The following is a 72,089-nucleotide window of genomic DNA, read 5'->3' on the forward strand; positions in this document are numbered from 1 at the left end:
GGTCAAATCTGGAGAACGTTTTATATGGGGGCTATATATAATTATGGACCGATATGGACCAATTCTGGCACGCTTGTTAAAGATCATATACTAACACCATGTTCCAAATTACAACCGGATTGGATGAAATTTGCTTCTCTTGGAGACTTCGCAAGCCAAATCTGGGGATCGGTTTATATGGGGGCATATATATAATTATGAACCGATGTGGACCAATTTTTGCATGGTTGTTAGAGACCATATACCAATATCATGTACCAAATTTCAGACGGATCGGATGAAATTTGCTTCTCTTTGAGGCTCCGGAACCTAAATCTGGGGATCGGTTTATATGGGCGCTATATATAATTATGGACCGATGTGGACCAATTTTTGCACGGTTGGTAGAGACCATATACCAACACCATTTACCAAATTTCAGCGGGATCGGATGCAATTTGCTTCACTTTGAGGCTTCGCAAGCCAAATCTGGAGATCGGTTTATATGGGGTCCATATATAATTATGCACCGATGTGGACCAATTTTTGCATGGTTGTTAAAGACCATATACCAATATCATGCACCAAATTTCAGGTGGATCGGATGAAATTTTTGCATGGTTGTTAGAGACCATATACCAACACCATGTACCAAATTTCAGCAGGATCAGATGAAATATGCTTCTGTTAGAGGCTCCACAAGCCAAATCTGAGGGTCCCTTTATATGGGGGCCATTTTCAATACCATCCGACCTACATCGATAACAACTACTTGTGCCAAGTTTCAAGTCGATAGCTTGTTTCGTTCGGAAGTTAGCGTGATTACAACAAACGGACGGACGGACGGACGGACATGCTTAGTTCGACTCAGAATTTCAGCACGACCCAGAATATATATATTTTATGGGGTCTTAGAGCAATATTTCGATGTGTTACAAACGGAATGACAAAGTTAATATACCCCCATCCTATGATGGAGGGTATAAAAAGTGTTGTTCCACCAAGACAACGCACCGTGCCACAAGTCATTGAGAACGATGGCAAAAATTCATGAATTGGGCTTCGAATTGCTTTCCCACCCACTGTATTCTCCAGATCTGGCCCCCAGCGACTTTTTCTTGTTCTCAGACCTCAAAAGGATGCTCGCAGGGAAAAATGTGGCTGCAATGAAGAGGTGATCGCCGAAACTGAGGCCTATTTTGAGGCAAAACCGAAGTAGTACTACCACAATGGTATCAAATAATTGTAAGGTCGTTATAATCGTTGTATCGCTCTTGAAGGGAACTATGTTGAATAATAAAAACGAATTTTGACAAAAATGTGTTTTTCTTTGTTAGACCGGGGACTTATCAGCCAACCTGTTAGTTTGATTACTCTTTTACATTATTGCCACCGACACATGCAGAGTAGATGCACTGCCTATTTAAATGTATCACAAAAGGCGCATCTGATCTCTTACTGCTGAACTATTTTTTGCTGCGATGTTTGTCTTAGTCATATCCTTGCATATTTGTGCGTTTATACTTTTCCATTCATATGCAAATTGATTACTCAATAAGGTAATGAAAATGTGATTTTTCTGTGTACAAAGTATTTATAGTGTAATATAAATTTATATAATTACGGCTATACAATTATAAAAGCTCTGTGTACCTCACATCAAAGGGCTTTAAAGTTTGATTAAATGACACTTGAATGTATATTGACTGGAGGTTAAATGTAATTATTCCACTTGGTAATTTGCATTGGCTTATGTGGTTTTTACTATCACCGTACTCGAAATCTCTTCCTAATTGATTTATACACAAAAGTCCATTTGGATATTGTATTTAAATAAATCAATGCCCCCGTATGTATTGATTCTGGCACTTCAATTCATTCCACATATTGGCTGAAAAGATGTCCAAGTGTACTTGGAAATATGCACAAACACACCCATATACATTTACACATATTTGTAGCCAAACGAATGCTTCCATATATGTATATTTGTATATATGTACCCTGTGTTCCTTTTAGTTTTTGCAACATTACAAAGATTGCCACTCCAGGATAATCGAAATATTCATTTTGATTTGAAATAAGGTGTGCCGAAGAGTTGTTCAAACATTAAAATCATAATGACTTTTACAAACCTAGTGCTTTAACTTACTTCTAATTGGGGATAAAAAAACCAAAATGTTCAATAGTACAAACGATTGTGCAAAAAGTCCATTCGCTTTTTGCACAATACGTAGAGAACCAGAATTGAAATATGGGGGTTGCTTATATGGGGGCTACATAAAATTATGAACTTGATATCGACCAATTTTTGTGTGATTGGGGATCGATTTATCTGAGGGAAATATATAAAAATAGACCGATATGGCACTAGTTAGGCATGGTTGTTAACGGCCATATACTAGCACAATGCACCAAATTTCAACTGACTCGGATGAAATTTGCTCCTCCAAAAGGCTCCAAAAACAAATCTCGGGATGGGTTTATATGGGGGCTATATATGATTATGGACCACTTTTTCGTGGTTGTTAAATATCATATACTACCACCACGTACCAAGTTTCAACTAGATCGGATGAATTTTGCTTCTCCAAAAGGCACCGGAGGTCAAATCTGAGGATCGGTTTATATGGGGGCTATATATAATTATGGACTGATATGGACCAATTTCTGCATGGTTGGTGGATACCATATACTAACATCACATACCAAATTTCAACCGAATCGGATGAATTTTGCTCTTCCAAGGGGCTTCGGAGTTCAAATCTGGTGATCGGTTTATATGGGGGCTATATGTAATTATGGACCGATGTGGACCAATTTTTGCATGGTTGTTAGAGGCATATACTAAGACCATGTACCTAATTTCAGCCGGATCGGATGTAATTTGTTTCTCTTAGAGGCTCCGCAGGCCAAATCTGGTGATCGGTTTATATGGGGGCTATATGTAATTATGGACCGATATGGACCAATTTTTGCATGGTTGTTAGAGACCATATACTAACACCATGAACCAAATTTCAGCCGGATCGGATGAAATTTGCTTCCCTTAGAGGATTCACAAGCTAAATTTGGGGGTCCGTTTATATGGGGGCTATACGTAATACCATCTGACCTACATCAATAACAAGTTGTGTCAAGTTTCAAGTCGATAGCTTGTGTCGTTCGGAAGTTAGCGTGATTTCAACAGACGGACGGACGAACGGACATGCTCAGATCGACTCAGAATTTCACCACGACCCAGAATATGTCTACTTTATGGGGTCTTAGAGCAATATTTCGATGTGTTACAAACGGAATGACAAAGTTAATATACCCTCATCCTATGATGGAGGGTATAACATAAAAAGTGTTATACCCTTTCACTGCACTTGGAAGGACATTCGAAAAACACAAAATTCTATTTTCGCACTTAGTTTGGATTTATTTCTCGATGTTATTTGAAAGTAGAGGCTTTAATACAAATAAGCTATAATTATACCCTGCGACACACTGTGGAACAGGGTATTATAAGTTAGTGCATATGTTTGCAACACCCAGAAGGAGACGAGATAGACACATGGTGTCTTTGGCAAAAATGATCAGGGTGGGCTCTTGAGTCGATATAGCGATGTCCGTCTATCCGTGAACACATTTTTGTAATAAAAGTCTAAGTCGCAGTTTTAGTCCAATCGACTTCAAATTTGACACTAGTATGTGTTTTGGCTCAGAATAGATCCCTATTGATTTTGGAAGAAATCGGTTCAAATTTAGATATAGCTCCCATATATATTTCGCCCGATATGGACTTATATGGCCCAATAAGCCAGAGTTTACCCTAATTTACTTAAAATTTTGCACAAGAAGAACAATTAGTACTATAGTCAAGTGTGCCAAATTTTATTGAAATCGGTTCAGATTTAGATATAGCTCCCATATAAATCTTTCGCCCGATATAGACTAATACGGTCCCGGAAGCCAGAGTTTTACCCCAATTTGGTTGAAATTTTGTACAGGGAGTAGAATTTGCATTGTAGCTATGCGTGCCGAATTTGGTTTTAAGCGGTTCAGATTTAGATATAGCTCCAATATATAGATTTCGGCCGATTTACACTCATATGACCACAGAGGCCAATTTTTTGCTCCGATTTAATTGAAATTTTTCACAGGGAGTAGAATTAGCATTGTAGCTATGCGTGCCAAATTTGGATGAAATCGGTTCAGATTTAGATATATCTCCCATATATAGCTTTCGCCCGATTTACACTCATATGACCACAGAGGCCAATTTTTAACTCCGATTTAGTTGAAATTTTGAACAGGGAGTAGAATTAACATTGTTGCTATGCTTGCCAAATTTGGTTGAAATCGGTTCAGATTTAGATATAGCTCCCATATATATGTTTTTCTGATACCGACAAAAATGGTCAAAATACCAACATTTTCCTTGTAAAATCGCCACTGCTTAGTCGAAAAGTTGTAAAAATGACTCTAATTTTCCTAAACTTCTAATACACATATATCGAGCGATAAATCATAAATAAACTTTTGCAAAGTTTCCTTAAAATTGCTTCAGATTTAAATGTTTCCCATATTTATACCCTTCACCACTACTGTGGTACAGGGTATAAGTTTGTGCATTTGTATGTAACGCCAAGAAGGAGTAATCATAGACCAATCTTTTAGTATACGGATCGGCTTAGAATTAAATTCTGAGTCGATTTAGCGATGTCTGTCTGTCCGTCTGTCTGTCTGTCTGTCTGTTGATGTATTTTTGTGTGCAAAGTAGAGCTCGCAGTTTTAGTCCGATTGTCCTAAAATTTGGTATAGGGTCCTGTTTCGGCTCAAAGACGATCCCTATTGATTTTGGAAAAAATCGGTTCAGATTTAGATATAGCTGCCATATATATTTTTCACCGATCTGGTCAAAATTGGCGTGTATATCAACCGATCTTCCTCAAATTCCGTACATCCGAATATTTTATGAGTCTCGAAAAACTTGCAAAATATCAGCAAAATCGGTTCAAATTTAGATATAGCTCCCATATATAGCTTTCGCCCGATTTACACTCATTTGCCCACAGAGGCCAATTTTTTGCTCCGATTTAGTTGAAATTTTGCATAGGGAGTAGAATTAGCGTTGTAACTATGCGTGCCAAATTTGCTTGAAATCGGTTCAGATTTGGATATATCTCCCATATAAAGCTTTCGCCCGATTTACACTCATATGACCACAGAGGCCAATTTTTAACTCCGATTTAGATGAAATTTTGCACAGGGAGTAGAATTAGCATTGTAGCTATGCGTGCCAAATTTGGTTGAAATCGGTTCAGATTTAGATATAGCTCCCATATATATGTCTTTCTGATTTCGACAAAAATGGTCAAAATACCAACATTTTCCTTGTAAAATCGCCACTGCTTAGTCGAAAAGTTGTAAAAATGACTCTAATTTTCCTAAACTTCTAATACATATATATCGAGCGATAAATCATAAATAAACTTTTTCGAAGTTTCCTTAAAATTGCTTCAGATTTAAACGTTTCCCATATTTTTTTTTACTAACATTGTGTTCCACCCTAGTGCATTAGCCGACTTAAATTTTGAGTCTATAGATTTTGTAGAAGTCTATCAAATTCTTCCAGATCGAGTGATATTTAAATGTATGTATTTGGGACAAACCTTTATATATAGCCCCCAACACATTTGACGGATGTGATATGGTATCGAAAATTTAGATCTACAAAGTGGTGCAGGGTATAATATAGTCGGCCCCGCCCGACTTTAGACTTTACTTACTTGTTTTTTTACTAACATTGTGTTCCACCATAGTGCATTAGTCGACTTAAATTTTAAGTCTATAGATTTTTTGGAAGTCTATCAAATTCTGTCCAGATCGTGTGATATTTAAATGTATGTATTTGGGACAAACCTTTATATATAGACCCTAACACATTTGACGGATGTGATATTGTATCGAAAATTTTGATCTACAATGTGGTGCAGGGTATAATATAGTCGGCCCCGCCCGACTTTACACTTTCCTTACTTGTTTTTTTTTTTCGATATTGGTGAGCACTAAAATACATTTTTATAAACTTCTTAACAATAAACGAAAAATACGAAAATTTGAGACAATTTTTCTACTACACGTTTCTCGTATATAGACATTCATACAAAAACTATAGCTGATACTACTTCGGGTTCTTTTTTGTATTTTTTCTCACTCTTTGAAAGATATTATAGCCCAAAAAGGGCTTATTTTCGTAAGGCCATTTGGTCACAATTCAAGAATCAAGTTTTCAGAACAAGCTCATATAGCTCTTGAAGTAATTAGGGTAGGTTAGTAAAAGTAGAAACCGAAGAAAAATTAAAGTTTTTAGCATTAGGTTTATTTCAGTAGTGAAAGGGTTAATATGAAATTAGTGAGGTACTTTACAATTGACCTTAAATGAACGAATTTTTCTAAAACGGCCGTAGGTTCGACCAAGCCGAGTCTTATGTACCCTCCACCATGGATTGTGTAAAAAAATCTATTAAAAGCTAACATGAAATCTTCAAGGAATTAGAGAAATATGGATCGAACTGGTAGAATTACTAGAAATGCTACTCGGGACCAACTGTGCACTTGAAGAACCTTTTATGCCCCTCCATAACCAAGCAAAAAATTGAGCACTATTTCACCAGGATTGTAAGGAAGATAGGAAGAGATTGTAAGGAAGGGACAAGCAAAAAATGGAGTACTATTTCAGAAGGATTGTAAGGGAGAGAGGCAGTACCAACTGCTTACAAAACAACCGAATCAGAGAGAGAAATATGGAATTAGAGAAATATGGATCGAACTGGTAGAATTACTAGACATGCTACTCGGGACCAACTGTGCACTTGAAGAACCTTTTATGCCCCTGCATAACCAAGCAAAAAATGGAGCACTATTTCACCAGGATTGTAAGGAAGATAGTAAGAGATTGTAAGGATGAGACCAGCAAAAAATGGAGCACTATTTCAGCAGGATTGTAAGGGAGAGAGGCAGTACCAACTGCTTATAAAACAACCGAATCAGCGCTGATTTTTGTGGGCAATGTCCCGCTTCTATAAAGCGCTTCTACAAAGCGCTGATATAATAGCTCATTTTGTTAGAAATATTGCTCAGAAGTGATATATAATTTTGAGTATGGCATTGTTGGCGTGAAGGAAAACAACACTACCTTTCATACGTCTATACTGCATGAATTGGTTGCAATAACGTAAACGAATGATTATAAACTAGTTTGATTCCTCGTTTACGTTATTGCCACCGATTCATGCAGTGTGGATGCATTGCCTACTTTTTTGTATACCAAAAAGTGCAACTAAACTCTTACTGCTGAAATATTTTTTGCTAGGGAGTACAGTACCAACTGCTTACAAAACAACCGAATCAGCGCTGATTTTTGTGGGCGATATCCCGATTTAGAGCAGCTTCTACATTGCGATGATATAATTGCACATTTTGATAGAAATATTGCTCAGAAGTGATATATAATCTTGAGTATAGCATTGTTGGCGTGAAGGAAGGTTAGGTTATGTGGCAGCCCGATGTAGGGATGCCAGACGTGCTCTTTTAAAGAGCACATGTGCTCTTTTTTACAAAATGTGCTCTTAAAACAAGACAGGCCAAAAGAGCACGCGAAAGTGCTCTTTTTTCTGCATCACAACAAATATGAATCAAATTGTAAAAGTATACTGAAAATATGTAAATGTCGCACTAAGAGATTTTCCTAGCCGTTATTTTCTAATTAAATAGTGTGTTACTTTATATATCAGAGTCGTAGAAGAGCATGCCGATGTTGCTTCTTCACTTTGTACTCTGTTCTAAATGTAAACAAACTTCTTCAATAACGTTTTTCACAAAAACACCAAAAAATGACTTACAAAGTATTGTAAGAAACTTAGCATGAGTTGAAAGTGACTTATTTTATGTTTATGGTATGTACCTTTTTGCTTTGTTTAAATGAATTATATTTCAATTAAATTAAATGATTTTCTTTTATTTGAAAAAGTGTGCTCTATTCCTTTCATATGTGCTCTTTTTATAAGCTGAATGTGCTCTTTTTGCCTCTTTAAAATCTGGCATCCCTAGCCCGATGTATCAGGCTCACTTAGACTATTCAGTCCATTGTGATACCACAGTGGTGAACTTCTCTCTTATCACTGAGTGCTGCCCGATTCCATGTTAAGCTCAATGACAAGGGACCTCCTTTTTATAGCCGAGTCCGAACGGCGTTCCACATTCCAGTGAAACCACTTAGAGAAGCTTTGAAACCCTCAGAAATGTCACCAGCATTACTGAGGTGGGATAATCCACCGCTGAAAAACTTTTTGGTGTTCGGTCGTAGCAGGAATCGAACCCACGACCTTGTGTATGCAAGGCGGGCATGCTAACCATTGCACCACGGTGGCTCCCGTGAAGGAAAACAGCACTACTTTTCATGCATCTATACTGGATGAATTGGTTGCAATAACGTAAACGAATGATCATAAACTAGTTTGATTACTCGTTTACGCTATTGCCACCGACACATGTAGTGTGGATGCACTGCCTACTTTATTGTATACCAAAAAGCGCAACTAAACTCTTACTGCTGAAGTATTTTTTGCTGGGTTGTGTCAGATTTGAAGTCGATTGGAGTAAAATTGCGACCTAGACATTGATTAAAGAAATGTGTATGTGTATGTGATACAGACGTACGGACATGTCTAGATCGATTAAGGGGCCGGCCCTGAGCATTATCGATTTTCAAAAACTACAAAAGATTAAAGTCAATGCAATTCAATGCTCTTCCATAACACATCTACTTCGGCCCATTCTAATCTAAAATCAATTCAAACAATCTGGTATGACGATGTTGGAAACTTTTACAGTACCAAGAAACTAACTTTTCAATCAACTGTCAAATTGTTAAACGAACGAATGAAATGGATGAATATCCTCAGGTGATTTATACCGAAGCGATACTGATACAACAATAGCTTATCCCAGATGTGTAGTGGCATCCCAATGTCTACGGCAAAAAGGTAGCCAGTCCGGAGCATTGGAGTTTTGTATGGAATGTGGGAAATTTCTAAAGTTGCTACAAAACTTTCGAACTACTGCACTGATTGCGTACAGTTGCTTGGGATTACTTTGTTGGTCGTTACATCGTCTTCTCTTCTATCTGAAATGTTTATCTAACAAGATGATGCTTGATGGAAAAAGAGCATTCCTGAACTTGATGATACTTGGTTTATGTTTTGGAGTTCGTTTTTGCTCAAGGACAAATTTAACTAAAAATTTCTTAAATTTTTGTGCAATCGATAACATTTTGCTGTATGTAGCTTTATGAACAGGTATACGATAAATAAAAAAACAATTCTCCTCAAGTACATCAATCGCTTGATACAGGAAGCTTGGAAACAAACTATGAAGGCAATTTAGCAAATGACTAACTAGCAATAACGATTAGAAATGGTTTTTATGATTTGATAAATATTGTCATGATATGCCAAAGATTTTTTGTCCTTAAAATAAGAATGCGAATTTTGCTTCGCCTTGAAAAAGCATTTCCCTGATTAAACGTTTTTTCTTGTCCAAAAGTCGATAAACTCTTCAATGAGGACGTTTTGTCCTTGTAGTTAAATGATTTGACTTAAAAAGATGTATTTTTAGTACATTTTATTTGACCAAAGTCAAATTTGCTTTAAGTATTCAGCAAAATTCTTCACACTTAATAAAATCATCTTTAAATTCACTGAAAAAAATATTGACCTAATATGGAAGATTATGCAACTTAAATTTTAGGACTCAAAATTTACGCAATGCTAAGGACAAAAAACTTTAAAACAACGACATTTTACTTAAAAGAAAGCTTATATTCCTTGCTTCAAAACCTTTTTCTTTAAATTTAGGACACAAATCTTGAAATTTTGCGTCTCTCTGCTGCAGAATCTTTGAAGTAAGGCAAATTTTCCTTAAAATAAAGAAAAACATTTTTAATTTAATCTTTAGCTCAACTGACATATTGAATTTTTAAATCTAAGATATAAACGCTTCAAATATAGGCTAAGACTTATTTTAAGGATTTGCATCTTTGGTTTAAAGTTTTTCTAGCATTATGAAAACTGTTTTTACTTTGAAGTACCTGGCATAATTTGGATTTTGAAATTGGAATTTGTCTGTACATAAATACCTTTATTAATATATCACAAAAAGAAAATAAAAACTCGATGAATGAGATCTGTGTCCAATTTTAATTTATTTGATCCTAGATTTAAAGCCAGGGAGGTTCGTAAAAAATGTCTTTATTTTAAAGAAGCCGCATCTTTGGCTCGGAATCAATACCAAAATCCTTAAGGGAAGGTCAAAATCTTGGATCCAAGTAAACTTTTTTTTGAGTGTTTGTTTTGTATCTTGACTGCCAAGCCAAAAAGCGTTAATAAATAGAAGATGTTTTTCGAAACATTTTTTAATAGAAACATGGATAGTTTTTACGTTGAAGTCGACCGTGAATTTAAAAAAAAATCTGAATCGCTCCTTTATTTCAGTTACAATATATTTTATTGTATACAAAAGCATGTTGATCTATTGCCTTCAGAAGTAAAGTTATTCGTAAAGTTATACATGCGGCTATAGGTAGAGCCCTTCAGGGTTTAAATGTGAATACATTTTTTGATTCAAGTTCAAGAGCCTGCCGATGCATAAAAAAAGTTAGACTGGTAAGAGCCAAGGAGTTGCTTTGCTTGCACTGAAGTCATCAGTTACAAACTTTGGTCTTTTTTCCAATGAGAAGTATTCCAAATTGACCAGATTTTGAACAAACAAAATGATCGGGTTTCCTTGCCAATGAAAATCTATGTCTTCGATTGGCTACCAGAATTAAAGCACCGCCGTCGAAACGATCGTATTCATCGCCCGTGTGGTCAAAATAAATGCCGAATATTTTCAGCAAATTGTCTTACGAGTAAAGACAGTATTGAAGCCCTAAGCAAACAAACACTTCGGCCGCAGATAACACAAGGGAACAAAATTGAAATTTTTTTGTGTTGATTTGAAATTTATAGCAAAGTTTTACTAATTTGAAGTCGCTGAATCCAAATCTGCACTTTCTCTAAACCGACATGGAAAATTTAAACACAATTTATGCACGGCTTAAAGAGAATATTGTTTGGCAGTTTTGGTTTTTATACCCTCCACCAAAGGATGGGGGTATATTAACTTTGTCATTCCGTTTGTAACACATCGAAATATTGCTCTAAGACCCCATAAAGTATATATATTCTAGGTCGTGGTGAAATTCTGAGTCGATGTGAGCATGTCCGTCCGTCTGTTGAAATCACGCTAACTTCCAAACGAAGCAAGCTATCGACTTGAAACTTGGCACAAGTAGTTATTATTGATGTAGGTCAAATGGTATTGAAAATGGGCCATATCGGTCCACTTTTACGTATAGCCCCCATATAAAGGGACCCTCAGATTTGGCTTGTGGAGCCTCTAACAGAAGCATATTTCATCCGATCCGGCTGAAATTTGGTACATGGAGTTATTATATGGTTTCTAACAACCATGCAAAACTTGGTTCACATCGGTCCATAATTACATATAGCCCCCATATAAACCGATCCCTCGATTTGGTTTGCGGAGCTTCTAAGAAAAGCAAATTTCATCCGATCCCGCTGCAATTTGGTACATGGTGTTAGTATATGGTCTCTAATGCAAAAATTCGTCCACATCGATCCATAATTATATATATAGCCCCCATATAAACCGATCCCCCGATTTGGCTTACGGAGCCTCTTGGAAGACCAAAATTCATCTGATTCAGTTAAAATTTGGTACGTGATGTTAATATATGGCCTCAAATACCCATGCAAAAATTGGTCGAAATCGGTCAATAATTATATATAAGCCCCATATAAACCGATCCCCAGATTTGACCTCCGGAGCCCCTTGGAAGAGCAAAATTCATCCGATTCGGTTGAAATTTGGTACGTGATCTTAGTATATGGTATCCCACAACCATACAGGAATTGGTTCATATCAGTCCATAATTATATATAACCCCCATTTAAACCGATTCCCAGATTTGACCTCTGGTGCCTTTTGGAGAAGCAAAATTCATCCGGTTGAAATTTGGTTCATGGTGGTAGTATATGATATTTAACAATCATGCCAAAAGTGGTCCGTATCAGTCCATAATCATATATAGCCCCCATATAAACCGATCCCGAGAATTGGTTTTGGAGCCTCTTGGAGGAGCAAATTTCATCCGAGTCGGTTGAAATTTGGTACATTGTGCTAGTATATGGCCGTTAACAACTATGCCTAACTAGGTCCATATCGGTCTATAGTTATATATAGCCCTCAGATAAATCGATCCCCAATCACACAAAAATTATTTGTAGACTTACCTATATGTAACTTTTTTGTCTAATATATACCACGTATGGACTAACTCACAGTTTAGAAAACGATGTTAAAAAGTTTTAAAATAGCACAACCCAAGTAATTCGATTGTGGATGACAGTCTTTCGTAGAAGTTTCTACGCAATCCATGGTGGAGGGTACATAAGATTCGGCCTGGCCGAACTTACGGCCGTATATACTTGTTTAAATTTAATATGGTGAACCGTGTTCAAGTTATTCCAATATATGTAGATAAGTTCCTCAATTTTGAACATAACTGTATTTCTCGAAAAGTCGAGCTGATAGAAAAACCAAATGCAGATTTGGATTCAGCGTCCCAAATAACCTTAGAAACAATATTCAGTTCTTAATCAACAGAACCATTGTTTCCTTGTGTAATTGACTTTTCAACAGGACTCAGCAATGCCGTACTCAGCACGCCTTAGCCAATAATGACTTGAAAATGAGGTTAGTCGCTTCATTTCTGGATTCTGGTTTTTATAAGAACAATTTTTGTTGGAGGTTTAAAGGAGTTGTAACAAAAATCATTTAAGCGTGCTAGAAAATGATGAAATAATGACTTGATTTGAAAAAATTCCATAAATTTTTACCACCGCTATTCAAGTGAGTAGAGGACGTAAAATCTGGAAATTGTTTTCTTCGTTTCGGACAATTTAGATGATCTGTGACCCTGGTATTTCTATATAAAATATCGGGGATATACCTCCAGATTTAAATTTTCAGTAAATTACAAGATATTAAATCGAGAGATCGGACTTTAGTGGGCCTATACCAATATCTAGAGGGATACACACAATATTCGGTGCAGCTATTTGTGGTCATAAAATATCTCTAGATTTCCAATTTTAGGCTAATCGGTTTCTAGAAGCCCAAGAAATCAAATGTAGACATTGGTCTATAGGAGGCCTATACGAATCGTGAATGATTCTTGTTTAAATTAAAAAAAATTGTTGAATCAATTAAATTTTTAAATGAATTTTATTTAAAACTCAACTAAGACTTTAATTGGAAAAATTTTCTTGAAATTTTTTTTTGTGTGGTCCGTTACATGCAAATGGACAAACTTGTTATGCCGATTTTTTCTTGTGAGACAATTCCTTAAAACTTCAAGTTGATCCGATATAACAAGTAATTTTCTCGGTCATGAATTAAGCTCCTTTTCGCTATAGGACGCATAGTTTAGGAGATATGAGCAAAACAAGTTTTTCATATAAAAATTTAATTTTTTTGAGGATTTGGATGGAATTTTCGATTTTTTGGGGGTGGTCATGAATTAAGCTCCTTTTCGCTCTAGGACGCATAGTTTAGGAGATATGAGCAAAACAAGTTTTTCATATAAAAATTTCAATTTATTCATGATTTGGATGGAATTTTCGATTTTTTGAATTAAGCCCCTTTTCGCTCTAGGACTCATAGTTTAGGAGATATGAGCAAAACAAATTTTTCATATAAAAATTTCAATTTATTCATGATTTGGATGGAATTTTTGATTTTTTCGTTCTAGGACGCATAGTTTAGGAGATATGAGCAAAAAAAGTTCTTCATATACAAATTTCAAATTTTTTGAGGATTTGGAAGAAATTTTCGATTTTTTGGGGGTGGCCATGAATTAAGCTTCTTTTCGCTCTAGGACGCATAGTTTAGGAGATATGAGCAAAACAAGTTTTTCATATAAAAATTTACATTTTTTTGAGGATTTGGATGGAGTTTTCGATTTTTTGTGGGTGGTCATGAATTAAGCTCCTTTTCGCTTTAGGACGCATAGTTTAGGAGATATGAGCAAAACATGTTTTTCATATAAAAATTTCAATTTTTTGAGAATTTGGCTAGAATTTTCGCTTTTTTGGGGGTGATCATGAATTAAGCTCCTTTTCGCTGTAGGACGCATTGTTTAGGAGATATGAGCAAAACAAGGTTTTCATATAAAAATTAAAATTTTTTCAGGAAATTGATGGAATTTTCGATTTTTTGGGGGTGGTCATGAAATAAGCTCCTTTTCGCTCTAGGTAGTTTAGGAGATATGAGCAAAACAAGTTTTTCATATAAAAATTTCAATTTTTTTGAGGATTTGGATGGAGTTTTCGATTTTGTGGGGTGTTCATGAAATAAGTTCCTTTTCGCTCTAGGACGCATAGTTTAGGAGATATGAGCAAAGTCCTATACAAATTGTGAATGATTTTTGTTTCAATTAAAAATTGTTGAATCAATTAAATTTTTAATTGAATATTATTTAAAACTCAACTAAGACTTTAATTGGAAAAATTTTCTTGAAATTGTTTTGTGTGGTCTGTTACATGCAAATGGGCAAATTTGTTATGCCGATTTTGTGAAACAATTCCTTAAAACTTCAAGTTGATCCGACGTAACAAGTAATTTTTTTGGTCATGAATGAAGCTCCTTTTCGCTCTAGGATGCATAGTTTTGGAGATATGAGCAAAACAAGTTTTTCATATAAAAATTTAATTTTTTTCAGCAATTTGATGGAATTTTCGATTTTTTGGGGGGTGGTCATGAATTAAGCTCCTTTTCGCTCTAGGACGCATAGTTTAGGAGATATGAGCAAAACAAGTTTTTCATATAAAAATTTCATTTTTTTCAGGAATTTGATGGAATTTTCGATTTTTTGGGGTAAGTCATGAATTAAGCTTCTTTCCCTCTAGGACGCATAGTTTAGGAGATATGAGCAAAACAAGTTTTTCATATAAAAATTTAATTTTTTCAGCAATTTGATGGAATTTTCGATTTTTTGGGGGTGGTCATAAATTAAGCTCCTTTTCGCTCTAAGACGCGTAGTTCAGGAGATATGAGCAAAACAAGGTTTTCATATAAAAATTTAATTTTTTCAGGAATTTGATGGAATTTTCGATTTTTTCGGTGTGGTCATGAATTAAGCTCCTTTTCGCTCTAGGACGCATAGTTAAGAAGATATGAGCAAAACAAGTTTTTCATGTAAAAATTTAATTTTTTCAGGAATTTGATGGAATTTTCGATTTTTTGGGGTTGGTCATGAATTAAGCTTCTTTTCGCTCTAGGACGCATAGTTTATGAGCAAAACAAGTTTTTCATATAAAAATTTCATTTTTTCGGGAATTTGATGGAATTTTCTATTTTTTGGGGGTGGTCATGAATTAAGCTCCTTTTCGCTCTAGGACGCATAGTTTATGAGCAAAACAAGTTTTTCATATAAAAATTTAATTTTTTTGCAGCAATTTGATGGAATTTTCGATTTTTTGGGGGTGGTCATAAATTAAGCTCCTTTTCGCTCTAAGACGCGTAGTTCAGGAGATATGAGCAAAACAAGGTTTTCATATAAAAATTTAATTTTTTTCAGGAATTTGATGGAATTTTCGATTTTTTCGGTGTGGTCATGATTAAGCTTCTTTTCCCTCTAGGACGCATAGTTTAGGAGATATGAGCAAAACAAGTTTTTCATATAAAAATTTAATTTTGTCAGGAATTTGATGGACTTTTCGATTTTTTGGGGGTGGTCGTGAATTAAGCTCTTTTTCGGTCTAGGACGCATAGTTTAGGAGATATGAGCAAAACAAGTTTTTCATATAAAAATTTAATTTTTTTCAGCAATTTGATGGAATTTTCGATTTTTTGGGGGTGGTCATGAATTAAGCTCCTTTTCCCGTTAGGACGCATAGTTTATGAGCAAAACAAGTTTTTCATATAAAAATTTCATTTTCTTTTTAAGGAATTGGATGGAATTTTCGATTTTTTGGGGGTGGTCATGAATTAAACTCCTTTTCGTTCTAGGACGCATAGTTTAGGAGATATGAGCAAAACAAGTTTTTCATATAAAAATTTCATTTTTTTTGAGGATTTGGATGGAATGTTTGATTTTTTGGGGGTGGTCATGAATTAAGCTTCTTTTCGCTCTAGGACGCATAGTTTAGGAGATATGAACAAAACAAGGTTTTTATATAAAAATTTCATTTTTTTTGAGGATTTGGATGGAATTTTCGATTTTTTGGGGGTGGTCATAAATTAAGCTCCTTTTCGCTCTAAGACGCGTAGTTCAGGAGATATGAGCAAAACAAGGTTTTCATATAAAAATTTAATTTTTTTCAGGAATTTGATGGAATTTTCGATTTTTTCGGTGTGGTCATGATCAAGCTTCTTTTCCCTCTAGGACGCATAGTTTAGGAGATATGAGCAAAACAAGGTTTTCATATAAAAATTTAATTTTTTTGAGGAATTTGATGGAATTCTCGATTTTTTCGGTGTGGTCATGAATTAAGCTCCTTTTCGCTCTAGGACGCATAGTTTAGGAGATATGAGCAAAACAAGTTTTTCATATAAAAATTAAATTTTTGTGAGGATTTGGATGGAATTTTCGATTTTTTGGGGGTGGTCATGAATTAAGCTGCTGTTTGCTCTAGGACGCATAGTTTATGAGCAAAACAAGTTTTTCATATAAAAATTTCATTTATTCAGGAATTTGATGGAATTTTCTATTTTTTGAGGGTGGTCATGAATTAAGCTTCTTTTCGCTCTAGGACGCATAGTTTATGAGATATGAGCAAAACAAGTTTTTCATATAAAAATTTAATTTTTTTCAGGAATTTGATGGAATTTTCGATTTTTTGGGGGTGGTCATGAATTAAGCTCCTTTTCCCGCTAGGACGCGTAGTTTATGAGCAAAACAAGTTTTTCATATAAAAATTTCATTTTTTTTGAGGATTTGGGTGGAATTTTCGATTTTTTAGGGGTGGTCATGAATTAAACTCCTTTTCGTTCTAGGACGCATAGTTTAGGAGATATGAGCAAAACAAGTTTTTCATGTAAAAATTTCATTTTTTCAGGAATTTGATGGAATTTTCGATTTTTTGGGGGTGGTCATGAATTAAGCTTCTTTTCGCTCTAGGACGCATAGTTTACGAGATATGAACAAAACAAGGTTTTTATATAAAAATTTCATTTTTTTTGAGGAGTTGGATGGAATTTTCGATTTTTTGGGGGCGGTCATGAATTAAGCTTCTTTTCGCTCTAGGACGCATAGTTTAGGAGATATGAGCAAAACCAGTTTTCATATAAAAATGTCAATTTTTTTGAGGATTTAGATGAAACTTTCGATTTTTTTGGGTGTGGTCATGAATTAGGCTTCTTTTCGTTCTAGGACGCATAGTTTAGGAGATATGAGCAAAACAAGTTAAATTCGTTATAAGCAAATTTCCTCCACACTGAGCATATATCATAAATTAAATGACCCCGTTTGACCTCATCACGTTTTATTTAAATTTTGAGTAAATTTAAAAAATAAATTTTTTCAAGTACAAAAAATGTAGAGAATTTCCCGTCCTCCTCGAAATATTTATGCACTACCGATATGTTTACTTTAGCATACTATGCACGACTTAAGCATTTTCCGGCGGGTTTTGAAGGGCAAATAATGCATATTGCATATAGTGTACACTGTTACAGCATACCGATATTTATAGTTTGGTTCAGCATACTTCTTATATAATAAATTCAAATAGACATACATATATTGTCTAGTCTATTCTCTATAAAATAATAATATTGGCTTCTATTCAGCTTCAGCTCAAGAAGAAGTATCTTTTATTTCTGTGAAAAGCAAGACATACATTCATTCATACCACTTCACATTGTTCTTTTTCTAACATTAAATTTAGTTTAGTTGAAGAGCAAATAGAAGACATCTTCTTCTATCATCAAAGCCAACGAATCATTCAGTGGAAATGTCAGTGTCCTGGTAATTATTATTATTATTGTTGCTGCTGTTGCTACAGCTACTCCAGTTGTTTCCACTACAATTGCATTGTTTTTGTTTCATTTTTGTATTGCTATTGTGCTTGTGTCGACCGACCGACCGGTCCTTTGGCTCATTGTTAACTCCTGTCGTCGGATGATTGTTTTCTTCAATTCACAAACAATATTTACCCGAAAACTTGAGAAAATTGCTGGAGAAAACGTGACCATTTCAATGGCAGTGTAAACAGTGGAAAACAAAATTAAATATTTATAAATATCCTGCAGGAAGGGAACGAGACACATGACTGCAGGCATATGGTGAAGAATAGAATAAAAGAAGGAAACCAACGAATTCCATTCTACATTACCGTGGCTGGAATAGACCCAAAAAAAACCGCAAAGTATAGCCTGAAAATATTTTCTTACATAGGGAGAAAAGTATTATTCTGTCGTACACCATTACCTTTATGTGACCAAGGTAAAAAAAACTTATTTTGGGTCAAATTGTAATCACCAAAAATATTGTTCTTGGAACTCACATTAAATACCTTACGGAATATAGTTCAACTCCAGGACCACTACATCATTGGTATGATCACAACATATGAAAGGGTCCGCTAGTATACCCTAACCACATAGTGGTAGGGTATAATAATTTTGAACTGCACAAATATTTGCAAACCAGAGATATTGATTTGAAACCTCATGAAATATATACCGACCGACTCAGTATCTGCTCCTGAGACCGTCCGTCTGTCCATGTATTTGTTGTATGCAGGATAATTGCGTAATAATTGCTACCGGAACAATTAATAAGCGAATTATATAAAATTTGGTATAGAGTGTTTCTTTAATACCAGGTATACACTTTCAAGTTTGGAAAAAAAATTCTGTAGAAAATTTTGTCAAAATTTTATTTCTATAGACAATTTTGTCAAAATTTTATTTCTATACAAAATTTTCTGAAAATTTTATTTCTATAGAACATTTTCTGAAAATTTTATTTATATAGAACATTTTCTGAAAAATTTATTTCTATAAAAAATTTTCTGAAAATTTTATTTTATAGAAAATTTTCTGAAAATGTTATTTCTATAGAAAATTTTCTGCAAATTTTATTTCAATAGAATTTTTTCTGAAAATTTTATTTCTATAAAAAATTTTCTGAAAATTTTATTTCTATAGAAAAGTTTGTCAAAATTTTATGTGTATAGAAAATTTTGTCTAAAGTTTGACAAAATTTTAGTTCTTTAGAAAATTTTATTTCTATAGAAAATTTTCTGAGAATTTTATTTCTATAACAAATTTTCTGAAAATTTTAGAAAATTTTCTGAAAATGTTATTTCTATAGAAAATTTTGTTAAAATTTTATTTCTATAGAAAAATTTGTCAAAATGTTATTTCTATAGAAAATTTTCTGAAAATTTTATTTCTATAGAAAATTTCTAAAAATTTTATTTCTATAGAAAATTTTCTGAAAATTTTATTGTATAGAAAATTTTGTTTGTATAGAAAATTTTCTAAAAATTTTTTTTCTATAGAAAATTTCCTGCGAATTTTTTTTTCAGAAGAAAATTTTTTGATAATTTTATTTCTTAGACAATTTTCTGAAATTTTTATTTCTGCATAAAATTTTCTGACATTTTTATTCCTATAGAAAAATTTGGCAAAATTTTATTTCTATTGAAAATTTTATTGCTATAGAAAATTTTGTCAAAATTGTATTCCAACTGAAAATGTCGTCATAATTTTTTTCTATATAAAATTGTGTCAAAATTTTATTTCTACAGAAAATTTTGTCAAAAATTTTATTTCTATAGAAAATTTTGTCAAAATTTTATTTCTATAGAAAATTTTGTCAAAATTTTATTTCTATAGAAAATGTTGTCAAAAGTGTATTTCTATAAAAAATTTTGTAAAAATTTTATTTCTATTAAAAATTTTATTTCTATAGAATATCTTGTCAAAATATTTTCTATAGAAAATTTTCTGAAAATTTTATTTCTATAGAAAATTTTCTGAAAACTTTATTTCTATAAATGTTATTTCTATAGAAAATTTTCTGAAAAATTTGATTTGTATAGAAAATTTTCTGAAAATTGTACTTCTATAGAAAATTTTCTGAAAATTTTATTTCTATAGAAAAATTTTTGTTTTATTTCTATAGAAAATTTTGTCAAAATTTTATTTCTATTGAAAATTTTGTCAATATTTTATTTCTATAGAAAATTTTGTCAAAATTTTCTTAAAATTTTATTTCTATAGAAAATTTTCTGAAAATGTTATTTCTATAAATTTTATTTCTATAGACAATTTTCTGAAAATTTTATTTCTATAGAAAATTTTGTTAAAATTTTATTTCTATAGAAAAATTTCTCAAAATTTTATTTCTCTAGAAAATTTTGTCAAAATTTAATTTCTATAGAAAATTTTGTCCAACTTTTATTTCTATAGAAAATTTTGTCAAAATTTTATTTCTATAGAAAATTTTCTGAAAATTTTATTTCTATAAATTTTATTTCTATAGACAATTTTCTGATAATTTTATTTCTATAGAAAATTTTATTTCTATAGAAAATTTTGTTAAAATTTTATTTCTATAGAAAAATTTCTCAAAATTTTATTTCTATAGAAAATTTTGTCAAAATTTTATTTCGATAGAAAATTTTGTCAAAATTTTATTTCTGTAGAAAATTTTGTCCAACTTTTATTTCTATAGAAAATTTTGTCAAAATTTTATTTCTATTGAAAAGTTTATCAAAGTTTTATTTCTATAAAAAATTTTGTCAACATTTTATTTCTATAGAAAATTTTCTGAAAGTTTTATTTCTATAGAAAATTTTCTGAAAGTTTTATTTCTATAGAAAATTTTGTCTAAATTTTATTTCTATAGAAAATTTTGTCTAAATTTTATTTCTACAAAAAATTTTGTCAATTATTATTTTAATATAAAATTGACCAAATAATTTTATTTCTTAGACAATTTTCTGAAATTTTTATTTCTGCATAAAATTTTCTGACATTTTTATTCCTATACAAAAATTTGGCAAAATTTTATTTCTATTGAAAATTTTATTGCTATAGAAAATTTTGTCAAAATTGTATTCCAACTGAAAATGTCGTCATAATTTTTTTCTATATAAAATTGTGTCAAAATTTTATTTCTACAGAAAATTTTGTCAAAATTTTATTTCTATAGAAAATTTTGTCAAAATTTTATTTCTATAGAAAATTTTGTCAAAATTTTATTTCTATAGAAAATGTTGTCAAAAGTGTATTTCTATAAAAAATTTTGTCAAAATTTTATTTCTATTAAAAATTTTATTTCTATAGAATATCTTGTCAAAATATTTTCTATAGAAAATTTTCTGAAAATTTTATTTCTATAGAAAATTTTCTGAAAACTTTATTTCTATAAATGTTATTTCTATAGAAAATTTTCTGAAAATTGTACTTCTATAGAAAATTTTCTGAAAATTTTATTTCTATAGAAAAAATTTTTTTTTATTTCTATAGAAAATTTTGTCAAAATTTTATTTCTATTGAAAATTTTGTCAATATTTTATTTCAATAGAAAATTTTGTCAAACTTTTATTTCTATAGAAAATTTTGTCAAAATTTTCTTAAAATTTTATTTCTATAGAAAATTTTCTGAAAATTTTATTTCTATAAATTTTATTTCTATAGACAATTTTCTGAAAATTTTATTTCTATAGAAAATTTTGTTAAAATTTTATTTCTATAGAAAAATTTCTCAAAATTTTATTTCTCTAGAAAATTTTGTCAAAATTTAATTTCTATAGAAAATTTTGTCCAACTTTTATTTCTATAGAAAATTTTGTCAAAATTTTATTTCTATAGAAAATTTTCTGAAAATTTTATTTCTATAAATTTTATTTCTATAGACAATTTTCTGATAATTTTATTTCTATAGAAAATTTTATTTCTATAGAAAATTTTGTTAAAATTTTATTTCTATAGAAAAATTTCTCAAAATTTTATTTCTATAGAAAATTTTGTCAAAATTTTATTTCGATAGAAAATTTTGTCCAACTTTTATTTCTATAGAAAATTTTGTCAAAATTTTATTTCTATTGAAAAGTTTATCAAAGTTTTATTTCTATAAAAAATTTTGTCAACATTTTATTTCTATAGAAAATTTTCTGAAAGTTTTATTTCTATAGAAAATTTTCTGAAAGTTTTATTTCTATAGAAAATTTTGTCTAAATTTTATTTCTATAGAAAATTTTGTCTAAATTTTATTTCTACAAAAAATTTTGTCAATTATTATTTTAATATAAAATTGACCAAACTGTAAAAAATCCTCCATTTTGATAGAATCCTACCAACTGTGGCAATCGTGATCATATAGTGGTTATATACTAACTAACGTGTGTCTTTACATTTAACACAAAATAATTTTCTATGTTACCATTCAAGTATGCAAAGTGTCATACTTTCGAAATCGGTTCAGATTTAGATAGGATTGTCATATATATGCATAGCCCGATTTACCAAATTTGGCCATAATATCCTTATTTACTAATCCATCGTACTCAAAGATGGCACTATGTTATCTTCTTTACTATAATTTAGGCCTGTACTATATCTAAATCGGTTCAGATTTAGATATAGTGCCCATATATCTATATATGTATTTAGACTTTCTATTTTACTAATTTGTTTAATAATTTTTCCAAGTGTCGAATATACAATGATTCCTACAAATGTGAATATTTGAATTGTTTGAAAGAAGGATATTTTGTGGCCGTATGTCTGCATGGTTAAAGTCTGCATATTTTATGTGATAATTGGTTACCACGTGGAAGAAATGCTACAACGGAAGGGTTTCCGCCAAATGTGTAGCCAAAATTTGCCAAAGAAACTTGAGGTATTACTTAATTTGAAATTTCTTAGAATTAGAAATCTCTTTAAGAAAAAACCCTGTATATATGACCGAAAAAATACAGATTAAATACCTGATGCAACAACACTCCTTTTTAGGCCGTATTCCCAATTGAGGTGACTTCCTTATATTTCGAGACGTGCTCAGAAAAATTTAAGGTAACTCTAAAACAAAAATGTTATGACACAAAAGGAAACAATAAATTATAGAAAGAAGAGAGAGTGAGAGAGTTGAAAGTAGCGTTGGATTAATGGTATGATATAAGATGAAAATCTGCCAAATGTTTAGCCCCTTATCACGCCAGGCTGGACGAAATTGTCCGCGGCATAACTTTCTTGTCCTGTCGTAAATCAAAAGTTGGAAGTTAGAATTCTTAGTACATATTTACTTTATTAGAAACATTAATTTTATATACCGTACACAATAAAAACAACTCAATTTAATACAATAAAAGAAACATATCATAACATGAAAGAGATATACAACATATAATTTATGAAAATAATATAAACTGGTTTGGTCGTTTGTTGGTGACGTTTATTGTGTGACACAATCTAATATGCAGAAAATGTGCAACAAAGATTAGTTTCCCAGGCCGGTGTAATGAAGGCCTAACTGAGCAATAGCATTTTATAACAGAGTTAAATATTCTTTTGTCAGTTGTAAATACATCTGCAAATAATGGTGATGTCGTCCTGACATTTGAAATTTCGTTTTTGTATGTCGGCAGATCAAGTTCAAAAAAATGGGCTATATCGGTCCAGTTCTTGTGATTTTCAGAGAATGAAAATTTAATAAGTGAGATCTGAATTAAAATTCTGATTTTCTTGATCCAACATTAAAAGTTAGATAGGTCCCTAAAAAATTCTTTATTTTAAAGAAGCTGCATCTTTGGCTGAAATCGATCAATTTCAAAGTCCCTAAGGGAAGGTTAAAATCTTTGGATTTAGGTAAACTTGGTGATTGCCTCACAATTCACATCTCCAAAGCATTGTTAGATTCCATTGTATTTATTAGAACTGCTAATAATGCGTAATTAATTATATCACTGAAATCTTCGAGTCCATAGTTCAACCATTGAGATCTTTTGATAGATAGTTCACCCATTATGATCTTAGAATCTGCAGTTACGTCTTAGCAAATATTTTATGTAAATAGTCTTTTTTTCTCATACAGAGATCTTTGGCTAAAACCGGATAAACCACAGGTATTTATAGGTTTGCAGTTTTTACATGCTGATCTTCGGATCTGTAGTTCAATCACTGAGACCTCACTATCTGAAGTTTGGAGATAGAATATAATAATAATGCAAACTTACTTTCAAAAAGGCCCCACGTAACGAATTTTTATACCCTCCATCATAGGATGGGGGTATATTAACTTTGTCATTCCGTTTGTAACACATCGAAATATTACTCTAAGACCCCATAAAGTATATATATTCTGGGTCGTGGTGAAATTCTGAGTCGATCTAAGCATGTCCGTCCGTCCGTCTGTTGAAATCACGCTAACTTCCGAACGAAACAAGCTATCGACTTGAAACTTGGCACAAGTAGTTGTTATCGATGTAGGTCGGATGGTATTGAAAATGGGCCATATTGGTCCACTTTTACGTATAGCCCCCATATAAAGGGTCCCTCAGATTTGGCTTGTGGAGCCTCTAACAGAAGCATATTTCATCCGATCCGGCTGAAATTTGGTACATGGTGTTGGTATATGGTCTCTAATAACCATGCAAAAGTTGGTCCATATCGGTCCTTAATTATATATAGCCCCCATATAAACCGATCCCCAGATTTGGCTTGTGGAGCCCCTAAGAGTAGCATATTTCATCCGATCCGGCTGAAATTTAGTACATGGTGTTGGTATATGGTCTCTACCAATCATGCAAAAAGTGGTCCACATCGGTCCATAATTATATGTAGCCCCCATATAAACCGATCCCCAGATTTGGCTTGTGGAGCCCCTAAGAGAAACATATTTCATCCGATCCGGCTGAAATTTGGTACATGGTGTTGGTATATGGTCTCTAACAATCATGCAAAAAGTGGTCCACATCGGTCCATAATTATATATAGCCCCCATATAAACCGATCCCCAGATTTGGCTTGCGAAGTCTCCAAGAGAAGCAAATTTCATCCGATCCGCCTGAAATTTGGTACATGGTATTGGTATATGGTCTCTAACAATCATGCAAAAATTGGTTCACATCGGTTCATAATTATATATAGCCCCCATATAAACCGATCCCCAGATTTGGCTTGCGAAGTCTCCAAGAGAAGCAAATTTCATCCAATCCGGTTGTAATTTGGAACATGGTGTTAGTATATGATCTTTAACAACCGTGCCAGAATTGGTCCATATCGGTCCATAATTATATCTAGCCCCCATATAAAACATTCTCCAGATTTGACCTCCGGATCCTCTTGGAGGAGCAAAATTCATCCGATCCGGTTCAAATTGTCAAAATTTTATTTCTATAGAAAATTTTGTCAAAATTTTATTTCTAGAGAAAATTTTGTTAAAATTTTATTAGGTTCATAATACAATTTTCATCATTGTCAACATTTTATTTCTATAGAAAATTTTGTCAAAATTTTATTTCTATAGAAAATTTTGTTCAAATTTTATTCGGTTCATAATCATGGTTGCCACTCGAGCCAAAAATAATCTACCAAGATTTTATTTCTATAGAAAATTTTGTCAAAAGTTTATTTCTATAGAAAATTTTGTTAATATTTTATTTCTGTGGAAATTTTTGTCAAAAATTTCTTTCTATAGAAAATTTTGTCAAAATTTGTATTTCTAGAGAAAATTTTATTTCTATAGAAAATTTTGTTAAAATTTTATTTATGTAGATAATTTTGTCAAAATTTTATGTCTACTTTGTCAAACTGAATTATATACGTATTGGATCGATCTTTTTTGATTAAATATATACCACGTATGGACTTACATTCAATTTAGAAGATGGTGTTAGGAGGTTTTAAGATACCTTGCCATCGGCAAGCGTTACCGCAACTTAAGTAATTCGATTGTGGATGGCAGTGTTTAGATGAAGTTTCTGCGCAATCCATGATGGAGGGTACATAAGCTTCGGCCTGGCCGAACTTATGGCCGTATATACTTGTTTATTTTTTACTGGGTTAGCAAGTATTCTCAATAATACGGCTTATATCACTGAAATCTTCGAGTCCATAGTTCAACCATTGAGATCTTTTGATAGATAGTTCACCCATTATGATCTTAGAATCTGCAGTTACGTCTTAGCAAATATTTTATGTAAATAGTCTTTTTTTCTCATACAGAGATCTTTGGCTAAAACCGGATAAACCACAGGTATTTATAGGTTTGCAGTTTTTACATGCTGATCTTCGGATCTGTAGTTCAATCACTGAGACCTCACTATCTGAAGTTTGGAGATAGAATATAATAATAATGCAAACTTACTTTCAAAAAGGCCCCACGTAACGAATTTTTATACCCTCCATCATAGGATGGGGGTATATTAACTTTGTCATTCCGTTTGTAACACATCGAAATATTACTCTAAGACCCCATAAAGTATATATATTCTGGGTCGTGGTGAAATTCTGAGTCGATCTAAGCATGTCCGTCCGTCCGTCTGTTGAAATCACGCTAACTTCCGAACGAAACAAGCTATCGACTTGAAACTTGGCACAAGTAGTTGTTATCGATGTAGGTCGGATGGTATTGAAAATGGGCCATATTGGTCCACTTTTACGTATAGCCCCCATATAAAGGGTCCCTCAGATTTGGCTTGTGGAGCCTCTAACAGAAGCATATTTCATCCGATCCGGCTGAAATTTGGTACATGGTGTTGGTATATGGTCTCTAATAACCATGCAAAAGTTGGTCCATATCGGTCCTTAATTATATATAGCCCCCATATAAACCGATCCCCAGATTTGGCTTGTGGAGCCCCTAAGAGTAGCATATTTCATCCGATCCGGCTGAAATTTAGTACATGGTGTTGGTATATGGTCTCTACCAATCATGCAAAAAGTGGTCCACATCGGTCCATAATTATATGTAGCCCCCATATAAACCGATCCCCAGATTTGGCTTGTGGAGCCCCTAAGAGAAACATATTTCATCCGATCCGGCTGAAATTTGGTACATGGTGTTGGTATATGGTCTCTAACAATCATGCAAAAAGTGGTCCACATCGGTCCATAATTATATATAGCCCCCATATAAACCGATCCCCAGATTTGGCTTGCGAAGTCTCCAAGAGAAGCAAATTTCATCCGATCCGCCTGAAATTTGGTACATGGTATTGGTATATGGTCTCTAACAATCATGCAAAAATTGGTTCACATCGGTTCATAATTATATATAGCCCCCATATAAACCGATCCCCAGATTTGGCTTGCGAAGTCTCCAAGAGAAGCAAATTTCATCCAATCCGGTTGTAATTTGGAACATGGTGTTAGTATATGATCTTTAACAACCGTGCCAGAATTGGTCCATATCGGTCCATAATTATATCTAGCCCCCATATAAAACATTCTCCAGATTTGACCTCCGGATCCTCTTGGAGGAGCAAAATTCATCCGATCCGGTTCAAATTGTCAAAATTTTATTTCTATAGAAAATTTTGTCAAAATTTTATTTCTAGAGAAAATTTTGTTAAAATTTTATTAGGTTCATAATACAATTTTCATCATTGTCAACATTTTATTTCTATAGAAAATTTTGTCAAAATTTTATTTCTATAGAAAATTTTGTTCAAATTTTATTCGGTTCATAATCATGGTTGCCACTCGAGCCAAAAATAATCTACCAAGATTTTATTTCTATAGAAAATTTTGTCAAAAGTTTATTTCTATAGAAAATTTTGTTAATATTTTATTTCTGTGGAAATTTTTGTCAAAAATTTCTTTCTATAGAAAATTTTGTCAAAATTTGTATTTCTAGAGAAAATTTTGTGAAAATTTTATTTCTATAGAAAATTTTGTTAAAATTTTATTTATGTAGATAATTTTGTCAAAATTTTATGTCTACTTTGTCAAACTGAATTATATACGTATTGGATCGATCTTTTTTGATTAAATATATACCACGTATGGACTTACATTCAATTTAGAAGATGGTGTTAGGAGGTTTTAAGATACCTTGCCATCGGCAAGCGTTACCGCAACTTAAGTAATTCGATTGTGGATGGCAGTGTTTAGATGAAGTTTCTGCGCAATCCATGATGGAGGGTACATAAGCTTCGGCCTGGCCGAACTTATGGCCGTATATACTTGTTTATTTTTTACTGGGTTAGCAAGTATTCTCAATAATACGGCTTAGGGTTGGTGTTGTTCTTCCAAACTCCATTCCAACTGGCACACATACCCATACATAAACATATATAATATATATCAATCAATTCATGGCATGATGTTGAAAAAAGCATGGATGGATATGTACGAGCAACACATTGCCGGTGGCAAAGTGGCAAACAGGAAACGATAAAAAGGAAGTTGAACAGATGTACAATCATATTTTTCTCGCTTCACGGTTTATTCGTAGTTTCTCAAGTGAGTCAGTCAAGCTGGCCTTTGATTTATGATACAATAGCTATTTCAACTGGGAAATTTCACTGAAAAAACTTTAGTTGCTGTTACGAAAGAATAGTTTTAGATATATACAGATTTTTGTTGGCACTAAAGCATTTTCAAATGGGAAATGAAGAATAGGGAGAATTTGAACGAAAATGTTGTTCGTCTATTTTAAAATTGAGTGTTGTTACCACCATTGCCACAGTTGGTAGAATTCTACCAAAAATGGTAGATTATTTTCTGTTTGGTACTCTGAAAAAAATATCTACGTGATATTAAATATTACGCAACATAAATTTGAGGATGCGCAATTTACAAAATATTAATGACAAATTTCTTTAAAATAGTTTAGGACACAAATTTTGTAAATTTGCGTCCCTCCGTTAAAGTCGCATGACTATGAACTAAGGCTAATTTTCCCTAAAGTAAAGAAACACATTTTTGATTTAATCGTCCTTAAATTAACTGAAATAACATTTAAGATAAAAAGCTTTAACCCTTTCACTACCGAAATAAATGTAATGTTACAAACTTAAATTTTTGTTCTGTGTTTACTTGTATTAACAGCATGTAGAATAAAAATTGTAATTCTGAGGACCTACCTTAATTACTTCAAGAGCTATATGAGTTTGTTCTGAAAACTTGATTCTTGAATTGTGACCAAATAGCTTTATGAAAATAAGCGCAATTTGACCTATTATATCTTTCGAAGTGTGAAAAAAAATGCAAAAAAGAACCCGAAAAAATATCAGCTATAGTTTTTGTACGAATGTCAATTTACTAGAGACATACAGTAGTAGATTTTGCGAAACATTCCCCTCCAACTAAGAGATACTTCAAGTCCCGATAAAACTAAATTGTGGAAACATTTTCTATAGAAATAAAATTTTAAGAAAATTTCCTATAGAAATAATATTTTGACAAAATTTTTTATAGAAATAAAATTTTGACAAAATTTTCTGTAGAAATAAAATTTTTGGGGCAATTTTCTATAGAAATAAAATCTCTGAAGCATTTTTCTACAAAAATAAAATTTTGAGGAATTTTTCTATAGAAATAAAATTTTGACAAAATGTCGTATAGAAAGAAAATTGTCTATAGAAATAAAATTTTGCAAACAAAATGAGAAAATTTTATATAGAAATAAAATATAGAAAAAAAGATTTATAGAAATTATATTTTGAGAACATTTCTATAGAAATAAAATTTTGAGAAAATTTTCTATAGAAATGAAATTTTGACAAAATTTTCTACAGCAACAAAATTTTGACAACATTTTATATAGAAGAAAATTTTGAAAAAATTTTCTATAAAAATAAAATTTTGACAAAATTTTATATAGAAATAAAATTTTAACAAAATTTTCTATAGAAATAAAATTTTGACAAAATTTTCTATTGAAATAAAATTTTGAGAAAATTTTCTATAGAAATAAATTTTTGAGAAAATTTCTATAGAAGTAAAATTTTGAGAACATTTTCTATAGAAATAAAATTTAGACAAAATTTTCTATAAAAATAAAATTTTTAAAAAATTTTCTATACAAATAACATTTTGACAACATTTTCTATAGAAGTAAAATTGTGACACAATTTCTATAGAAATAAAATCTTGACAAAATTTTCGATAGAAATAAAATTTTGAGAAAAATTTCTATAGAAATAAAATTTTGAGAAAACTTTCTATAGAAATAAAATTTTGAGAAAAACATTAAATTTTGAGAAAGTTTTCAATAGAAATAAAATGTTGACAAAGTTTTCTCTCTGTCGATTTACAATCCGTACTCAACATTACTTTAAGGTTCATATCGGTATAATGGCAGCCATTTAGACCACGCGTTTTAATGTGATACCACATCTCTCTAACCATTTTAGTCCAAGTGTAAAACTGAAAAGTTCTTTATTGGGATCTTAGACTTAAGGCTTAGCCCGGCCGAAATATCGGTGGTAGGTGTAGGGAATTTTATAATATCAGTGGCTTAGGAGATCGCCATTGTCTTTGAATTCATCTAAATTATTTTCAAGGATTAATGTCTTACGATATTAAAGTATTTTGAATTTTTTCTAAGATAAACAATTTTCTGGCAATACTAAATTTCTTAGACCGAATTTTAGATCGAATTTTAGAGGGGATCTTATTTTGAGTTTGAAATTTGATTTACTTCACACAGACTTACAACTAGTTAACAGCTTCCTTCAAGCGTTTTGGATAGGTTAGGTTAGGTTAGGTTATGTGGCAGCCCGATGTATCAGGCTCACTTAGACTATTCAGTCCATTGTGATACCACAGTGGTGAACTTCTCTCTTATCACTGAGTGCTGCCCGATTCCATGTTAAACTCAATGACAAGGGACCTCCTTTTTATAGCCGAGTCCGAACGGCGTTCCACATTCTAGTGAAACCACTTAGAGAAGCTTTGAAACCCTCAGAAATGTCACCAGCATTACTGAGGTGGGATAATCCACCGCTGAAAAACTTTTTGGTGTTCGGTCGTAGCAGGAATCGAACCCACGACCTTGTGTATGCAAGGCGGGCATGCTAACCATTGCACCACGGTGGCTCCCAAGCGTTTTGGATAACTATGTCTTTCAGTTAAACCTACCATGGAATGGTCGCTATGATATGTGACTATATCTATGGTAATTTTTATTTGATATGTTGTTAGCATATTTGGACCAGAGTAATTCTACCATATTCCATTACTATTTCATTTTTTAGATTTTTTCGTTTTGGTTTGCATTGGTGTCTTTTCGTCCCCTCCACATATCTCTGTGGGTGCTGCATTTGGCATTGAGTTTTTATACCCTTCACCACTACTGTGGTACAGGGTATAATAAGTTTGTGCATTTGTATGTAACGCCAAGAAGGAAAAGTCTGAGACCCATCGTTTAGTATACCGATCGTCTTAGAATTAAATTCTGAGTCGATTTAGCGATGTCTGTCTGTCTGTCTGTCTGTCTGTCTGTCTGTCTGTCCGTCTGTCTGTTGATGTATTTTTGTGTGCAAAGTACAGCTCACAGTTTTAGTCCGATTGTCCTAAAATTTGGTATAGGGTCCTGTTTCGGCTCAAAGACGATCCCTATTGATTTTGGAAAAAATCGGTTCAGATTTAAATATAGCTGCCATATATATTTTTTACCGATCTGGTCATAATTGGCGTGTGTATCAACCGATCTTCCTCAAATTCCGTACATCCGAATATTTTATGAGTCTCGAAGAACTTGCAAAATATCAGCCAAATCGGTTCAGATTTAGATATAGCTCCCATATATAGCTTTCGCCCGATTTACACTCATTTGCCCACAGAGGCCAATTTATTGCTCCGATTTAGTTGAAATTTTGCACAGGGAGTAGAATTAGCAATATAGCTATGCGTGTCAAATTTGGTGGAAATCGGTTTAGATTTAGATATAGCTCCCATATATAGCTTTCGCCCGATTTACACTCAAATGACCACAGAGGCCAATTTTTTGCTCCGATTTAGTTGAAATTTTGCACAGGGAGTAGAATTAGCATTGTAGCTATGCGTGCCAAATTTGGTTGAAATCGGTTCAGATTTAGATATAGCTCCCATATATAGCTTTCGCCCGATTTACACTCATATGACCACAGTGGCCAATATTTTACTCCGATTTAATTGAAATTTTGCACAGGGAGTAGAATTAGCATTGTAGATATGCGTGCCAAATTTGGTTGAAATCGGTTAAGATTTAGATATATCTCCCATATATAGCTTTCGCCCGATTTACACTCATATGACCACTGAGGCAAATTTTTTGCTCCGATTTAGATGAAATTTTGCACAGGGAGTAGAATTAGCATTGTTGCTATGCGTGCCAAATTAGGTTGAAATCGGGTCAGATTTAGATATAGCTCCCATATATATGTTTTTCTGATTTCGACAAAAATGGTCAAAATATCAATATTTTCCTTTTAACTAAAATCGCCACTGCTTAGTCGAAAAGTTGTAAAAATGATTCTAATTTTCTTAAACTTCTAATACATATATATCGAGTGATAAGTCATAAATAAACTTTTGCGAAGTTTCCTTAAAATTGCTTCAGATTTAAATGTTTCCCATATTTTTTTTTTACTAACATTGTGTTCCACCCTAGTCCATTAGCCGACCTAAATTTTGACTCTATAGATTTTGTAGAAGTCTATAAAATTCTGTCCAGATCGAGTGATATTTAAATGTATGTATTTGGGACAAACCTTTATATATAGCCCCCAACACATTTGACGGATGTGATGTGGTATCGAAGATTTAGATCTACAAAGTGGTGCAGGGTATAATATAGTCGGCCCCGCCCGACTTTAGACTTTCCTTACTTGTTTTTTAACATAAAAAGGAAATAAAAACAAAACTAAATCAACTTTGAACTCAGTATATTTGGCCATAGGCTATAAAATCCGCATATAAACGTTTCTGTTTGAACTACACAGCATTTTTGTGATATTTTATGTATGTCAGTATGAGTTTGGGGGATTTTTGACTTGACTATGAGTTATTTACTTAGAGTGTCAGTTGAGTTCGGATGTTATTTGACGTTTGCCATTATTTTTCTGTTATCCTTTTTCGGCACAGAGAGAAACTAATTTGCAATAATTTTTAAAAATATGATGTGGAATCTTTGGAGTTTGCAAATATGAAAGCATAAGTCCTTGTACCAAAAATGTTCGCTGTACTAAATTCCTTGAAGATTTGATAAAAAAAATCAGATCTCAGATAAAGCAAATAATGCTTTTCATTCTCAGATTTATAGGTTTCGGGTTTTAACACAATGGACTGAATAGTCTAAATGAGCCTGAAACTTAATCGGGCTGCCACTTTAACTATGATCTATTTCAATAGAAATTTTTACAATGTGCCGAGGTCGGCTTATGATTTATTCTGTAGAATGTATTTACGTTAAATGGTCTCCTAGCCATAGATATGAGTAAACCCCTCTATGTTTATAGCCAGCAGTAGAGTTTTCACATAATAGGATGGTTCGAAATATAAGTTACCAATGGCAGACTAAATAATAATTTGCACTTTATCATATCCCCTAACGATAAATATTTATTGAAACATATGGCTCTGGATTAAATATCGTATTGTTCAATGAATAAAAAAAATATTTACGTGATATTAAAGTTGAAGCAACTTAAATTTTAGGATGCACAATTTACAAAACATTATGGTCAAATTTCTTTAAAATAATGAAATTTTAATTAAAATAATGTTTATAAACTTCAATTTTTTTATTAAATTTAAAACACAAATTTTGAAAATGTGAGTCCCTTCGTTAAAGGTGTGCACTAATAGAAAAAGTTTCGTTATATTAACGAAATGTGTCGTTAAAAGTCAGCCAATGAAACAAATTCGTTAATACAACGAAATTTTTCGTTATTATAACGAATTTTCTGTCAATCAACGTAACGTTTCGTACTATTACCGAATATTTTCATTGTATTAATTAAAATGTTTCGTTATATCAATGAAAATTTTTCGTTGGCTGACTTTTAATGAAATTTTCTTTGTTTTTGTCTTAGATCATTAGATTTAAGATAAAAACGCTTCAAATATAGGCTATGATTTATTTTGAGGATTTATCATATTTGGTTTAAAGTTTTCTTGGAATTAGGAAAACACTTTGTACTTTCAAGCTTGGATATGTAAACTGGCATTTATTTGTACGTGAATAGCTTTATGCGAAAAAGCAACAAACATTCGATAAATTAGATATGTATCTTAATTTTAATTTTATTGATCTTAGATTTAAAGCTTTATACACCGAAAACAAATTCACGAAAATTTTTCCAATTAAAATCTTAACTGAGTTTTAAAAAATATTCAATTAAAAATATAATTGATTCAACAAATTTTTTAATTGAAACTAAAATCAATCACACAAATTAATATCCGATCCCACGGCGGCGGGTTCTGTGTACCGGATCGACCCGATGGACCCCATCCATTGGCCAGCGGCTGCCACATCAGTGTACGTGTTGTTTCGTCTGTCTTTTTGTGTTGGAGAAGGTGCATCCCGGGGAGCCTTCTCCGTTTGCTGTTGGTCCGTGCCGGGATAGAGGAGAACCCCGGACCATGGTATTGTTCAGTCTGCCGAAACCTGATCCACCACCGTTCGGTTTCGGTCAGGTGTAACCGGTGCTTGGAGTGGGTGCACTTCCGGAACTGCTCCGGCTTAACATCGCTGCGGGAGTATAGTCATACTGACTACGTGGCAGGATGCTGTGTCAGCGATAGCAGCAGCGGGTCGTCTGACTATGCGACTCCCCCGACATCTCCCGTACAACAATATACTCCGCCGCAGCATCTCACACCCAATATTGTTGTTCCAGTTCCGGATAGTGCATCGTTTTTGCAATTTAATTGCAACGGGCTCTGGGGTAAGATTAGCGAGATCGTTGACTTTATAAATCGGAAAAGGATAAGGGTCGCGGCGATCCAGGAAACTAAGCTGAATTCCACCTGCAGCCTACGCCATTGTGATGGATACAATGTGCTTCGAAAGGATCGCACGAGAAGTGGAGGTGGTGGCCTGGCTTTCATATTACACCGTTCCGTGCAGTATAGACCTATCCCACTTGTGCCAGACACTAGTGACCCGTATATGGAATGTATGGGGGTAGCAGTCAAGTCTGGGGCTGCCGAGATAGAGCTATACAATGTGTATATACCGCCGGTTGGTAGCTGTGCTCCAGGTTATAGCCCAAACATTGAGTGGCTGTTGTGCGGGCATAACCGATTGGTTCTAGGAGACTTTAATGTCCACCATGAACTTTGGGATTCTCCCCTAGGTAATGACCAGAGAGGCATAGCTTTGGCAGAGCAGATAGATGACTCCACATTTCGCACGGTGAACGAAGAGGCCCCCACGAGGATTATGGGTGACTGCAGTAGTTCGCCAGATTTATCTTTAGCGTCACCTGGTCTGATAAATGACGTCTCCTGGCAAACCGTCATTTCACTGGGATCGGACCACCTCCCCATAATTCTCACCATCAACCGACCCTCCGATTTCATAACCTCTGAACGCCGGACGTTTATTAATCAAAAGAAAGCCAACTGGGAAGGCTTCAGAGAACACCAATCGCCACTTCAGTGAGCTCCCGTCCCCCTCTCATGTTTATGTTGCCCAGAGGGCGTTCCGGGACATCATCAACGCAGCAGCCTCTCGCTTCATACCCGCTGGTCGAATTGCCCAAGTGAGGCCCAACTTCCTAGCCGAAGCGGCGGGACTCGCAGACGAGCGTGAAGAACGCCGTCGTTCTAACCCTGCAGATCCTAGAATCAAAGAACTAAATCTAGAGATTAGTAAGATAGTCGACGAGCACAAGCGGAACACTTGGTTAGAGCACCTGAAGCAATGTAACTTAGGGACAGGGACTGGTAAATTGTGGTCAACAGGTAGAGCCTTTTCGAACCCCGCTACAAGGGATGATGGGATTTCAGTCACCTTTAGCGACGTAACTGCGACTGATCCGAAGATATGCGCCAAATACTTCAACCTAGAGTTTGTCGAGCATCCCGAGAGTGATAGAGCGAAAAGGAGAGCCACACCTCGCATACGTGGTCTCCGTGCCGACGACACACCACAATTTACTGCAGCCGATGTTATCAGTGTCATCAACAGCGCGAAACCATCTAAGGCGCTGGACCCCGACCGAATTTAAATGCTAATGTTGAAGCATCTGGGAATACTGGGAGTTGAGTACTTGACCAGACTCCTCAATTTGTCCTTAGAATCACTCATTATAGCCGATGTCTGGAAGATGGGAAGGGTGATTCCACTACTGAAACCAGGCAAAGATTCGAGTAAGGGTGAATCGTACAGACCGATATCCCTTCTCTCGCCAGTAGCCAAGACACTTGAGGCACTACTCCTCCCTAGCCTTGTGGAGAATTTTCGAGCTGCCCACCATCAACATGGATTCCGTAAGGTACACAGTACGACGACAGCCTTACATGCCATTTCGACACATATCAATAAGGGACTTAATCAGCCCAGGTCGTGTCATAGGACGGTCCTCTTGGGGATTGACCTATTGAAAGCATTCGATACGGTCAATCATACCACATTATTTGAGGACATCGAGAATACGTCCCTACCGGCAGGAGTGAAACGTTGGGTGCTGAATTAAATGTGTGGACGCCAGTCGTACGTGGAATTCAGGGACAAAAAGTCAAAACCCCGTAGAGTTAAACAGGGAGTTCCCCAGGGTGGGATGATATCTCCGGCACTGTTTAACCTCTACCTGTCCTCGATTCCACGCCCTCTTGACGGCGTCGAGATTTTATCATATGCAGATGACTGTACAATCTTGGCATCTGGGCCCAATGTTGATGACATCTGCGATCGTTTAAATGTCTACATAGCTAATCTTACCAGTTATTTCACTGCGAGAAACTTGAGGATATCCCCCACCAAATCCTCAGCCACACTATTCACTACATGGACGGCAGAAGTGCGCAGGCAGTTTAATATTAGCGTCGATGGCGAAATAATTCCGACCACAAATTACCCAAGATTCTTGGGGTCACTTTCGACAGCCTTTTCAGGTCGTCTGCCCATGCCACTGCAACTTGTAATAAGTTCCGTGGTAGAAACAAGGTCCTCAAGTCTCTTGCCGGCAGTACTTGCGGACAAAGAAACCTTGTTAACTACCTATAAGGCAATTGGCAGCTCAGTGGTAAACTATGCAGCGCCAGTGTGGACACCGCAAACCTGTCAGAACGCTGCCCTTTGAGCTGCGACTGAGTGTCTCCGCAGCACACCCCTGGATCACCTTTATGTGGAGACAAAGATCATCCCTGTGCGAAGACACAACTACATGTTGTCAAAGCAGTATCTCCTGGGTTCTTTTCTCTTGCCCAGCTAAACCAACCCGACTTATCGCCAGGTCACTCTGGACGCACCCTACCTTAGTCGCAGATTTCCTCGATCTGGCCACAAGCTGAATACCAAAGCGTATAACATATAACACGGGAGTCACCGTGGTGCAATGGTTAGCATGCCCGCCTTGCATACACAAGGTCGTGGGTTCGTTTCCTGCTACGACCAAACACCAAAAAGTTTTTCAGCGGTGGATTATCCCACCTCAGTAATGCTGGTGACATTTCTGAGGGTTTCAAAGCTTCTCTAAGTGGTTTCACTGTTCGGACTCGGCTATAAAAAGGAGGTCACTTGTCATTGAGCTTAACATGGAATCGGGCAGCACTCAGTGATAAGAGAGAAGTTCAACACTGTGGTATCACAATGGACTGAATAGTCTAAGTGAGCCTGATACATCGGGCTGCCACGTAACCTAACCTAACCTTACATAAAAATGGATGAAATCACAATAAACTGTTACAAGAACAACACAAATTAATAGTATCAATTAATTTTTTAATTGGCTCTCAATTAATTTTTTAATTTGCTGTCAATTAATTTTTAATTGATACTATCATTTTGTGATTGAAGACATTTCAATTAAAAAATTAATTGGATCAATTAATTTCGTGATTGAATCTGATATTTTTTGTGTAGGTTGCTAAAAATTTTCTTTATTTTCGAAAAATCGCATTTTTGACTCGGAATCAATATCAAAATCCTTGAGAGAAGGTCAAAATCTTTGGATCCAAGAAAGCTTTTTTTGAGTGTACATATATATGTGATATTTAAAAGGATATTTAAATATTTACTTAGATTTTTTTATTTTTATTGCATGGACCAACCCATAATACTTCATTGTACTGAATACTACAAAGCTGTTGGCATATAAGGATGAGTAGTTTTTTTGTTGCGCCTTTAGGCAGACACAAATCTAACGAGAAAACATTGTTTGTTCTGGCAAATAGATGACATTCTGATGAATAATTGATCTATCATACAAGTTTTACTTTGTGTTTACATTCCCAAAGTAACATGCCTTCATTCCAAAGATGATAACATTCATTTCAATAGCAATTCATCAACAAATTATGAAGTAATATCTGGTGTTTAATAATCGTAATAAAGATAAAAATAGGTTTTGGACGAGATTCGGATGAAGAGATGTAAACCCCCCAGGCACCTCTTGAGTGTGAGAGACTTTTGAACGTATCACTTTGAAAATTTCTGAAATTGGCAGACTTTAAATTCCCTAGTCCTTTTGGGACGAATAAGTATTATCTTAGATGTAATTGTGATATAAAAAATAATAATAATACTGTAGTTGAAGGTGATAAAGTAAGTGGCGAGAATTAGAATGAGTGCTGCAAAGTGCTTGGTGGTTAGGAAGCGGAGAATTGAAGTAAGGATAGATTTACGATACAATTCTCTTTTCAATTTGGGTTTCCCATACTTGAATTTATTAGTTTTTTATACCCTCCATCATATGTTGGGGGGGGTATATTAATGGTACATGGTGTTGGTATATGGTCTCTAACAACCATGCAATAATTGGTCCACATCGTTCCATAATTATATATAGCCCCCATTTAAACCGATCCCCAGATTTGACCTCCGAAGTAGAGGTGTACACGTGACACGAAATTGTAGTGACTCACGAAAATTTTCGTGATTCGTGCGTGAGTCGTGAGTCACACTCATGACAACAGCGTGAGTGTTTATGAGCGTGATTAACAAACCAAAATGTCGTGCGTGAGCGTGAGTCACGAAAATAATATCTTCGTGTGTGTGCGTGTGTAACGACTTACACTCACGAACATAAAACCTTTAAGAGTTAAATTCAATTACAATTTTAGTGACACCTGGGATGTTAAGAGTTTAATAACACTCTCGATTTTAATAATGCTCATGTTTTCAGACACTTCGGTAAGGTAAATTAATCATAAAATTATTCGTGAGTCACGATATTTTTCGTGAGTCACGGTATTTTTCGTGAGTCACGACGTTTTCGTGCGTGAGTACAAAATTTCTTTTCGTGAGTGTGCGTGAGTCCTACCAAAAAATATCGTGCGTGAGTGTGCGTGAGTATGATTTTTCAGTCGTTAGTGTGCGTGAACGTGAGTAAACTATTACTCACGTGCACACCTCTACTCCTGAACATCTAGGAGGAGCAAAGTTTATCCGATCCGTTTGAAATGTGATACGTGGTGTAAGTAAGGTTGGCTGATAGACGGTCTGACACATAGATGGCGTCGCTAGTATTAAATGCATATTATTTTTCTATAGTAAAAACCTTCAAATGATTCGTGTCAAAATTTGACGTCTGTAAGTCAATTAGTTTGTGAGATAGAGCGTCTTTTGTGAAGCAACTTTTGTTATTGTGAAAAAATGGAAAAAAAAGGAAATTCGTGTTTTGATAAAATACTGTTTTCTGAAGGGACAAAATACGGTGGAAGCAAAAACTTGGCTTGATTATTAGTTTCCCGACTCTGCCCCAGGGAAATCAACAATAATTGATTGGTATGCAAAATTCAAGCGTGGTGAAATGAGCACGGAGGACGATGCAGTGGACGCACGAAAGAGGTGGTTACCTACGAAAACATCAAAAAAATACACAAAATGATTTTGAATGACCGTAAAATTAAGTTGATCGAGATAGCAAAGAGGCCTTAAAGATATCAAAGGAACGTGTTGGTCATATCATTCATCAATATTTGGATATGCGGAAGCTCTGTGCAAAATGGGTGCCACGCGAGTTCACATTTTACCAAAATCAACAACGTGTTGATGATTCTGAGCGGTGTTTGCAGCTGTTAACTCGTAATACACCCGAGTTTTTCCGTCGATATGTGACAATGGATGAAACATGGGTCTATCACTACACTCCTGAGTCCAATCGACAGTCGGCTGAGTGGACAGCGACCGGTGAACCGTCTCCGAAGCGTGGAAAGACTCAAAAGTCCGCTGGCAAAGTAATGGTCTCTGTTTTTTGGGATGCGCATGGAATAATTTTTATCGATTATCTTGAGAAGGGAAAAACCATCAACAGTGACTATTGGAGTGGCGTTATTGGAGCGTTTGAAGGTCGAAATCGCGGCAAAACGGCCCCATATGAAGAAGAAAAAAAGTGTTGTTCCACCAAGACAACGCACCGTGCCACAAGTCATTGAGAACGATGGCAAAAATTCATGAATTGGGCTTCGAATTGTTTCCCCATCCACCGTATTCTCCAGATCTGGCCCCAGCGACTTTTTCTTGTTCTAAGACCTCAAAAGGATGCTCGCAAGCACAAAAAATTGGCTGGAATGAAGATGTGATCGCCGTAACTGAGGTCTATTTTGAGGCAAAACCGAAAGAGTACTACCAAAATTGTATGAAAAAATTGGAAAGTCGTTATAATCGTTGTATCGCTCTTGAAGGGAACTATGTTGTATAATAAAAACGAATTTTGACAAAAAAATTTGTTTTTCTTTTTTAGACCGGGGACTTATCAGCCAACCTGTTATATAGTCTCTAACAACCATGCCAAAATTGGTCCGCCAATTTTGACATATAAAATTTTGTCAAAATTTTATATGTCTATAGAAAATGTTGTCAAAATTTTATTTCTATAGAAAATTTTGTCAACATTTTATTTCTTTAGAAAATTTTGTCAAAACATAATTCCTATAGAAAATTTTGTTAAATATTTATTTCCATAGAAAATTTTGTCAAAATTTTATTTCGATAGAAAATTTTTTCAGAATTTTATTTCTGTAGAAAATTGTGTCAAAATTTTATTTCTATAGAAAATTTATGAAGCACCTCTTAGTTAGAGAGGAATATTTTGCAAAATCTTCCAAAACAACAAGAATTCTACCAATCTACCAAACAGTAAAAAATCTGTCATGTTTGGTAGAATCGTGTTCATAATTGTATATAGCCCCCATATGAAGCGACCCCCATATTTCAATTCTGGCTCTATAATTACCGCACAAGTGTTCATATCCGTTCGCAATTATTTCTTCCCTATATATACCGGTCAAGAACTGCATATATTCGTATTTATTCGGCCTTTGTTTTGCCTAATACATATCGCGCATGGACTAACTCACAATTTAAAAGATGATGTTAATAAGTTTTAGGATGCCTTGCCATCGGCCGCAACCCATGTAATTCAATTGTGCATGACCGTCTTTAGTAGAAGTTTCTATGCAATCCATGGTGAAGGGTACATAAGATTCGGCCTGGCCGAACTTACGGCCGTATATACTTGTTTTCTGCTTCTTTAAAATGCTTTAAAAACGTGTTAACGAAAACTTAAATTTCCAAAATAATGCACGACTTCAATTAGAAATTATGCTGTGTTCGGAGTAAAAATCGAAAAAATTTCTTTCATGTAAAGATACCCATTTTTAAGTCGAATCACGATTCGAATCAACGATTTCATTCATAAGTTTATCAACTTTTGGACAAGAAAAAAACTTTATATCAGAAAAATTAATCTTTTATGCTATGCAAATACCACATTTGTAATATAGTGACATTAAATCCTTGGCCTAACAACAATATTTTTATACCCTCCACCATAGGATGGGGGTATATTAACTTTGTCATTCCGTTTGTAACACATCGAAATATTGCTCTAAGACCCCATAAAGTATATATTCTGGGTCGTGGTGAAATTCTGAGTCGATCTAAGCATGTCCGTCCGTCCGTCCGTCTGTCCGTCCGTCCGTCTGTCCGTCCGTCTGTCCGTCCGTCCGTCCGTCTGTCCGTCTGTCCGGCTGTCCGTCCGTCTGTGGAAATCACGCTAACTTCCGAACGAAAGAAGCTATCGACTTGAAACTTGGCACAAGTAGTTGTTATTGATGTAGGTCGGATGGTATTGAAAATGGGCCATATCGGACCACGTATACGTATAGCCCCCATATAAACCGATCCCCAAATTTGGCTTGGGGAGCCTCCCGGAGCAGCAAAATTAATCCGATCCGGTTGAAATTTGGTACGTGGTCTAAGTATACGATCTCTAACAACCATGCAAAAATTGGTCCATATCGGTCCATAATTATATATAGCCCCCATATAAACCGATCCCCAGATTTGACCTCCGGAGCCTCTTGGAGGGGCAAAATTCATCCGATCCGATTGAAATTTGGTACCTGATGTTAGTATATGGTCTCTAACAACCATGCAAAAATTGGTCCATATCGGTCCATAATTATATATAGCCCCCATATAAACCGATCCCCAGATTTGACCTCCGGAGACTTTTGGAGGGGCAAAATTCATCCAATCCGGTTGAAATTTGGTACCTGATGTTAGTATACGGCCTCTAACAACCATGCAAAAATTGGTCCATATCGGTCCATAATTATATATAGCTCCCATATAAACCGATCCCCAGATTTGACCACCGGAGCCTCTTGGAGGAGCAAAATTCATCCGATCCGGTTGAAATTTAGTACGTGGTCTTAGTATACGGTTTTTAACAACCATGCAAAAATTGGTCCATATCGGTCCATAATTATATATAGCCCCCATATAAACCGATCCCCAGATTTGACCACCGGAGCCTCTTGGAGGAGCAAAATTCATCCGATCCGGTTGAAATTTAGTACGTGGTCTTAGTATACGGTTTTTAACAACCATGCAAAAATTGGTCCATATCGGTCCATAATTATATATAGCCCCCGATCCCCAGATTTGACCTCCGGAGCCTCTTGGAGGAGCAAAATTCATCCGATCCGGTTGAAATTTAGTACGTGGTCTTAGTATACGGTTTTTAACAACCATGCAAAAATTGGTCCATATCGGTCCATAATTATATATAGCCCCCATATAAACCGATCCCCAGATTTGACCTCCGGAGCCTCTTGGAAGAGCAAAATTCATCCGATCCAGTTGAAATTTGGTACATGGTGTTAGTATATGGTCTCTAACAACCATGCAAAAATTGGTCCATATCGGTGCATAATTATATATAGTTCCCATATAAACCGTCCCCAGATTTGACGTCCGGAACCTCTTGGAGGAGCAAAAGTCATCCGATACGGTTGAAATTTGTTACATTTTGTCAATATATGGCCTCTAACAGCCATGTAAAAATTGGTCCATATCGGTCTTTAGTTATATATATCCGATGACTTATTACACAAAAATTGGTCCATATCGCCAAAAATAATCTACCAAAACTTTATTTCCATAGAAAATTTTGTCAAATTTTGTTACTGTAGAAAGTTTTGTCAAAAGTTTATTTCTATACAAATGTTTGTCAAAATTTTATTTCTATAGAAAATTTTGTAATCTACCAAAACTTTATTTCCATAGAAAATTTTGTCAAATTTTATTAATATAGAAAGTTTTGTTAAAATTTCATTTCTATAGAAAGTTTTGTCAAAAGTTTATTCTATAGAAATGTTTGTCAAAATTTTATTTCTATAGAAAATTTTGTAAAAAATTTATTTCTGTAGAAAATTTTGTCAACATTTTATTTCTATACTAAGTTTTGTCAAAATTTCATTTCTATACAAAATTTTGTCAACATTTTATTTCTATAGAAATTTTTGTCAAAATTGTATTGCTATAGAAGATTTTGTCAACATTTTACTTCCATAGAAAATTTTGTCAATATTTTATTTCTATAGAAAATTTTGTCAAGTTTTTATTTCTATAGAAAGGTTTCATTTCTATAGAAAATTTTGTCAAAATTTTATTTCTATAGAAAATTTTGTCAAACTAGATTATATACGTATTTAATCGGCCTTTTTTTGTTTAATATATACCCCGTATGGGCTAACTTACAATTTAGAAGACAGTGTTAAAAAATTTTACGATACCTTGCCATCGGCAAGTGTTATCGCAACCCAAGTAATTCGATTGTGGATGACGGCCTTTAGTAGAAGTTCCTACGCAATCCATGGTGGAGGGTACATAAGATTCGGCCTGGCCGAACTTACGGCCGTATATACTTGTTTTTCATTGATTGTGACCACATTTACAACAATTACGATGATGGGGCTGCTACAAACCTGCCCATTACCATATTTTTCATTTTTGAAGTGCATTGGAATTTGTATTGTATGATTAAATAGCTTTGTTTTCATTACGACAATAATTAAACCTTCCATCTAACTCTTTGCCTAATAAAAGAGGACATATTGTTTATCCTGGTCTTATTGTCAATTGTCACGCAAAGCTTTGGAAGCTTATGCAACAATCGTAGTCGTATGTATTACTACAATGACTTCTAACAACTGTCACTGGGGATTTGGTGGCAGTGTCACGAACAGTGGGACACATGATTCTTACATGAAAAATATAAGATATTCTTGTTGGAGGTTATGTTTCTGTCAATATTTCTTGGAACATTACTACCATACAAATTCGACATTTGGCACAAGTTTGACTATCAAGAAACTGTGTCAAATGTCTATTTTTTTTAAGTTGGAGTTTGAAAAAGGTAGAATTTGTTATTGGTCTGATGTTCATGTTTTCAAGACCCTCTTCGTTCACTAGGGCCTTAAGATGGTTCTTTTGCAATTCTGTAGGTCGTCTTCTTCGAGGCGTGCCTTCAAAGTTTTTGGACAATAGTCCTGCCTTAGACATCTTCACCTTACACACTGCATATATTAAAAGCTACTTCAGCAGCTTCTTAATCTCGAGGAAAGACAGATGTCGAAATGTCAATTTTGACCTGTCTACTGCGAAGAAATTAAAAAGTAGCTGATATGTAATGCAATAAAGCAAAGTGATATTTTTAATTATTATTTCAAAAGCAAAGAATGTCTAAAATAACATTAAATTTTAGAATCAATTTAAAATTTTTCCAAATGAGAATCTTTAGCAAGAATTATTGCTCTGTGGTCATTCCCGACCAGGGTTGGCCTGTCGCAAAAGTCGTAAACCTAGCGTAGAAAACCTAATTATACCCTGCTCCACACTGTGGAATAGGGTATTATAAGTTAGTGCATATGTTTGCAACACCCAGAAGGAGACGAGATAGACACATGGTGTCTTTGGCAAAAATGCTCAGGGTGGGCTCTTGAGTCGATATAGCGATGTCCGTCTGTCCGTCTGTCCGTGAACACATTTTTGTAATCAAAGTCTAGGTCGCAGTTTTTGTCCAATCGACTTCAAATTTGGCACAGGTATGTGTTTTGGCTCAGAATAGAACCCTATTGATTTTGGAAGAAATCGGTTCAGATTTAGATATAGCTCCCATATATATCTTTCGCCCGATATGGACTAATACGGAGCCAGAGTTTTACCCCAATTTGGTTGAAAGTTTGCACAGGGAGTAAAATTATCATTGTTGCTATGCGTGCCAAATTTGGTTGAAATCGGTTCAGATTTAGATATAGCTCCCATATATTGCTTTCGCCCGATTTACACTCATATGACCACAGAGGCCAATTTTTAACTCCGATTTAGTTGAAATTTTGCACAGGGAGTAGAATTAGCATTATAACATATATATGGGAGCTATATCTAAATCTGAACCGATTTCAACCAAATTTGGCTATGCGTGCCAATCGGTTCAGATTTAGATATAGCTCCCATTTATATGTTTTTCTGATTTCGACAAAAATGGTCAAAATACCAACATTTTCCTTGTAAAATCGCCACTGCTGAGTCGAAAAGTTGTAAAAATGGCTCTGTTTTTCCTAAACTTCTTATACATATATATCGAGCGATATATCATAAATAAACTTTTGCGAAAATTCCTTAAAATTGCTTCAGATTTAAATGTTTTCTATATTTTTTTACTAACATTGTGTTCCACCCTAGTGCATTAGCCGACTTAAATTTTGAGACTATAGATTTTGTAGACGTCTATCAAATTCTTCCAGATCGAGTGATATTTAAATGTATATATTTGGGACAAACCTTTATATATAACCCCCAACACATTTGACGGATGTGATATGGTATCGAAAATTTAGGTCTACAAAGTGGTGCAGGGTATAATATAGTCGGCACCGCCCGACTTTAGACTTTTCTTACTTGTTTTGATTAAAAAAAATTGAGCATATATTTTTACACCCACCGTCATAGAATGATGCCGGTGATATAATAAGTTTGTCATTCCATTTGTAACACTGCGAAATATCGATTTCCGACTATGTAAAGTATATATATTCTTGATCAGGGAGAAATTCTAATACGATATCACCATGTCCGTTTGTCTGTTGTAATCACGCTACAGTCTTCAATAATGAAGCAATCGTGCTGCAGTTTTGCACAAACTCGTATTTTGTCTGCAGGCAGGTCAAATTCGAAAATGGACTATATCGGTCCTCATATAAACCGACCACCCGATTTGGGGTCGTGGGCTTATAGAAACCGTAGCTTTTATCCAATTTGCCTGAAATTGGAAATCTAGAGGTATTTTCGGACCATAACGAGGTGTGCCAAATGGTGAGTATCGGCCCATGTTTTGGTATAGCCCCGATATAGACCGATTTCCCGATTTTACTTCTTGGGCTTCTAGAATCAGTAGGTTTTATCCAATTTGCCTGAAATTGGAAATCTAGAGGTGTTTTAGGACCATAAAGAGGTGTGCCGAAAACGGTGAGTATCGGTCCATGTTTTGTATAGCCCCCATAAAAACGATCTCCCGATTTAACTCCTTGGGTTTCTAGAAGAATCGGATTTGCCTGAAATTGTAAATATTCTGGTATTTTAGGCTTACAAAAACGTGTATCGGATTAAGTTTTTATCGATCCATTTGGTAAGGCCTCCATATAGACCGATTTCACTTCTTGAGGGTATAGAAGGCGCACTGATCCTGAAAATTGCTCGGGTAAAAATCTACAGATTTAAGATTTCAAATCAAGACGTTATTTTATAATTTTCTTGCATACTTACAAGAGATGTTAATTATTCCTCTAAAACTCAAACAAAAATGGTTCTAATAAATCCAGAATCGTATACACTCTTCATAGATAAAATCTTTCAATTTATCTTCGGGAAGTGTACTGGTTGAACTGCTCTGCTTGATCTGTCATCAAACCCCCCTGAAAGTTCAAAGAAAGCCTTAATATTTTGATTCATGGTGGTGGGTATTTAAGATTTGGCCCGGCCGTACTTACTGCTGTATATACTTGTTTAATTTAATTTAGTTAGGCTCGCCGATAAAATGTATGCGAAAATTGCTTTATATTGTATTTATAAATACAATAAATACAATCTCTCATTTGCAACATCAAACTATTCTTGGTTTTCTTGGCCCACAATGTCCATTCAAGCTTTAGTTGCATCAGCGAATGACTAGCTAAAATTTTGAAAATTTTTAATTAGTATGGAAATTGACTCTAATAAGTCAAAAAATGATTTTATAAAATTTTCTCGAAACAGCAATTCGCTTATGCAAGACTTAAGTAGTTTCCCCTCCTTCCAGTTTCTGCAGAAATTTGTGAAATATTATCATTCGCTGCCTATCTGAAGGGATTGAAGTATTTTGAGTTTGCGACGTTTGCCAATTTTTCTACATTTACGACGTGTATGTGATATTTACGACGTTTACAACTTTGCGACAGTCACAAACCTTAAAAAGTTTGATACATACCATCTCTGTTCCCAATGAAGGGCGGTTTTTAGACACTTTGTTACTTTTTACTGGTCACTTCTGTAAATACATTTTAAATTTCTAAATTTTTCCTAGAGAATATCAAACCTCTCAGAATTTTGAACCTTTCTGTGAGACTTTTTTTAATGGTGGTGAATGCAGTTTAACCCCCAAGAGTAAATTATGAAATCAACAAAAGATGTTTTTTTTCTCTTTACTTGTTTGTTTATTTTCAGTTTGCCTTAATCCACTGTAGTTAAGCACCGAGAAATCTTTATCCGCTTGAACATATAATGTGGAGGTAAAGAAAAATGTACAGCATAACAACAAAGGATTGTTTAAGCACCATGGACAACATCTAAATAAACATTGTGAACATAACTGTGAAATAGTTTGTGCAAAATTATTCCCATAGAACTGGCATGGGAAATGTAGTTCCATGATGTTCTTTATTTTAAATACGCAGGAAGTTCTTTTAATTCATTTCTTGTAACTCGTTTTTTTCATATTTTTAATTGATAATTTTAACTTTGTTTCAATTAGGTTAATAACAGATTAGGAATTGATAAAATGGTACAAATTATAAAAATTTTGTAGAAAAAAAATGCTAAGTCCGTTCTAGAAAAATTGAGGTCAAACGTTTCAGGCAAGCGTTGGAATGCATTGAAAATCATAAAAAATTTTAAAATTTATTTAGTTTGAAAAATATCACAAAAGTTTTGAACTCACTTCCAAAACACTGAATTCGGATCACACCTTAAAAATGATGCAAATTCAGTGCAACGGCTGTTGAAATGGTGGACATCCGTTCTATAACAAGGTTATGTTAAATTCATCGCTTCTGCGCCAATTTTGCGCCACTTAAGGAATGAAACAGTACATTTTCACTACTATTTTGGCGACGCTTTTTTTTGCTGGGATTCATTGGAGATGATCCAAGTTTACACTACTTCCGGATCACAAATTGAGGATCCAAACTATTTTTTTAAAGCTCTTGTTTGCTGGGTTGTTTTGATTTCAGCTTAAAACCATTGCGTTGACTAAACTACAAGAGTAGCTGTACCAACTGAGGAAAAGTATATTTGTCTAATTTAATATATACTTTTTAAATAGTTTCCAAATTCAACTAAAATTTGAAAAAAAAAAATTATGGTACTTTTTGGTATATTCCTTCAAATGGAAATATGTTTTCAGTAGCACTTATTATACCCTAAACCACATAGTGGTTAGGGTATAATAATTTTGATCTGCCAAAAAATTTGCCTACCAGAAATATTGATTTTAGACCCCAAAAAATGTGCCTACCAGAAATATTGATTTTAGACCCCATAAAATATCAATATATACCGATCGACTCAGAATCACCTCCTGAATCGATCTAGCGCTTGGTGTCCATCCGTGCGTCTGTCCATGTATTTGTTGTTCACAGGATTCCGGTCGCAATTATTAACCGATTTTGATTAAATTTGGTACAGAGAGTTTTTTGGGTACAAGGACGAACGCTGTTGAATTTGGAAGAAATCGGATCAAATCTAGATATAGCTCCCATATATATGTATCGCCCGATTTCCACAAATGGGGTCACGTTGAGCTTTTTTACAAACGGATCATCACCAAATTTGGCAAAAAAAAAACTTTCTCATCACCTTTCAAGTCTGCAAAATTTCATCCAAATCGATTCAGATTTAGATATAGCACTCATATATATGTATCGCTCGATTTTCCAAAAATTTGGCCACAAAACCCTTATTTATCAACCGATCTCACTCAAAGTTGGCTAAATATAATCTTCTATAGCATTAACTATATGTGCAAAAAAATCATCGAAATCGGTTCAGATTTAGCTATAGCTCCCATATACATGTACCGCCCGATTTTCCCAAATTTGGCCACAAAACCCTTATTTATCAACCGATCTTACTCAAAGTTGGCTAAATGTAACATTTTGTGGCACTAACTGTATGTACAAAATTTCATCGAAATTCAGATTGAGATATAGCTCCCATATACATGTATAGCCCAATTTTCCCAAATTTGGCCATAGAACCATTATTTATTAACCGATCTTACTCAAAGTTCGCTAGATCCAGTCTTCTATAGTACTAACGCTATGTGCAAAATTTCATAGAAATCGGTTCAGACGTAGCTATAGCTCCCGTATATGTATCGCCCGAATTTGAAAAATTTGCCCCAAATAACCTTATGTTTGAGTAGAGGCCTCATTTCTTAACTGATCTTACTCAAATTTTGCACAAGGTAACCTTTTGTTGTATTAATTAAACACGCAAAATATTATGCAAATTGGTTCAGATTTACATATAGCTTCCATATATATGCATCGCTCGATTTTCCCAAATTTGATCATAATACTTTTATTTATTAACTAATGTTACTCAAATTTCAAATTTTGATGTATTAGCCGATCGTATTTAGAATATTGCTCGATTTGTACAAATTTGGATTTATTACCCACACTAATTGAACAATTTTCTCTTTTTATACCCACCACCATAGAATGGTGACGGGGGTATAAGTTTGTCATTCCGTTTGTAACACATCGAAATATCGATTTCCGACTATATAAAGTATATATATATTCTTAATCAGGGAGAAATTCTAAGACGATATAACGATGTCCGTCTGTCCGTCTGTCTGTCTGTTGTAATCACGCTACAGTCTTCAATAATGAAGCAATCGTGCTGAAATTTTGAACAAGCTCGTCTTTTGTCTGCAGGCAGGTCAAGTTCGAAGATGGGCTATATCGGTCCAGGTTTTGATATAGTCCCCATATAAACCGACCTCCCGATTTGGGGTCTTGGGCTTATAGAAATCGTAGTTTTTATCCAATTTGCCTGAAATTTGAAATCTGGAGGTATTTTATGACCGTAAACAGGTGTGCAAAAATTTTGAGTATCGGTCCACGTTTTGGTATAGCCCCCATATAGACCGATCTCCCGATTTTACTTCTTGGGCTTATAGAAACCGCAGTTTTTATTCAATTTATCTGAAATTGGAAATCTAGAGGTATTGTCGGACCACAAATATGTGTGCCAAAAATTGTGAGTATCGGTCCATATTTTGGTATAGCCCTTATATAGACCGATCTCCCGATTTTACTTCTTGGGCTTATAGAAACCGCAGTTTTTATTCAATTTATCTGAAATTGGAAATCTAGAGGTATTGTCGGACCACAAATATGTGTGTCAAAAATTGTGAGTATCGGTCCATATTTTGGTATAGCCCCCATATAGACCGATCTCCCGATTTTACTTCTTGGGCTTATAGAAACCGCAGTTTTTATTCAATTTACCTGAAATTGGAAATCTAAAGGTATTGTAGGACCACAAATTCGTGTGCCAAAAATTGTGAGTATCGGTCCATATTTTGGTATAGCCCCCATATAGACCGATCTCCCGATTTTACTTCTTGGCTTATAGAAAACGCAGTTTTTATCCAATTTGTCTGAAATTGGAAATCTAGAGGTATTTTACGACCATAAAGAGGTGTGCCGAAAATGGTGAGTATCGGTCCATATTTTGGTATAGCCCCCATATAGACCGATTTCCCAATTTTACTTCTTGGGCTTCTAGAATCCGAAGTTTTCATCCTATTTGCCTGAAATTGGAAATCTAGAGGTATTTTCGGGTCACAAAGAGGTGTGCCGAAAATGGTGAGTATCGGTCCATATTTTAGTATAGCCCCCATAAGAACGATCTCCCGATTTAACTCCTTGGGTTTCTAGAAACCGTAGTTTTTATCTGATATGCCTGAAATTGTAAATATTCTGGTATTTTAGGCTCACAAAACCGTGGATTAAGTTTTTATCGGTCCATTTGGTAATGCCTCCATATAGACCGACTTCACTTCTTGAGGGTGTAGAAGGCGCACTGATCATGAAAATTGCTTGAAACTCAATGTAAAATTTCCAGATTTTACTTCTACATATTTAAGATTTCAAATCCAGACGTTATTTTATAATTTTCTTGCACACTTACAAGAGATGTTAATGATTCTTCTAAACCTCAAACAAAAATGGTTCTTATAAATCCAGAATCTGATATAGTCCTCATAGGTGAAATCTTTAAATTTATCTTCGGGTAGTGTCCTCAAGTTCTCAAGCCCTCCTGAAATTTCAAAGGAAACCCTAATATTTGGTTCATGGTGGTGGGTATTTAAGATTCGGCCCGGCCGAACTTACTGCTGTATATACTTGTTTAATAATGGGCTCAATATTAGTGGCATACTAACTCCGTGCAATATCAACTACAGCCAGTGTTGCTAGAAGTAGGGGAAATTCCCTATATGTAGGGTTTTTCTAATATTTAGCTCCTTGTAGGGACGTAGGGCCACAATATAGGGACATTTTCACTCAACACAATTTGTAATAATTTGTACATTTTTGTGGCTCTTGAGGAGGAAATTAGAACCCGGCGAGGCTTGATTTTTAACAATGTGTGGTAACAACAGTTACCACTCGTGCCAAAAAAAAATCTAACAAAATTTAGAGATCACCACAAATTACCATCAATCTACCAAACAAAGATTTCTATAGAAATTTTTGTCAAAACTTTATTTCTGTAGAAAATTTTGTCAACATTTTATTTCTATAGAAAATTTTGTCAAAAATGTATTTCTATAGAAATTTTTTTCAAACTATTATTTCTATAAAATTTTTTCTCAAAATTTTATTTCTATGGATTTTTTTCTCAAAATTTTATTTCTATGAATTTTTTTCTCAAAATTTTATTTCTATAGAAAAATTTCTCAAAAAAATTTGTTTATAGAAACTTTTTCCAAAATTTTATTTCTATAGAGATTTAACAACAAAAAATACTATTTTTGGTAGAATTCTACATACTGTGGCAACCGTGGTGGTAATACAAATTTATTTTCTAGGTTATATACGTTGCATTTTCATGTTTTAAGATAATAAAGTACGTAGAACCATTTTAGTTTTTGTTTAAATTTAACGAAAATATTTTGGGGAAAATTGTTTGGGAATGTATGGGAAAGCAGGGAACTTTTTTTGTCCTTGTAGGGTAAACCGAAGATTTTCCCTATCAAAACTGACTATGAGCTATAGTCAGATTGAGACAAAGCACCCATAGGTTAGGTTAGGTTAGGTGGCAGCCCGATGTATCAGGCTCACTTAGACTATTCAGTCCATTGTGATACCACATTGGTGAACTTCTCTCTTACCACTGAGTGCTGCCCGATTCCATGTTAAGCTCAATGACAAGCCTTTTTATAGCCTAGTCCGAACGGCGTTCCACATTGCAGTGAAGCTTTGAAAACCCTCAGAAATGTCATCAGCAGGGATAATCCACCGCTGAAAAACTTTTTGGTGTTCGGTCGAAGCAGGAATCGAAGCATGCACCCAAAGCGGGCATGCTAACCATTGCACCACGGTGGCTCCCAAAGCACCCATAAACATCTACTCCTTAATTTTCTTAAGTATGCAACTGCGGGTTATCTCCCAGACCTATATCAATGTTACCCCACAAATGCTTATGATTACTAATTCAATAAGGGTGGTTTAGGGTATGATATAGTCGGCCCCGCTCGACTTTCTACTTTACTTACTTGTTCTTCGTCCTTGCTTCATTTAAACAAAAGTATTCATATATATCCAATTGCAATCGTGATATTCTTGCCAATTCTTAAAAAAACTATATGCAAAATCTTTAGAAACACTCGACTTCTTTTATTCGCTGTGGTATAAAAAATCCCTAGGGTCATTGAAATAAAATCTTATTACCGGTAATATCAATTATCTAATTGTTGCTGTGGTATGAGTTTGTACTTAGGGTGAGGGTGGCACATACTCAGAATGGCATGGTTTGGCATCTTTCAGACAACAAATGAACTCCGGCTAATTAGTGCCATAGAACAATGACAGCTATGTCATTAATTGCTGGTAAATGTACTGCTATTAACCTGTGCCACAGGGCCAAAATGGATTTTAAGTTGAATCCACTCTATTATACTTTGCACAATGAGTTTCTATTCATGTGGAAAGAAAATCAAAACTATGTTAGAATTGATGATTTCTGGAAATGCTGGAGCAAATAAGGTGAACTCTTTGGCTAATTAATAATTTGAAATTTTTAAAGCAAAAGATCTAAGTTGAATTTTTAATTGGAATATATGTATTTACTTCAAAATTGTAGATTTTATTATATGTAATACTTTGGTTCAAAGAATAAAACAATATTCTTTTAATTTATTTCAGATGACATTCTTATAAAATCAAACCTGGTATAGATAATCAAGCTAGAGGTAAGAAACTCAACATGTATTTATATTTTATTTCACAAACTTTAGAATGAAGTAAAGTAAAATGTCGGACGGGATCGACTATATGATATTCGAAACCACCCAAATGCGATGGGTAAACCAACATATTGGTGCGATAATATTAAGAAAAATTGTGGCTTATTGACGATGTGGCTTATTCTTCGGACTTCTTCTTTGCTATTTAGGCTATGCTTTTTTGCTGCGTGTGGCAAAGACTGGATGTAACAATTTACTTGAATATTTACTGATATTTCTTTATTTCTTATCATAGACATTTTATTTTATCACTTCAAATTTACATCGATTTTATTATTCAAACAAAATCTATTTCATCTACATTTCTTATTAAAACACGAATGTGTTTAGCTTCTCCCACACAGTTTATTTTCCCACTTCAAATTTCCTTCTCTTATTTTCAAAAGTAATTCAACTGTAACTTGGCGGATATACAAACAACAAATCCATTTCCTGTTCAAATTGTCATAGTGAGTGACGGAAAATATGATTATGAATTCATTTCCCAATTCATGTAATTGCAGAAAATAACATTGCTGAGGTGTAGTTAAGGTGATTTTCTATTTGTGGATTTGAGATAATTTAGTCTTTGGTGATTTTTTTCCGGCGAGGGAAGAATGTACTTCATTGTATGAACAGCAGTATGCACAGTTTAGCACAATTTGCATTTTAATTTTCTTAATAAAAACATTAAGGCTGTGAGATTATACAGAGCAAAGGTAATTATTTATACTTCTGTGGTTTGTGGTGACGAAATTTGTTTTATGTGTTTTATAAATCCTTAAACGGGTAAGATGATGTCCCTCCCAACATTCAACGACCGACAAATGGAACATCTCTTTTCACCATACTCTAATTTCCTTGAAACATAAATAAATATAGACAGATTTAAAAATTTAGTTACAAAATAAGATGTAGAAAGCATTTTGTATAATAGTTAGATGTGATGGCCACGATGTCAATCACTGATTTCTGCAGTAAGTAGCCTCAACAATAACACTGGTCGGCTATTTACAAGTATATACCATCGAAAGTTATACGGGATCGAAAAATATTTCCAGAATTTTATTGTGGCAGATTATAGTTCTTGCATTTTATATTTCGGGATAAAAAAACGCACACACACACACACACAAATATTAACCCTTTCACTACCGATGTCCACTTAGAAGGACATTCAAAAAAGACACCGAATTCTATTTTCCCACTTAGTTTCGATTTATTCCCGATGTTATTTTAAAGTCGAGGCTTTAATCTAAATAAGCTATAAATATTTTCCATATTTGTGAGCGCTACAATACATTTTTATAAACTTCTTTAACAATAAACGAAAAATACGAAAATTTTGAGACAATTTTTATACCCTCCACCATAGGAGGGGGGTATATTAACTTTGTCATTCATTGTAACACATCGAAATAATGCTGTAAGACCCCATAAAGTATATATATTCTGGGTCGTGGTGAAATTCTGAGTCGATCTGACCATGTCCGTCCGTCTGTTGAAATCACGCTAACTTCCGAAGGAAACAAGCTATCGACTTGAAACTAGGCACAAGTAGTTGTTATTGATGTAGATCGGATGGTATTGCAAATGGGCCATATCGGTCCACTTTTACGTATAGCCCCCATATAAACGGACCCCCAAATTTGGCTTGCGGATCCTCTAAGAGAAGCAAATTTCATCCCATCCGGCTGAAATTTGGTACATGGTGTCAGCATATGATCTCTAACAACCATGCAAAATTTGGTCCATATCGATCCATAATTATATAAAGCCCACATATAAACCGATCCCCCGATTTGGCTTGCGGATCCTCAAAGAGTAGCAAATTTCATCCGATCCAGCTGAAATTTGGTACATGGTGTCAGCATATAATCTCTAACAACCACGAAAAAATTGGTCCACATCGGTCCATAATTATATATAGGCCCCATATAAACCGATCCCCCGATTTGGATTGCCGAGCCTCTAAGAGAAGCAAATTTCATCCGATCCGGCTGAAATTTGGTACATGGTGTCAGCATATAATCTCTAACAACCACGAAAAAATTGGTCCACATCGGTCCATAATTATATATAGGCCCCATATAAACCGATCCCCCGATTTGGCTTGCCGAGCCTCTAAGAGATGCAAATTTCATCCGATCCGGCTGAAATTTTGTACATGGTGTCAGCATATGATCTCTAACAACCATGCAAAAATTGGTCCACATCAGTCCATAATTATATATAACTCCCATATAAACCGATCCCCCGATTTGGCTTGCCGAGCCTCTAAGAGAAGCAAGTTTCATCCGATCCGGCTGAAATTTGGTACATGGTGTAAGTATATGGTCTCTACTGACCATGCAAAAATTGGTCCACATCGGTCCATAACTATATATAGCCCACATATAAATCGATCACCAGATTTGGCCTCCGAAGCCTCTTGGAAGACCAAAATTTATCTGATTCAGTTGAAATTTGGTACGTGGTGTTAATATATGGCCTCAAACACCCATGCAAAAATTGGTCGAAATCGGACCATAATTATATATTGTCCCCATATAAACCGATCCACAGATTTGACCTCCGGTGCCTTTTGGAGAAGCAAAATTCACCCGTCTGGTTGAAATTTGGTATGTGGTGGTAGTATATGATATTTAACAACCATGTCAAAAGTGGTCCATATCAGTCCATAATCATATATAGCCCCCATATAAACCGATCCCGAGATTTGGTTTTGGAGCCTCTTGTAGGAGCAAATTTCATGCGAGTCAGTTGAAATTTGGTACATTGTGCTAGTATATGGCCGTTAACAACCACGCCTAACTAGGTCCATATCGGTCTATAGTTATATATAGCCCTGAGATAAATCGATCCCCAATCACACATAAATTGGTCCATATCAAGTTCATAATTGACCCCCATATTTCAATTCATTTAAGCGACCCCCATATTTCAATTCCGTACCGTACAAAAGTCCATATCAATTGTTTGTAGACTTACCTATACATACCTTTTTTGTCTCGTATAGACCACCTACGAACTCACTCACAATTTAGAAAACGATGTTAAGAAGTTTTAAGATACCACAACCCAAGTAATTCGATTATGGATGACAGTCTTTCGTAGAAGTTTCTACGCAATCCATGGTGGAGAGTACATAAGATTCGGCCTGGCCGAACTTACGGCCGTATATACTTGTTCTATTGTATGTTCCTAGTAAATGGACATTTATACAAAAACTTTACCTGAAACTTTTACGCGATCTTTTTTGTATTCTTTCTCACGCTGTCAAAGATATTATAGATCAAATAGCGCTTATTTTCGTAAGGCCATTTGGTCACAATTCAAGAATCAAGTTTTCCGAACAAGCTCATATAGCTCTTGAAGTAATTGAGGTAGGTTCTCAAAATGACAATTTTTGTTCTACATGCTGTTAGTACAAGTAAAGGTTTATTTCGGCTGTGAAAGGGTTAATCATCAATAATCGCTTTGTTGTTTTTCAAAACACTTTTGAGATACTTCCAAAACATGCTACTCATATGGTATCTCCAAAACACGCTTTTTCAGGTCGGAAAAACGTTAACCTCGCATTTTATTTTTTTTTGTACGGGAATAAAACGATGTCATTCGGTGCCAAGTCAGGACTACACAGAGGATGACCCAACAATTCGATATTTTGAGAGTTCTAAAATGAACAAAAAAAAAAAATAATTCTTTCCTCGCAAAGAAATTTTAGACAAACAAAGTTCGTTTCTCATTTGCTTTTCGCTGTAAGGAAGTGTATTTGGAAGAAAAGTATATACTTTTTGTGATAAACGTTTATTCTTTTCCAGGATGTAAAAACAATTTCGTAAAGACTAACTCAAAAAAAAATTGTTTTCTTGCTAATTGCATTTTCGCTCACATCTTCCTCAAATCGATGAGGTTTTTAGTTCTTAACACCTTTTCCTGTAATACCAACAATGTAGAAGAAATTATACTATCTTATAAATTTATAAAGGGTGATACGGTCAAAATTTGGCCAAGGGAAAACGCGTGTAAATCGGTGAAATCGTTTATTTAAAAAATCAAATTAAATTTCTTTTTCAAGTTCAATTAGTATAAAATTCAGGAAAATATTCAGTTAGGCTTTCGCTTTTCCAAATCCGAATTGCCGGGCCTCACGCTTGACACCTGCCATCAGATTTTGTACAGCCACCTTGTCCACCTTCTTCGCCGCAGAAAGTCAGTTTGCCTTGAACTGCTGCTCGTCCTTAGCAGTTTTTTTGGTCTTCTTTAGGTTCCGCTTGACAATAGCCCAGTATTTCTCAATTGGGCGGAGCTCTGGCGTGTTGGGAGGGCTCTTGTCCTTGGGAACCACCTGCACGTTGTTGGCGGCGTACCACTCCATGGCCTTTTTACCGTAATGGCAAGATGCCAAATCCGGCCAAAACAGTACGGAACAACCGTGTTTCTTCAGGAAAGGCAGCAGACGTTTATTCAAACACTCTTTCGCGTAAATTTCTTGGTTGAAAGTCCCGGAAGCTAGGAAAATTCTGCTTTTAAAGACACAGGTACAGATTGCTTGCCAAAACAGATATTTCTTTGCGAACTTTGACAGTTTTATGTGCTTGAAAATATCTGCTACCTTTCCCCTTCCTTTTGCCGTATAAAACTCCTGTCCCGGAAGCTGCTTGTAGTCGGCTTTGACGTAGGTTTCGTCGTCCATTACGACGCAGTCAAACTTCGTCAGCATCGTCGTGTACAGCCTTCGGGATCGCGCTTTGGCCGTCGTATTTTATCATCGCGATTTGGAGTCACTACCTTCTTGTAAGTCGATAGTCCGGCTCGTTTTTTGGCTCGATGCACGGTTGTAGACGATACACCCAGCTTATTTGCGGCATCTCGGAGAGAGAGGTTAGGGTTTCGCTTGAAACTACCGGCAACTCTCTTTGTCGTCTCAGCGGCTGCCGGTTTTCGATTTCCCCCCATTCCAGACTTCCTGGCTGTCGACAAACGTCCCCCAAACACTTTAATTACATTTGTAACGGTTGATTTGGCAACTTTTAGCGATTTTGCCAGCTTTGCGTGCGAGTAGCTCGGATTTTCGCGATGCGCGAGCAAAATTTTGATACGCTGCTCTTCTTGCTTGGACGGCATTTTGACAACTGAAGAGTGAATTCCAAAATCAAAATAGGAGCAACATTCTACACACACACGCCTTCAAAATGAGGAGTGTTCAGGTTTTTTAAATGCAAAATTGAAAGAAATACGTCATGTTTATATTGACCAAATTTTGACCGTATCACCCTTTAAAATTTTTTGTACCTTTCGCCTGGACAGAGAATCGAACCGCGGACCATGCACTTTGTAAGCCAAAACACTAACCACTGAGCTATGTACCTGTTATGGTCATCAATAGATAATTATCCATATAAGTTATATTTATATAGCATAGCTTGCGGCGCCCACGAACCGAATAAACAAAGTTTATTTAACAGAAACAAACATTTAGTTTGGCACCGTGGAGCAGTGGTTGCTACGTCTGACTTGCATGCCAAGGGTCGTGGGTTCGATTCCTGCTTCGACCAAAGTTTTTTTTTTTTTTTTTTTGTTTACATATATTTCAAATATGTTCGGAAGATTCCGAAAAAAATGTTCAACATTACATTGTACTATATTAAATTCTGAACTGTAAAATGTGTCTTATTAAAGACCTAAAGTCAGAAAAGAATAGTGTTTGATATAAACGAAATGGACTGTGTTGTTTTTTCAAAAATAACTTTTTTTATTGAAAAAATAAAAATTTTGTAACAAACGAATGTTTTTGGTGATAAAAGTTTAAAATTTTCGAAGCAATTCAATTTTTCTTTGCGTGTAGTGAATCGTATTCGGTAGATTTTTCATGATTTCTTGGCAAAAAATGGCAACCAAATGGTTGTGTACCACTCAGCTTTGACTGTTGTCGGTTGTTCTAGTGGTATGATTGCCAGTTACTCTGAAAAAGGGGACTATTTGATTGGAAGTGCTTCGTGTGTTAGAAAAATTTGTTGGATATGACTCAACTTGTAAAACCTATAGGGTAAGTGCAGCAAATGTGAAATACCCATTTGTTTTTCGGTAGCCATTTTTTTTTTGTTTTTGTCCGACGAGGGTAAGATTTTACCACATTCATTTTATTAGTGTTAGCCATTCACGCAACTATGAGCGAAAAATAAGAAACCAATAATTTCAGATATATTTGCGAATTTATTAAAAAACTCATTAAGCACAAACTCATAAAATATGCAGGTAATGTGGTACACTATAATGTAGATTTTTTAATATAAATTCAATATATAATCGCAATTGCATACATTTTATGCTCATTTAGTAGTCGTCAGTTATTTACATCTGAAAATTAATAAATTGAACATATACATTTACACAAAACGAAATGATTAAGAAACACCAAGGACTCATGTTTATATATCAACCACTTCAATATTGCGGAAACAATAGTTAGAATAGACATTTAATAGGCCAATATACACGTACCTTCCTTTCAAAAATATATTGATTGCATTTGGAGATGATTGTCCTTATTACGGTATTTTTGCATAATGTTAAAATGCAAAAAGTTTCAAATCGCTTTGGGATAGTAAAGATTAAAGAAAACAACACAAGCCATGGAAAATACAATTATAAAAATCACATACTGTTAAAATTAATTGCGAAAAAATCTTTTCCATTCAAAATTCTCAACTAAAAAAATAAACTCTTATTCTATTTTTATAGATCATACCAACGAGTAATATTTCCACTGAACTATTCAATAGAATTGTAAAAGTTGCATGCATGTTGTGGCATTCTATCATGGTGACCCAGTTCATTTGTCTACTGCCGTTTGAAATAAAGCATTTTTACAACGAGATTAAACAAAACAAGTATATACGGCCGTAAGTTCGGCCAGGCCGAAGCTTATGTACCCTCCACCATGAATTACGTAGAAACTTCTACGAAAGACTTTCATCCACAATCGAATTACTTGGGTTGTGGTAGCTTAAAGCTTCTTAACATCGTTTTCTAAGTTGTGAGTTAGTCCATACGTGGTATATACTAGACAAAAAAGGTATGTATAGATAAGTCTACAAATAATTACAAATCAATATGGACTTTTGCACGGTACGTAACAGGTTGACTGATAAGTCCCCGGTCTAACAAAGAAAGACACATTTTTTTTGTCAAAATTCGTTTTTATTATTCAACATAGTTCCCTTCAAGAGCGATACAACGGTTATAACGACCATCCAAATTGTTGATACCATTTTGGTAGTACTCCTTCGGTTTTGCCTCAAAATAGGCCTCAGTTTCGGCGATCACCTCTTCATTGCAGCCAAATTTTTTCCCTGCAAGCATCCTTTTGAGGTCTGAGAACAAGAAAAAGTCGCTGGGGCCCAGATCTGGAGAATACGGTGGGTGGGGAAGCAATTCGAAGCCCAATTCGTGATTTTTTCCATTGTGACTTGTGGCACGGCGCGTTGTCTTGGTGGAACAACACTTTTTTCTTCTTCATATGGGGCCGTTTTGCCGCGATTTCGACCTTCAAACGCTCCAATAACGCCATATAATAGTCACTGTTGATGGTTTTTCCCTTCTCAAGATAATCGATAAAAATTATTCCATGCGCATCCCAAAAAACAGAGGCCATTACTTTGCCAGCGGACTTTTGAGTCTTTCCACGCTTCGGAGATGGTTCACCGGTCGCTGTCCACTCAGCCGACTGTCGATTGGACTCAGGAGTGTAGTGATGGAGCCATGTTTCATCCATTGTCACATATCGACGGAAAAACTCGGGTGTATTACGAGTTAACAGCCGCAAACACCGCTCAGAATCATCAACACGTTGTTGTTTTTGGTCAAATGTGAGCTAGCGCGCCACCCATTTTGCACAGAGCTTCCGAATATCAAAAATGTTGAGTAATGATATGACCAACACGTTCCTTTGATATCTTTAAGGCCTCTGCTATCTCGATCAACTTCATTTTACGGTCATTCAAAATAATTTTGTGGATTTTTGTATGTTTTCGTCGGTAACCACCTCTTTCGGGCGTCCACTGCGTTCACCGTCCTCCGTGCTCATTTCAACACGCTTGAATTTTGCATACCAATCAATTATGGTTGATTTCCCTGGGACAGAGTCCGGAAACTCATTATCAAGCCAAGTTTTTGCTTCCACCGTACTTTTTCCCTTCAGAAAACTGTATTCCTTCCCAGAAAACGAAATTCCTTTTTTTCCATTTTTTCACAATAACAAAAGTTGCTTCACAAAAGACGCTCTATCTCACAAACTAATTGACTTACTGACGTCAAATGACACGAATCATTTGAAGGTTGGTACTATATAAAATAATATGCATTTAATACTAGCGACGCCATCTATGTGTCAGAGCGGGAACTTATCAGCCAACCTTTTAGATACACAGAATTGAAATATGGGGGTCGCTTATATTGGAGCTATTATGAACTTGATATGGACCAATTTTTGTGTAATTGGGGATCGATTTATCTCAGGGATAATATGGACCTAGTTAGGCATGGTTATTAACGGCCATATACTAGCACAATGTACCAAATTTCAACTGACTCGGATGAAATTTGCTCCTCCAGGAGGATCTAAAACCAAATCTCGGGATCAGTTTATATGGGGGCTATATATGAATATGGACTGATATGGACCACTTTTGGCAAGGTTGTTGTATACCATATATTAACATCACGTACCAAATTTCAACCGAATCGGATAAATTTTGCTCTTCCAAGGGGCTCTGGAGGTCAAGTGGGGATAGGTTTATATGGGGGCTATATATAATTATGGACCGATTTCGACAAATTTTTTTTGCATGGGTTTTTGAGGCCATATATTAACACCACGTACCAAATTTCAACTGAATCAGATGCATTTTGGTCTTCCAAGGGGCTCCGGAGGTCAAATCTGGTGATCGGTTTATATGGGGGCTATATATAATTATGGTCCGCTGTGGACCAATTTTTGCATGGTTATTAGAGACCATATACCAACCAAATTTGCTTCTCTTAGAGGCTCCGCCAGCCAAATCTGGGGATCGGTTTATATGGGGGCTATACGTAAAAGTTGACCGATATGGCCCATTTGCAACACCATCCGACCTACATCAGTAACAACTACTTGTGCCATTTTCAAGTCGATAGCTTGTTTCGTTCGGAAGTAAGCGTGATTTCAACAGACGGGCGGACGGACATACTCAGATCGACTCAGAACTTCACCACGATCCAGAATATATATATACTTCATGGGGTCTTAGAGCATTATTTCGATGTGTTACAAACGGAATGACAAAGTTAGTATACCCCCATCCTATGGTGGAGGGTATAAAAATCTATTGAAGATAAACTTTTGTTAAATATGAGTATTTACTGTTGCCTACTATAGAAATCCAAGGTTTATTTGTAGCGACCCAGTTTGAAACAATGAGGGAATAGTACAAATAGCTATGGAAATCAAAATATTTTAGTTCATTTTAATTTATACATACACTGAAAAAACGGCATGCCCGGTTCCAAAGGTTTTGTCTTTACTTTACTTTTAAATTTGGGTTTTGTGTACTTGACTCTAGGAAGCAAATTTTAATTTTTCGGTTTTTCAGCTTTTTTTCTTCATATGATATCCTTTAAAAACAAGTTAATCACAACTTTATTTTACAAATACAGACACGACTTCCAGTAGAAATTAAGACAATTTCATTAATTTTAAAGAATTTTTCTGAATTATTAAAGTCAAGTTGACCTTAGCCCAAAAATTTTTTCTTTCATGTCATGACACCAATTTTTAAGTTCAATCACTTAATTATAAGGACAACACGACTTCATTGAAAGGTTTATCGACTTTTGGACAAGGAAAAAAAACTTTATATTAGAGATATGCGTCTTCTATGCTAAGCAAAATTTGCATTCGTATTTTAAGGACATTTTTGGCCTCACGACAATATTTTTTTCAGTGTAATATTTGAAAAAAAAAAAAATAGTAATCACTCAGATGGACAAACAGGCATAATCTATTCAACTCAAAATGTTATGAGACAAAGTTGGCACAACAGACATCTTTCTTGTTTGCTCTGATTTCTATTTTAGACAACGATGATTCCATGAAAAGTGGCCCAAAATCACAAATGTAGAAGGTCAAAAAATGCGCTCTTAAAATTGGGTATTTTTCACATTTGGAAATACATACTTTTTGGAAAATTCTCTTTGGGCCATAACGCATAGCTTGCAACGTAATTTAGTTGGTTTTTTTTTTTCACAAAGAGGATCCATGCTCCAAGCATTGGAATAAAACCAATTGATTCAAAATTGTGAGAAATTCTGATTGCACTAATGTATTTTTTTGAGTTGTTGTTGACCATAATCATTGAATAAATAAAATTCAAATGGTCTTCGTCGAACCTCACGAACCAATTTTGTGCAGTAAAAAAAGCTTGTCCGTTTCCAAAAAAAAAAAAAAAAAAATTAAAGGACCATAGAAATTATGCACGTAAAAAACGTCTATGAAATTAAATACTGAAATATTGAAGCAGATCAATTCAACCAGTACACTTCCCGTATATAAATTTAAAGATTCTACCTATGAGGAGTAGATCAGATTCTGGATATAAGAAGCATTTTGTTTGAATTTTAGAGAAATCATAAACATATCGTGTAAATGATGAAAAAAGCCTTGATTTGAAATCTTAAATCCGTCGTTTTTACCGCCATTATTTAAATGATAACGAGGAGTAACATATGGAAATTTTACTTTTAGTTTCAAGCAATTTTTATGATCGGCCGATCGATCAATGTCTTACATAATGAAATAAATGCGATACAACTTTTTGAGGGTCTAAAATACCAGTATATTTATATTTTCAGGCAAAGTGGATAAAAACTACAGATTCTAGCAGCCTATATGGGGGAGCCACCGTGGTACAATGGTTAGCATGCCCGCCTTGCATACACAAGGTCGTGGGTTCGATTCCTGCTTCGACCGAACACCAAAAAGTTTTTCAGAGGTGGATTATCCCACCACAGTAATGCTGGTGACATTTCTGAGGGTTTCAAAGCTTCTCTAAGTGGTTTCACTGCAATGTGGAACGCCGTTCGGACTCGGCTATAAAAAGGAGGTCCCTTGTCATTGAGCTTAACATGGAATCGGGCAGCACTCAGTGATAAGAGAGAAGTTCACCAATGTGGTATCACAATGGACAATAGTCTAAGTGAGCCTGATACATCGGGCTGCCACCTAACCTAACCTAACCTATGGGGGCTATACCAAAACATGGACCAATACTCAAAATTTTCTTAATGTTCCTAAAATACCTCTGGAATTCCAATTTCAGACAAATTGGGTAAAAACTACGAAATCTAAAATTGGGTGATCAGTTTATAAGGGGGCTATACCAAAGCTTGAACCGATACGGACCATTTTCGACGCATTGGGAGATCGGTCTATATGGGGACCACAATGAAACATGGACCGATAGACCCCACTTTGTGGTCCTAAAATACATCTCGATTTCCAATTTTATGCAAATCGAATAAAAACTACGGTTTCTAGAAGCTCAAGACCCCAAATCGGGGGATCGGTTTATATGGAAGATATATCAAACCTTAGACCGACACTCCACATTTTCTACACACCTATTTATAGTCTTGAAATACATCTAGATTTTCAATTTCAAGCAAATCGGATAGAAAATACAGTTTCTAGACGCCCAAGAAGTAATATCGGGAGATCCGTCTATATGGGGGCTATACCAAAACATGGACCGATACACCCCATTTTCGACACACAAATCTTTGGTCCTAAAATACCTCTAGATTTTCAATTTCAGGCAAATTGGATAAAAATATACAGTTTCTGGACGCCCAAGAAGCAAAATGCGGAAATCGGCCTATATGGGGGCTATACCAAAACATGGACCGATAGGCACAATTTTCGGCACCCATCACCATTCTATGGTGGTTGAATAATAAAAACGAATTTTGACAAAAAATGTGTTTTTCTTTGTTAAACCGGGGACTTATCAACCAACCTGTTATTTATTGTTCAACATATTGCTTTCTGGTGCGATAGGTATGAAAAGTTTGTCCCAGACTGTTTCATGACCAGTTGTCTATGGGATAGTCCTACTAAGTTGTTCCAGGACGTGTCCTTTGGGATGAGTCCAAGTCGTGTCCTAAAGTGTAAATTTTCCCAGCCAATGACAAACACATGTTAAAGTGACCGGTCCATTCCATACGCTTGGACCAGAACTGTGGCTGGTCCATACACACCAGGGACTAACCCTGTACCGGTCCTGGGGTTGATCCATTTCCCGTAGGGAACTAACAACATAGTTTCACTAACTATATGAAGAGATTTTAGTCAAACGGCATTCCACTTAGTTGTAAAGTCCTTTCTTTGAGCAAAAATAAAGCCGAATTTATTATAAGCGTTTTGACATTATCTCAATTTTTTTGTTAGTTGCTTGTAAAGACAATGTCGGTTCTTAGAAAAAAAAAATATATTTTAGAAAACTTATAGTCGGATATCTACAATCAGACAACGAGTATTTTCAGCGCAAAAGGAGCACCTTAACGGCATTTAATTTTCCTATCAATTTATTTATTTATTTTTATTTATTTATTTTTTTTAATAAAATGAGTATTTAAAAATCATTTTCACAAATTTTTATAATTTCGGTTTTAACCGGTTAACCGGTTTTGGGCAAAATAAAAACCCGGAAACCGGGTTTTAAAAAATTGGGATTTTCGGATAAACCGTAAACCGTCTTTTCGAAAATCCCGGTTATTTGGACACCCTATTTCGAAAGCATCCCAGAAAGTCGACTTTTGTTAGTCGAAATTTCGACAACTTCTAAAATCCTTGGAATGCCTTTTAAAAAATATAATATTTCTTTGAAAGAAACCCATTTCCCATACCAACCTCCAAAATTTGACCAAACCAATTCAAGACCATCATTATTTAAGTTAGTAGATTTTTTAGAATATTCAAAAAATTTTGGTAGATTATTTCTAACACTTGTGGAAACCGTATTTAAAATCCATAAACCAAACACACTATGGTAAGCTACTGTGCGTATACGCACTGCAATTACATTGCATCACACACAACAGTCATACGCCACAATGAACCAGATGAAATACACAAAGAAATTGTTGTGGATAGATTTCACACTTATTTTATTTAGATAAAGAGAACAACAGCATATTTTATTATTCTAAGAGAATATTGTGGCACACTGAGCATGTCTGGATAAATTTTGAAATGTTTTTTTTTTTGTCTATATTTATCCACACAAACATTGTCAAAAAACGGAAAACTTGCCTTGGAACAACGGAAATATTCACATCCATTGCTATGGCTAAGGCACGTGATTTTGCTGATGGTGTTGATAAACAAGAGCAACCATAATATTTGTATCAATAACACCAACAACAACGACAACAGCAATACTTTAGAGAGTGTAATTGTATCCGCACTAAAAGCGACACAGCTACGAAATACGACAGGCAAATATAAACAATAGCAAAAGAAAGAAGAAAAATACTACAATTTACGCATTTCAAAGAAACCTGTGAGCCTGTGCACCAAAGAGTAATTCATTATAACGTTTTTCCCCCATCACAAGCCCATGTATATATATGTGCACACACACCATACATGTGTACGAAGTCAAAAGTACCTTCAGAATGGAATGACCCAGCACAGTGCGGAGTTTAGTGGACAATTTTACGTGTGAGGTACTCACTAGCAGTTGTGTTTTTTTTTGCTTTGCATGGTTTCCTCCGTTCTAGTATTTGCATTCGTAACCCAGATTTCTTTCATTTCCACACACACACACATATACATACATACAGGTGCATATATAAATGCAATCATACTTCTGCTACATGTTAGTAGGAACGGAAGTGTCGAGGCCGAGGTACACATTCACCGTTAACACTGTAGTGTTCTATATTTAATTGGTCAATGTAATGTGGTTACGTTTAACACGTGAAATGATTTGATGCATAAAATTGGAGCACTAGCGATGCTTTTTGCATTTATGAGTTTACACATTTAATGTATTATTTTAGGGTATGAAGTAAATCTGTTAACCTTGGTGTTCCTATATTTCGATACTCACACACAGAGAATAGAATGGGTGGAAATCGGTTGTAATAATTTAAATTCCATATTTAGAACAATAAGTCGTTTGTGTCTATCTACTCTCTCTATTTTCAACTAAATTTTCATCTACTCAACCATTAGACAACTGCTATAACAGATTTTCTTTCGTGTTTTACGATAAATAGTTGTAGCAACCAAATGTATCTATTTTTAAATTGTTTGCATGAAATTAGTTGGTACAACCTTCCTTAATAGAATTTCATGGCTGTGATTTAGTAATTATAATTTACAAATGGTTGCCACAGCCGAATGTAAATTGAATGTTTTCAAATGTCAATATTAAAATTTCTTAAGTCGAGAAAAGACATATGTTTATAAATAGAAAAATATAACGATGAATTTTCTACCAGGCCTTATATTTTCGGCATTTACTACGGATCTCAATAAAAAAATATTACTAATAATCCCAGGAATTTTCTTATATTATGTCAAATCGATTAATTTAATGTAGTACACAAAATTTCATGAATGCGGCGAAGAACTCAAAAGTGAACTCCAGTATCTAATTATATGAGGACCTAATGAAAAATCCGCCCTAATGAATGTATAGAAGAACTTGCAAGGAGTTAACAGTGGAAGCAAATTGAGTAAGTTTAATTTGTTTTTATGTATTTGTCCATTCCCAGCAAAAAATACTTCAGCAGTAAAAGTTTAGTTGCGCTTTTTGGTATACAATAAAGTAGGCAGTGCATCCACACTGCATGAATCGGTGGCGATAACGTAAACGAGTAATCAAACTAGTTTATGCTCATTCGTTTACGTTATTGCAACCAATTCATGCAGTATAGATGCATGGAAGGTAGTACTGTTTTCCTTCACGTCAACAATGCTAGACTCAAGATTATATATCACTTCTGAGCAATATTTCTATTAAAATGAGCAACTATATCAGCGCTATTTATATTCTAAAATAAATAGATTTAAACTAAGTGTAATATTTTAATAAAATAAAATATAATATTTAACTGGGAGCACTATTAAGGTCGGGCAGCACAATCGAATGATGAAGGTAGCAACAACAGATATCGTCGGCAGACCTAACCAACACCATATGAGATATTGGTTGTGTCGACCGAAAGAGTCGGGTGGCACAACTGCCAACTGGTAGTTGTTACAACTGCCAAAAGGAGGTTGGCAATAAATTCGATTGTCACAACCAATCTGTATTCTCTGTGCATGAGCAGGGCTGTGGAGTCGAACCAATTTTGGTCGACTCCAGCATTTTTTCATCAGCCTCGACTCCGACTCTGGAGTCGACTGCGGGTAATATAACTAAATCTCATTTTAATACAACTAATTTGTAGTTCTATTGTGGAGGGGGGTACCGTAAATGCTAGCTATATAAAGGTTTATATTCCCATATGCCTGAATTTGAACCTGAACCGATTTAGACAAAATTGTACAAAATCTATATACTTAAAATTTAAATCTAACGTTATGGGACGAAACACAATTTTAGTAAAAAAAAACAAATAACGAAAGTTTGAAGTTGGATGGGGCCGACTATAATATATTCTGCACAACTTTGTATTTAGATCTACATTTCGACAGAATGTCAAACACTAAACATTTTGAGAAAATTTGCTATAGAAATAAAATGTTGAGAAAATTTTCTCTAGAAATAAAATTTTGACAAAAATATCTATAGAGATAAAAGTTTGACAATTTTTTTTATAGAAATAAAATATTGACAAAATTTTCTATAGAAATAAAATTTTAACAAAATTTTCTATAGAAATAATTTTTTGAAAAAATTATCAATAGAAATAAAATATCGCAATATTTTATATTTTTTTTGCAAAATTTTTTGCAAAGATTTCTATAGAAATAAAAGTTTGCAAAATTTTCTATAGAAATAAAATTTTGCAAAATTTTCTACAGAAATAAAATTTTGCAAAATTTGCTTTAGAATTAAATTTTTTTTTATAGAAATAAAATGTTGACAAAATTTTCTACAGAAATAAAATTTTCTATAGAAATACAATTTTGATAAAATTTTATATACACCCAAAGAAATTTGTTAGTAGGGACAGCAGAAAAGCAGCAGTCACTGTTTGCTGAAATAGCAAACATTTCCTGCTATTTTTTAAGCTCGATTACACTAAAACATGTTTTATTTTGGCTAAAACAAATAAAAATGGAGCTATCCTAACATAATTAACACAATATTTTACGAATATCTATAGTATTTGACTGAAATCTGAATATTTATCGAATTGAGGCATAACAGCAAACATAATGTTTGCTGATCGTATTTAGGAGCTTGTAAGTATATTACAGTACAAAAATATACCAAAAACTAATTTTGGTTCTTAAATATGCTTTGAGGAAACATTTATAACCTAAACATTTTATAAATTGTTGTTCATTAGGCCCTGCAGTACAAAAATATAACAGCAAACATAGACTGCTGTTTTTAGCAGACTTTTTTCTATGAGTGTAGAAATAAAATTTTAACAAAAGTTTCTCTATACATAAAATTTTAACAAAATTTTCAATAGAAATACATTTTCGAAAAAAATTTCTTTCAATATTTGACATATGTGTATAAATATATGGTAATAAAATAAAATTACAAAAAAAAAACTAGTATATATGGCCGTAAGTTCGGCCAGGCCGAATCTTATGTACCCTCCACCATGGATAGCGTAGAAACGAATTACGAATCGATATGGACTTTTGCACGGAACCAGAATTGAAATCTGGGGGTCGCTTGTATGGGGCTATATACAATTATTAACGTGATATGGACCAATTTTTGTGTGATTGGGGATCTATTTATCTGAGGGCTATGTATATAGTTAGGCATGGTTGTTAACGGCCATATACTAGCACAATGTACCAAATTTCAACAGACTCGGATGAAATTTGCTCCTCCAAGATGCTCCAAAACAAAATCTCGGGATCGGTTTATATGGGGGCTATATATGATTATGGACTGATATGGGCCACTTTTGACATGGTTGTTAAATATCATATACTACCACCACGTACCAAATTTCAACCAGATCGGATGAATTTTGCTTCTCCAAAAGGCACTGGAGGTCAAATCTGGGGATCGGTTTATATGACGGCTATATATAATTATGGACCGATTTCGACCAATTTTTGCATGGGTATTTGAGGCCATATATTAAAACCACGTACCAAATATCAACTGAATCAGATGAATTTTGGTCTTCCAAGAGGCTCCGGAGGTCAAATCTGGTGATCGGTTTATATGGGGGCTATATATAATTATGCACCGATGTGGACCAGTTTTTGCATGGTCATTAGAGACCATATAGTAACACCATGTACCAAATTTCAACCGGATCGGATGAAATTTGCTTCTCTTAGAGGCTCCGCAAACCAAATCGGGGGATCGGTTTGTATGGGGGCTATACATAATTATGAACCAATGTGGATCAATTTTTGCATAGTTGTTAGAGAGCATATACTAACACCATGTACCAAATTTCAGCCGGATCGGATGAAATTGTCTTCACTTAGAGGCTCCGCAAGCCAAATGTGGGGATCCGTTTAAATGAGGGCTATATATAATTATGGACCAA

Source organism: Haematobia irritans, chromosome 1 (genome assembly GCF_050003625.1).
Source record: "Haematobia irritans isolate KBUSLIRL chromosome 1, ASM5000362v1, whole genome shotgun sequence".
Lineage (NCBI taxonomy): Eukaryota > Metazoa > Arthropoda > Insecta > Diptera > Muscidae > Haematobia > Haematobia irritans.